The sequence below is a fragment of the Nicotiana tomentosiformis genome, chromosome 4 (assembly GCF_000390325.3).
Source record: "Nicotiana tomentosiformis chromosome 4, ASM39032v3, whole genome shotgun sequence".
Classification (NCBI taxonomy): Eukaryota; Viridiplantae; Streptophyta; class Magnoliopsida; order Solanales; family Solanaceae; genus Nicotiana; species Nicotiana tomentosiformis.
The window spans coordinates 22427693-22499781 of record NC_090815.1 but is presented as its reverse complement, the minus strand read 5'-3'; the positions used below and the strand labels follow the sequence as shown (position 1 = coordinate 22499781).

Genomic DNA, 72089 nt, shown 5'->3' with positions numbered 1-72089 from the left:
AGATATTGATACTATGGCACGTGAGTTGTCAGTGCAGCGCATAAGTTGTACGTGCGGATCAGGATTTATTGATTCATGCCAGGATTTGTCTTATGATAGCGCTTGGGCTGGATCGGCCCCTCCGGAGTCTGCACATCCATAGTGGGGGCAGTTGCTAGCAGTTATTATGTTTGGGCCGGATCTTCCCTGGGCTGGATCTGCCCTGTATAGTACTGAGTGACTGAGTGTGTCGAGTGATGGAGCGTGATGAGTGGAAAGTGTGAGAAAGTGAGATTGAGTACTCTTAGAGTGCGAGTACATGAATTCATCACTGAGATGCATTGCATTTGACATGTGTACTTGAGATACATGTATAGAGATGCATTTCCTTCTACTACCCGATTTTGGTGACATTCATGATTTCACTTGTATATTGACATGTAGGCATAGAGTTGTATTTTCCTCATGCTATCTAAAAATGAAACATCTAATTAATTGTTGAAAGGTTTTTGGGAAAATCACAGTTTTCAAACTTACTCATATGTTTTTGGTGTTTCGGCAAAATATTTGGGATTTATTGTTATACTTGAGAAGCATGCATGTTTTTCGTAACTATGAACGAGTTCAGCATCTTATCTCCGAGTTATTTTTTTGCACTAGTTTCATTATATTATTATGAGCTGTGGCTGGTTATTGGAGTTGGACCCGATCCTTGTACCATCTTGTCACTACTTTCAACCTAAGGTTAGGTTTGTTACATATTGAGTAGATGTGGTATGTAGTACTCATACTACACTTCTGCACCTTGCGTGTAAACTTTGGATGCTGATGTTGCTGTGCACGACATGAGCTGGATTTGAAGATGTACATGTGTTTCGATCATAGCTACCTCTTCATCTTTGTAGCTTTAGAATTTTAAACTATTCCTATATATTTCAAATAGATGATGTACTTTATTTCATACTAGCTCTGTAAATTCTAAATCTTAGAAGCTAATGATTTGTACTACTAGTCCTTGGGGAATTCTTTGTATTATAGTTCAGTTGTATTATCGTTTCTTCTCTTAATAAATATCATTTGAACTGGTTTATTGTTAGTTGGCTTACCTAATGGGTTGGGTTAGGTGCCATCACGACTAGTTGGCTTTTGGGTCGTGACAAGTTGGTATCAAAGCTTTAGGTTCATAGGTTCTACAAGTCATGAGCAAGTGTTTAGTAGAGTCTGGCGGATCGGTATGATGACGTCCATACCTATCTTCGAGAGGCTACATGGCATTTAGGATAAATCTCCCATCTTTATTTCCATATTGTGCATCATTGATTCAGCTTGAAGCGTAACTATTTGAATTCCTTCCATGCATTCGTATGCGCATGTGAGTGCTTGGTATTGGATGTGTATCAACGACTTGTGATTCCATGGATGAGGTGCGAGATGTGATTTCTGTGTGCTGATGATGGGTCAGTCTAGAGGACTTGAGGCCGGGTTGTGGCTATAGCATGAGCATGGGGATTTCAGTTGTGTGAGCACGTGCCTTTTGACTTATATGTCCGGTATCATCCCTATGAGTGAAATTTGTAGCTCGATGAGTGGTTGGATGGCTATATAATGAGTATGATGCGACTGCGGGATGTGTTCAGATGGATTAAATGTTACGAGAATAGTTTGATTGAGATGTAAAAAGGACTATTGAGTGCTTGATTTCTGTCTTAATGTGACGTATAGTCTCGAGTTATGAGTGTATTGAAGGATATTTCATATTGCTTAATTGTGGAACGAATTTGATTCTCTTGTTGATGAGTTCAGACTTAGGAAGAATGAGTGATTGCATAGTAGTTGTGGCTATGAAAGGGGATAAAGAGATGTTAGTTTGGGGCTAAGCAGGTGGGTTATCACCTGCTCGGTATTCTACGGATGTGTGATACTTATGATGTTGTGTGGAGGCTTTCTTTTTTACCAGTGGGTATAGGTGTTGCGATTTGAGTTCGGATTGGTTGAGAAAGTTGACCTGACCATCACAAGGATGAATCTGAGAATTGCAGATGATTTGAGATATTAGATGGTTTGTGTTACACGAGCTTATAAAGGATTTAGTTGAATCTCATAGCGATATTATGGCAGTAATGGGGTATGGGTATTGTGAGTTATCGAGTGTTTGATCTATGGCTTTGAGCCAATTAGGGTAGTCTGCTATCACTAATTTGACTGCATGGTTATGTGTTGTGCTGGTTTCGGTTTGACGCATACATGTGAATCAGTTAGATTTGTAGAGGCTGAGATCGAGGATGAGTCGAGTAAGGGAATTTCTGAATACTGATTATATTACACTTTATGGGTATATGGAAATCATGGAATTATTTGAGCTGTAATTCGTGACGGATGTAGTGCGCATTGGAGTAGGAATTTTCTCGGCTGCGTTAAGACAAGGTTACTTCTTTGGGTGTTGTCATGCTAATGACGCACAAGTCGTTCGACCCGTTTGGGTGGTGCAGTCGAGGTTTGAGTGGAGTAGATGACTCTCGAGAATGATCTAATGGATTCAAGAATTATATATAGAAATTGAGAATTTATTCAGATTTGTATATGGCTAGAATCCGAGATTTGCGTCGGGACTCGCAGTATTTTTGTATCACTATGAATTCTACATTTCAGTATTTGGAAGGTAAAATAAATAGTTTCAGGTTCACATAAGGACTCTTCAGAGTGGGTGTCTCGATTGTGGTACTTTTGGGGTGCTTGAGAGGGAATACAACGACTTATGGGCCTTAGGGCGGTGTGGTTTATTTCTTGGATCTCGTGGGGTGAGTTTTGTTTGAGGATCATGGTATTATGGCGAGGAGGAGTGTCAACTTGAGGATAATTCGGAAGGAACTCTGAGAAATAGTACAACTTGGTAGTAGGTTGGATCAACAAGGTAATAGATATAATCGGTTCTTTGGTTACTTATGATGTGGTGTGTCTCTATAGGTGCTCGACAATAATACTCTTGTATTTGGCGACCTACGTGGCTTGGTTGAGTTAGAGAGATTTAGTTCTGATGGTTTGGTTTTGTGCAAATAGGTTTCGGAGAGTTCTCATTGGTTTCTACCATGGTTTAAGCTGGATATTTCCTACTAGCGAGAGGAGCATGTTGCGTATTGTGATTTTCTCCTGGGTGAGATCAAATGGAAGGTTTCTAACTGACCGGACATGTATTCTGCTTGTGACTTAGTGTTTATTATAAGGTTCTCGTACTTTTCATATGATGGCATGATAAATGCGGTGTGTTGTGTGGGATTGAGATTTGTATATGCAAGGTCACAGTTCATATTTAGAGGGAAGGTCATGAACTTTGGACAACATGGACAATTTCAGATATTTAGATGAATGTTATAACTACTTGGTAATTCCTGAGAAGTGTACGCATTTCAGAAGGCGCACTATGCGTTGACTTACAGATGCTTCATTGGTATTGCAGTACTCGCGTGGTTGATCGACTGCTAATGTTCAAATTTTTCTATGTGGCACGAAAGAATTATAGAAATATCTCTCGTGGGTATGATTGTGAAAGAGAGATGTATTAATCATTCACGTGGTGGAGTTAGGATCAACTATGGTGATTCATGTGTTCTATGGATTTGGAGACTAGGTGTTCTTGGAAACAAATTGTTTCGGGGTTGCGGACTGTGAAAATGTGTCCAAAGTTAGCTATATGGTAGCACGTACTATGGTTAGCCATTATGGACTTTTGGAAGGCTATTTATCCAATTGGGGACGACCGAAGTTAATTTGGGGGCTCATTCGTAGGCCTAATGAGGACATGTATTCTACACCAGGTCGGATAGGTTGACTCCGTACTTCTATAGTTAAGGAATGTGCCATTCACTTAGAATTGATCTTATTTGTATCTGATATGTTCTATGAGTTACTTTTCTATGATACGAGGGGCGGTGATTTGTTGGTTATACGCACACATGCTGCGGTTCTGTTTGGCTATTGTACCGGAATTTGAGAAAAATTGTTACTAGGATGTGGAATGGTTGATTGCGCCTTGGTTATGGCCTATTCCGGTTGTGGTATATTGTGTTATTTTCTTCTCCATGGTTACGGTCATGCACCTTGGGTACTTGAGGTCAAATTGCGTGTGGTTGTTGATTTTGAGCATTGTGGCTTGAGGTATTTCATGTGGACTAGTGTTAGGATGGGGTCACGCATTTCAACGAAGTTATGTTGAGATATGATCCATTGTGATTGATTCATGTGTCTTGGTTCTACTATGTAATATGGGATCATAGCATTGCGGTTGTGGTGGTACTTGTTGAGCTTGCGAGACAGTTTTCTCATTTGAGTCATTTTTTATTTTTGGGTGCATTGAGTTATTGGTATTAGTGCACGGATTGCACTCTTTTTGGATCTAGGTTGTATTGGTTTTGCATGTCAATAAAATGGTTGTGTTTGACGAGACGAGGTCATTGGACCTAGAATGGGTACTATCAGATTTGATTGCTGTATGTATGGAGGAATAATATCAGAGGTCAGCTTAGAATTTAGACTACGGTTCCTATCGAACGAGAGAGGGCTCCATGACTTGTTGATCTGATGAGTGATTATGAGTTTCTACGTGTTTCTTTCACCATCGACAGTGTACTAAGGTTTTGAACGAGTTTTATTTGATATGAGGTTTATTAACGGTATCGGGTTTGTTTTGAGTAGTTATTGTCGTTAGAAGTTATTGTTACAAATATGCGAGTTATGTGGTATATCATGTGACTACATCTTGGGTTATGGTTATGGATTGATACAACTTGTTCAGACTTATACAGTGTGTAGATACGAGATTCAGGTCTTATAGGAAATTCTGGATGTTGGAAATTGGATTCTGTAGTTTACGGGCTAAGGTTGAAGTAATGATCTTTAGTTGTGTTGTGTTTTCAGGCCTATATGGAATAGGGTGACGTGGGATCAACGCCGGGTATGTACATGGTAAGGTTACATGGTGGTTTGATGGCTTTGGAATGACTTTTGGCACATTCTAGGAGAAACTTATGTTTAAGTGAGGGAGAATGTAACGACCCGACCGATCGTGTTGAGCATTTGCATTTCGTTCAGATATTTGAAGTCTTGAGTAGATTCATATGATGTTTTATGACGTGTGTGAATCGTCGGTGTTGGTTTTTAGGTGTTTTCAGAATTAGTTTGGAAGAATGAATTTCATAGTTGAAACTTTAAGTTGGAAGAGTTGACCAAGTTTGAACTTTTAGTATTCGACCTCGAATCGGAGTTTTGATGATTCCGTTAGGTCTGGATGGTGATTTTGGACCCGGGTGTACGCCCGAATTTGCAATTGGATAATTCTAGAAGGTTTTGGCACTAATTGGCGAAAGTTGGAAATTTGAAGGTTTGGAATTGTTCATAGGTTTGACCGAGGTTTGACTTTATTGATATCGTGGTTGGATTCCAGAAGTTATAATAGGTACGCTATTTCATTTATGACTTGTGTGCCAAATTTGAGATGAATCCGAGGTGTTTCGGCTTGTTAGCTGTTAGTTTTGAATTTTGAAAGTTCATTAAATTCATTAAATCGATTTGAGGTGCGATTTGTGATTTTATGTTGTTAAGTGAGATTTGAAACAACGAGTAGGTATGCGTTATGATTAGGAACTTGCTTGCGAAATTCGGGGTAGTTCAGAGTTAGTTTGATAGCATTCAGACGCTTGGTTGTCATTCTAGAAGTTCTTGAGTTCTCCATTCAAATTTCATGCATGTTGATGTTTGATTCATGGTTTTGGGTGTTATTTTGGTGACTTCATCGCACGAGAAAATTCACATGATTTTTCTAGACTTGTGTGGATGTTTGGCGTGGAGCCCCAAGGACTCCTGTGAGTTTCGGGGTGGTTTTGGACAATTTTTAGGCCATTTTGAGTTGCTGATTTTTGGCTACAAGGGTGTGCATCGCTATCACGAACATTTGGTCGTGTTAGCGAAGAGCAAACTGCAGTTTGGGGCCTTGTGAATCGCGATCGCGAAAGGCTTTCGCTATCGCATAGGAGAAATATCTATTGCAGATGGCTGACTTTGGAAGCTTATAGCTTGCAATCTATAAGGAATTTGGAGATAATCCAAAAATGAAAATTGTAGCCCTGGATGTTTAGGTTTCAGAAAGTTAAACCATTTATCATTTGGAGTTTTGTACAAAATGTTATGACCATTATACTAGAGGTTATCTGGAAAGAGTTTGGAAATCGCTGTTGAAGAATTTGTTTATCCCGATCGCGAAGAAGGAAGCTTGGGTAGTGGATTTAATGTCCAATTTAGGACCTTTGAGCCATTTATCCATATTCTGAGTTGGGGACCTCAGAATTTAGCAATATTTGAGGCGATTTTCAACATATGGATTGGGGTAAGTGTACTCTTCTCGGTTTCGATTTTATTTCATGAATCTATCTTTGTTTTTGGCATTTAATTGAGGACTCAAAGAGAGAAATTAGAGGATTTTGTTTAAAGTTTCATAGAGTGAATTTTTGAGTTTTTAGGAGTCGAATTTGAGTGAAACTAGTATGGTTGAACTTGTAATCGAATGTGTTGTCGAATTTTGTAAGTTTTGTCGGGTTCCGAGGTGCGGGCCCGGATTTGACTTTTTGGTTAACTTTGGGCTTTTGATTAAAGATTCGACCTTTATCATTTGGAATTTTTTTCTTAGGCATTATTTGATGTATTTGAGTTGCTTTTAGCTAGTTTTGAGCCGTTCAAAGGACGGTACGCGCAGGATGGCATTTTGGGAGTATCGTTTGGCTTGCTCGGTATTGGATTTGGCTTGTCTGAGGTAAGTAATACTTCTAAACTTGATGTCGAGGTGACGCGCATGCTAGGTGATGGCATGTGGTCGTGCACCGTGTGAATTGTGCTTTAGTTGATTCCATGGAACTTTGTAGCTATCTTATCTAAACATTTTTACTGAACTCTATGTGTAGCCGTAATTTATGCTCGAAATCATGTCTAGGCTATTTCTGTTGTTGATTTACTTGTTTACATTGCAATTACGTACTCAATCTTATGTATTCTTTTGCATATCATATCTCAGTCTTCGTTACCATTTATTGATACATCACATAATTATTTTAGGCTGATTTTTCATTACATTGTGAGCCTGAGATACTAGAGAGATTGATGACTGAGTGAGGCCGATGGCATGATTGTGAGGATATTGATATTATAGTACGTGAGTTATCCGTGCAACATGTGAGTTATCCGTGTAGCACGTGAGTTGTCCATGCGGATCCAGATATTGATGCTATAGCAACTGAGTTGTCGGTGCAGCACGCGGGTTGTTCGTACAGATCTAGATATTGATATTATGGCACGTGAGTTGTTCGTGCAGTGCATAAGTTGTCCGTGCAGATCAGGCTTTATTGATTCATTCCAGGATTTGGCTTATTATAGCGCTTGGACGGGATCGGCCCCTATAGAGTCTGCACATCCACAGTAGGCGAAGTTGCTAGTAGTTATTATTTTTGGGTAGAATCTGCCCTGGGCTGGATCTGCCATGTACAATACTGAGTGACTGAGTGATTGAGCGTGTCGAATGATGGAGTGTGATGAGTGGAAAGTGTGAGACAGTGAGATTGAGTACTCTGTAAGTGTGAGTACATGCATTCATCACTGAGATACATTGCATTTGACATGAGTACTTGAGATACATGCATAGAGATGCATTTCCTTCTGCTACCCGATTTTTGTGACATTCTTGATTTCACGTGTATATTGACATGTAGGCATAAAGATGTATTTTCCTCATGCTATCTAAAAATAAAACATCTTATTTATTATTGAAAGGTTTTTGGAAAAATCACAGTTTTCAAACTTACTTATATGTTTTTGGTGTTTCGGCGAAAGATTTGGGATTTACTGTAATACTTGTGAAGCATGCCTATTTTTCGTAACTGTGAACGAGTTGAGCATCTTATCTCCGAGTTATTTTTTTTGCACCACTTTTATTATATTGTTATGAGTTGTGCCTGGTTATTGGAGTTTGACCCTAACCCTTATCTCGGTTCGCCACTACTTTCAACCTAAGGTTAGGTTTGTTACTTATTGAGTACATGAGGTCTATTGTACTCATACTACACTTCTATACCTTGCGTGCAGATGTTGGATGCTAATGTTGCTGTGCACGGCGGGAGCTGGATTTGAAGATATACATGCGTTTCGGTCATATCTGCCTCTTGATCTTGGTATCTTTAGAATTTTAATCTGTTCCTATATATTTCAAACACATGATGTACTTTCTTTCATACCAGCTTTGTAAATTCTAAATTTTAGAAGCTCATGATTTGTACTACCAATCCTTGGAAAATTCTTTGTATAATAGTTCAGTTGTATTATCATTTCTTCTCTTAATAAATATCATTTGAAATGGTTTATTGTTAGTTGGCTTACCTAATGGATTGGATTAGGTGCCATCATGACTAGTTGGATTTTGGATCATGACAAGTTGGTATTAGAGCTCTAGCTTCATAGGTTCTACAAGTCATGAGCAAGTGTCTAGTAGAGTCTGGCGAATCGGTATGATGACATCCATACCTATCTTCGAGAGGCTACATGGAATTTAGGATAAATTTCCCATCTTTATTTCCTTATCGTGTGTCATTAATTCAGCTTGAAGCATAACTCTTTGAATTCCTTCCATGTATTCGTATGCGCATATGAGTGATCGGTATCATATATGCATCGACGGCTTGTGATTCCATGGATGACGTACGAGATGTGATTTTTTCTATGTTGATGATGAGTTAGTGTGGAGGACTTGAGACCGGGTTGTGGCTATAGCTTGAGAATGAGGATTTCAGTTGTATGAGCACCTGATTTTGGACTTATATGTCTGGTAGTGTCCCTATGAGTGGAATTTGTGGCTCGAGGAGTGGTTAGATGGCTATATGATGAGTATGATACGACTGTGGGATGTGTTCAGATGGATTGAATGTAACGAGAAGAGTTTGTTTGAGATTTAAAAAGGTCTATCGGGTGCTTGATTTCTATCTTGATGTGACGTATAGTCTCGAGTTATTAGTGTATTAAAGGATCTTTCATGTTGCTTAATTGTGGAACGAATTATATTCTCATGTCTTATTGATGAGTTCATACTCAGGAAGATTGAGTGATTACATAGTAGTTGTGGTTGTGAAAGGGGATAGAGAGATGTCAGTTTGAGGCTAAGCAGGTGGGTTATCACCTGCACGGTAATCTACAGATTTGTGATTTTTATGATGTTGTGTGGAGGCTTTCTTTTCTACCAGTGGGTATAGGTGTTGCGATTTGAGTTCGGACTGGTTGAGAAAGTTACCTGACCATCACGAGGATGAATGCGAGAATTGCAGATAATTTGAGATATTAAATGGTTTGTGTTACATGAGCTTATGAAGGGTTTAGTTGAATCTCATTGCGGTATTATGGAAGTAATGAGGTATGGGTATTGTGAGTTATCGAGTGTTTGATCTATGGCTTTGAGCCAAACGGGGGAGTGTTCTATCACCGATTTGATTGCATGGTTATGTGTTGTGCTGGTTTCGGTTTGACGCATACTTGTGAATCAGTTATGACTTGCAGAGGTTGAGATGGATGATGACTCGAGTAAGTGAATTTTTGAATATGGATTATACTACACTTTATGGGTATATGGAAATCATGGAATGATTTGAGTTGTTATTCATGACGGATGTAGTGCGTAATGGAGTAGGAATTTGCTTAGTTGCGTTACGGCGAGGTTACTTCTTTGGGTGTTGTCGTGCTAATGAAGCACATGTCGTTCGGTCCGTTTGGGTGGTAATGTCGAGATTTGAGCACAATAGATGACTCTCGAGAAGGATCTAATGGATTCAAGAATTATATATAGCAATTGAGAATTTATTCGGATTTGTATGTGGCAAGACTCCGAGATTTGCGTTGCATGGTGTCAGGACTCGCGATATTTCTGTATCACTATGAATTCTACATTTCAGTATTAGGAAGGTAAAGGAAATAGTTTCAAGTTCACATCAGGACTCTTTAGAGTGGGTGTCTCGATTGTGGTACTTTTGGGGTGCTTGAGAGGGAATACAACGACTTATGGGCCTTAGGGAAGTGTGGTTTTATTCTAGGATCTGTGGGGTGAGTTTTGTTTGAGGATCATGGTATTATGGATATGAGGAGTGTCAACTTGAGGATAATTCGGAAGAAACTCAAAGAAATAGTACAACTTGGTAGTAGGTTGGATCAACAAGGTAATAGATATAATTAGTTCTTTAGGTACTTATGATGTGGTGAGTCTCTACAAGTGCTCGACGACAGTACTCTTGGATCTGGTGACCTGCGTGGCTTGGTTGAGTTATAGAGCTTCAGTTCTGATGGTTTGGTTATGTGCAAATAGGTTTCAGAGAGTTCTCGATGGTTTCTACCATGATTTGAGATGGATATTTCCTACTGGCGATAGGAGCATATTGCATATTATGATTTTCTCCTGGGAGTTCTTTGAAGCAGATTGTTTCGGGGTTGCAGACTTTGAAGATGTGGCCAAAGTTAGCTATATGGTAGCACGTACTATGGTTAGCTATGTTGGACTTTCGGAAGGCTATTTATCCAATTAGGGATGCCCGAAGTTTATTTGGGAGCTCATTGGTAGGCCGAATGTGGATGTGTATTCTATACCGAGTCGGATTGGTTGACTCCGTACTGATATAGTTGAGGGATGTGTTATTAAGTTAGAAATGATCTTATTTGTGTCTGATATGTTCTATGAATTACTCTTCTATGATACGAGGGCGGCGATTTGTTAGTTATACGCACACATGGTGCGGTTCTATTTGGGTCTTGTAGTGGAATTCGAGCGAAATGGTCATGCAGACTGGTTACTTGATGTTAAATTGCGCGTGGTTGTTGATTTTGAGCATTGTGTCTTGAGGTATTTTATGTGGACCAGTGTTAGGATGGGGCCACGCATTGCAACAAAGTTATGTTGAGATATGATCATTTATGATTGATTAATGTGTCTTGGTTCTACTATGTATGATGGGCTCATAGCGTTGAAATTGTGGTGGTACTTGTTGAGCTTGCAGGACGGTTTTCTCATTTGAGTCATTTTTTCATTTTTGGGTTCATTGAGTTATTATGTATTGGTGCACGAATTACACGATTTGTGGCTCTAGGTTGTATTAGTGTTGCATGTCAATAAAATGGTTGTGTTTGACGAGACGAGGTCATTAGACCTACAATGGGTACTATATGATTTGATTGCTGTATGTATGGAGGAATGATATCGGAGGTCAGCTTAAAATTTAGACTATGGTTCCTGTCGGACGGGAAAGGGCTCCATGATTTGTTGATCTGATGAGTGGTTATGAGTTTCTACGTGTTTCTTTCATCATCGGCAGTGTACTAAGGTTTTAAATGAGGTTTTATTTGATATGAGGTTTATTATCGGTACCGGGATTGTTTTGAGAAGTTATTGTCGTCAGAAGTTATTGCTACAAGTATGCGAGTTATGCAATATACCATGTGATTACATCTTGGGTTATGGTTATGGCTTGATACAACTTGTTCAGACTTATACAGTGTGTAGATGCAAGATTTGAGTCTTATAAGAAATTCCGGATGTTGGAAATTGGATTTTGTGGTTTATGGGCTAAGGTTGAAGTAATGATCTTTAGTTATGTTGTGTTGTGAGGCTTATATTGAATAGGGTTACGTGGGATCACCCCCTGGTATGTACATGATAAGGTTACATGGCGATTTGATGGCTTTGGAACGACTTTTCGCACGTTCGAGGATGAACTTATATTTAAGTGGGTGAGAATGTAACGACCCGACTGGTCGTTTTGAGCATTTGTATTCCGTTCAGCTATTTGAAGTCTTGAGTAGCTTCATATGATGTATTATGACGTGTGTCAATCGTCGGCGTTGGTTTTCAGGTGTTTTCGGAATTATTTTGAAAGAATTAATTTCATAGTTCAAACTTTAAGTTGGAAGAATTGACCAAGTTTGACTTTTCATATTCAACCTCGGATCGGAGTTTTGATGATTCCGTTAGGTCTGGATGGTGATTTTTGGAGTCGGATGTATGCCCGAATTTGCATTTGGATAATTCTAGAAGGTTTCGGCACTAATTTGCAAAAGTTGGAAATTTGAATGTTTGGTAATGTTCATAGGTTTGACCGATATTTGACTTTATTGATATTGGGGTTGGATTTCGATTCCCGAAGTTATAGTAGGTCCGTTATGTAATTTATGACTTGTGTGTCAAACTTGAGATCAATTCGAGGTGTTTAGGCTTGTTCGCCGTTAGTTTTGAATTTTGAAAGTTCATTATCTTCATTAAGTCGATTTGAGGTGCGATTTGTGATTTTGATGTTATTAAGTGAGATTTGAAACATAGAGTAGGCCTGTGTTATGAGTCGGAACTTGCCTGCAAAATTGGGGGTCGTTCGGAGTTGGTTTCATAGCATTCGGACGCTTGGTTGTAATTCTAGAAGTTCTTGAGTTCTCCCTCCAAATTTCATGCATGTTGATGTCCGATTCATGGTTTTGGGTGTTATTTTGGTTATTTGATCACGCGATCAAGTTCGCATGATGTTTCTAGACTTGTGTGGATGTTTGGCGTGGAGCCCCGAGTGCTGGGGTTAGTTTCAGGGTGCTTTCTAACCATTTTTAGGTTATTTTCAGTTGCTGGTTTTTGGGTACAGGGGGTGTGCATCGCGACTACGAACATTTGGTCGCGTTAACGAAGAGCAAACTGCAGTTTGGGGCCTTGTGAATCGCGATCGCGAAAGCCTTTTTGCTATCGCATAGGAGAAATTTCTGCTGCACAAGGCTGACTTTGGAAGCTTATAACTTACAATCTATAAGGAATTTGGAGATGATTCAAAAATAAAAGTGGCAGCCCTTGATGTCTAGCTTTTAGAAAGTTAAACCATTTGTTATTTAAATATTTGTACAAAATGTTATGACCATTATAATAGAGGCTGTCTGGAAAGCATTTTGAAATTGCTGTTGAAGAATTTGTTCATCGCGATCGCGAAGGAATGTTCGCGATCGCGAAGAAGGAAGCCTGGGCAGTGGATTTAATGTCCAATTACTGGCCTTTGAGCCATTTATTCATATTTTGAGTTGGGAACCTCGGGATTTAGCGATTTTTGAAGCGATTTTCATCACATGGATTGGGGTAAGTGTTCTCTACTCGGTTTCAATTGTATTTCATGAATCTATCTTCGTTTTTGGCATTTAATTGAGGATTTCAAGAGAGAAATTGGGGGATTTTGTTTAAATTTTTATAGAGTGAATATTTTAGTTTTGAACACCGATTCAGAGTCGGATTTGAGTGAAACTAGTATGGTTAGACTCATAATGGAATGGGTTGTCGGATTTTTAAGTTTTGTCGGGTTCTGAGGTGCGAGCCTAAATTTGACTTTTTGGTTGACTTTGGAATTTTGATTAAAGATTCGAACTTTATCATTTGGAATTGTTTCCTTAGGCATTATTTGATATATTTGAGTTGCTTTTGATAAGTTTCGAGCAGTTCAGACGTCGGTACGTGCGGGATGGCATTTTTGGAGTATCGTTTGGCTTTCTTGGTATATGATTTGGCTTGTTCGAGGTAAGTAATACTTTTAAACTTAGTACTGAGGGTATGAAACCCAATATTACGTGTTATGTGATTGATGTCACGGTAACGCGCATGCTAGGTGACAGACGTGTGGGTGTGCACCATGTGAATTGTGATTTAGTCGATTCCATGGAACTGTGTAGCTATCTTATCTGAACATTATTACTGAACTCTATGTGTTAGAGCACTCGAGCCATAATTTATGCTAGAAATCATGTCTAGGCTATATGCTTATCCTACTGAGGGCCCCTAAGGTCATTTCTGTTGTTGAGTTATTTGTTTACATTGCAATTACATACTTAGTCATAAGCATTCCTTTGCCTATCATATCTAAGTCTTTGTAACCATTTATTGATATATCACACCACCATTTTGGGATAATTTTTCATTACATTGTGAGCCCGAGAGAATGGAGAGATTGATGATTGTGTGAGGCCGAGGGCCTGATTTTGAGGATATTGATACTGTAGCACATGAGTTGTCAGTGCGACGCGTGAGTTGTCCGTGCGAATACGGATATTGATACTATAACACGTGAGTTGTCCGTGCGGCTCCAAGTATTGATAATATTGCTCGTGAGTTGTCCATACAATGCGTAAGTTGTCCGTGCAGATCAGGCTTTATTGATTCATGCAACGATTTGGCTTATTATAGAACTTGGGTTGGATCCCCCCCGGAGTCTGCACATCCACAATGGGCGCAGTTGCTAGAAGTTATTATGTTTGGGCCGGATCTGCCCTGGACTGGATCTTCCCTATACAGTACTGAGTGACTGATTGAGTAGAGTGATGGAGTGTGATGAGTGGAAAGTGTGAGACAGTGAGATTGAGTACTCTAAGAGTGTGAGTACATGAGTTCATCACTGAGATGCATTGCCTTTGACATGCGTACTTGATATACATGCATAGAGATGCATTTTCTTCTGCTACCCGGTTTTGGTGACATTCATGATTTCACCTTTATATTGATATGTAGGCATAAAGATGTATTTTCTTCATGCTATCTAAAAATGAAACATCTTATTTATTGTTGAAAGGTTTTTGGGAAAATCACAGTTTTCAAACTTACTCATATGTTTTTGGTGTTTCGGCGAAAGATTTGGGATTTACTGTAATACTTGTGAAGCATGCCTATTTTTCGTAACTGTGAACGAGTTGAGCATCTTATCTCCGAGTTATGTTTTTTTCACCACTTTTATTATATTGTTATGAGCTGTGGCTGATTATTGGAGTTGGACCATGACACTTGTCTCATCTCGTCATTACTTTCAACCTAAGGTTAGATTTGTTACTTATTGAGTACATGGTGTCTATTGTACTCATAATACAGTTTTGCACCTGGTGTGTAGATGTTGGATATTGATGTTGTTGTGCACGGTGGGGGCATGATTTGAAGATGTACCTACGTTCCGGTCATAGCCGCCTCTTGATCTTGGTAGCTTTAGAATTAAATCTGTTCCTGTATATTTCAAACAAATGATGTACTTTATTTTATACCAGCTTTGTAAATTCTAAATCTTAGAAGCTTATGATTTGTACTACCAGTCCTTGGGAAATTCTTTGTATAATAGTAATGAGAAGAGTTTGCTTGAGATGTAAAAAGGACTATCAGATGCTTGATTTCTGTCTTTATGTGACGTATAGTCTCGAATTCTGAATGTATTGAAGGATCTTTCATGTTTCTTAATTGTGGAATGAATTCGATTCTCATATCTTATTGATGAGTTTAGACTCGAAAAGATTGAGTAATTGCATAGTAATTGTGGCTGTGAAAGGGATAGAAAGATGTCACTTTGAGGCTAAGCAGGTGGGTTATCACCTGCACGATAATCTATAGATGTGTGATCCTTCTGGTGTTGTATGGAGGCTTTTTTTTCTTCTAGTGGGTGTAGGTGTTGCGATTTGAGTTCAGATTGGTTGAGAAAGATGACCTTACCATCACGAGGATGAATTTGAGAATTATAGATGATTTGAGATATTAGATGGTTTGTGTTACACGAGTTTATGAAGGATTTAGTTGAATTTCATTGCGGTATTATGGAAGTAATGTGGTAAGGGTATTGTGAGTTATCGAATGTTTGATCTATGACTTTGAGCCAAATGGGGGAGTCTGCTACTGATTTGATTGCATGGTTATGTGTTGTGATGGTTTTGGTTTGACGCATACTTGTGAATCAATTATGACTTGCAGAGTTTGAGATCGAGGATGACTCGAGTTAGGGAATTTCTGAATATGAATTATATTACACTTTATGGGTATATGGAAATCATGTAATGGTTTGAGTTGTTATTCATGATGGATGTAGAGCGCATTTGAGTAGGAATTGTCTTGGTTGCGTTAAGGCGAGGTTACTTCTTTCAGTGTTGTCATGCTAATGAGGCACAAGTCGTTCGTCCTGTTTGGGTGGCGCAGTTGAGATTTGAGCAAGGAAGATGACTCCCGAGAAGGATCTAATGGATTCAAGAATTATATATAGAAATTGAGAATTTATTCGGATATGTATATGACTAGACTCCGAGATTTGCGTCGGATGGTGTCGGGACTCGCAATATTTCTATATCACTATGAATTCTACATTTCAGTATTAGGAAGGTATATGAAATAGTTTCTGGTTCACATAAGGACTCTTCAGAGTGTGTGTCTCGATTGTGGTACTTTTGGGGTGCTTGAGAGGGAATATAACGGCTTATGGGCCTTAGGGCGGTGTGGTTTTATTTAAGGATCTCGTGGGCTGAGTTCTGTTTGAGGATCATGGTATTATGGCGAGGAGGAGTGTCAACTTGAGAATAATTTGGAAAGAACTCAGAGAAATAGTAGAACTTGGTAGTAGGTTGGATCAACAAGGTAATAGATATAATCTGTTCTTTAGGTACTTATGATGTGGCGAGTCTCTACAGGTGCTCTGTGATAATACTCTTGGATTTGGCAACCTGCGTGGCTTGGTTGATTTAGAGAGATTCAGTTCTGATGGTTTGGTTATGTGCAAATGGGTTTCAGAGAGTTCTCGATGGTTTCTACCATGGTTTGAGCTGGATATTTCCTACTGGCGAGAGGAACATATTGCGTATTGTGATTTTCTCCTGGGTGAGATCAAATGGAAGGTTTCCTACTGACCATATAGGTATTTTGCTTGTGACTTAGAGTTGACTATGAGATTCTTGTACTTTGCATATGATGGCATGATAAATGCGATTTGTTGTGTGGGATTGAGATTTACATGTGCAAGGTCACAGTTCATATTTGGAGGGAAGGTAATGAATTTTGGATAGCATGGACAGTTTCATATATTTAGATGAATGTTATAACTACTTGGTAATTCCTGAGAAGGGTGCACATTTCAGAAGGCGCACTGTGTGTTGACTTATAGATGCTTCATTGATATTGCAGTACTCTCCTAGTTAATCGACTGCTAATGTTTGAATTTTGCTATGTGGAACGGGAGAATTATAGAAATATCTCTCATGGGGATGATTGTGTATGAGAGATGTGTTAATCATTCGCGTAGTGGAGTTGGGATCGGCTATGGTGATTCATGTGTTCTATGGATTTGGAGACTGGGAGTTCTCTTAAACAGATTATTTTTGGGTTGCGAACTATGAATATGTGGCCAAAGTTAGCTATATGGTAGCACGTACAATGGTTAGCCATGATGGACTTTTGGAGGGCTATTTATCCGATTGGGGATGACCAAAGTTGATTTGGGGGCTCATTGGTAGGCTTAATGAGAATGCGTATTCTACATCGGGTCGGATTGGTTTACTCCGTACTGCTATTGATGAGGGATGAGCCATTAAGGTAGAATTGATCTTATTTGTAGCTGATATGTTCTATGAGTTAGTCTTCTATGATATGAGGGGCTATGATTTGTTGGTTATACGCACACATGGTGCAGTTCTGTTTGGGTCTTGTAGTGGAATTCAAGAGAAATGGTTACTAAGATGTGGAATGGTTAATTGCGCCTTGGTTATGGCCTATTCCGGTTGTGGTATATTGTGTTATTTTCTTCTCCATGGTTACGGTCATGCACCTTGGGTACTTGAGGTCAAATTGCATGTGGTTGTTGATTTTGAGCATTGTGGCTTGAGGTATTTCATGTGGAGCGGTGTTAGGATGGGGCCACGCATTGCTGCGGAGTTATGTTGAGATATGATCCTTTGTGATAGATTCATGTGTCTTGGTTCTACAATGTTTGATGGGCTCAAAGCGTTGTGGTTGTGGTGGTACTTGTTGAGCTTATAGGACGGTTTTCTCTTTTGAGTTATGTTTTCATTTTTGGGTGCATTGAGTTATTGCGTATTAGTGCATGGATTGAACGATTTGTGGCTATAGATTGTATTGGTGTTGCATGTCAATAAAATGGTTGTGTATGACGAGACGAAGTCATTGGACCTAGAATGGGTGCTATCGGATTTGATTGCAATATGTATGGAGGAATAATATCGGAGGTCAACTTAGAATTTAGACTACGGTTCTTGTCGGACGAGATAGGGCTCCATGAATTGTTGATCTGATGAGTGGTTATGCATTTCTACGTGTTTCTTTCATCATCGTCAATGTACTATGGTTTTGAACGAGGTTTTATTTGATATGAGGTTTATTACCTGTACCGGGTTTGTTTTGAGAAGTTATTGTTGTCAGAAGTTATTGCTACAAGTACGCGAGTTTTGCGGTATATCATGTGATTACATCTTGGGTTATGGTTATGGCTTTGATAGAGATTGTTCAGACTTATACAGTGTGTAGATACGAGATTCGGGTCTTATAGAAAATTTCAGATATTAGAAGTTGGATTTTGTAGTTTTCGGGCTAAGGTTGAAGTAATGATCTTCAGTTATGTTGTGTCGTCAGGCCTATATGGAACAGGGTGACGTGGGATCACCCCCGAGTATGTACATGGTAAGGTTACATGGAAATTTGATGGCTTTGGAATGACTTTTTGTACGTTCGAGGACGAACTTATGTTTAAGTGGGGGAGAATGTAATGACCTGACCGGTCTTTTTGAGCATTTGCATTTCGTTCAGCTATTTGAAGTCTTGAGTAGCTTCATATGATGCATTATGACGTGTGTGAATCGTTGGCATTGGGTTTCAGCTGTTTTCGGAATTAGTTTGGAAGAATGAATTTCATAGTTGAAATTTTAAGTTGGAAGAGTTGACCAAGTTTGACTTTTTAGTATTTGACCTCGGATCGGCGTTTTGATGATTCTTTGGACTCGGGTGTATGCCCGTATTTGCATTTGGATAATTCTAGAAGGTTTCAACACTAATTGGCAAAATTTGGAAATTTGAAGGTTTGGAAATGTTTATAGGTTTGACCGAGGTATGAATTTATTGATATCGGGGTCATATTTAGATTCCGGAAGTTATAGTAGGTCCGTTATGTCATTTATGACTTGTGTGTCAAATTTGAGATCAATCTGAGGTGTTTAGGTTTGTTCGCCGTTAGTTTTGAATTTTGAAAGTTCATTAACTTCATTAAGTCGATTTGAGGTTCGATTTATGATTGTGATGTTGTTAGTGAGATTTGAAACATTGAGTAGGTTTGCGTTATGATTCGGAACTTTCCTTCAAAATTCAGGGTCGTTCGGAGTTGGTTTGATAGAATTCGGACGTTTAATTGTAATTGTACAAGTTCTTGAGTTCTCCCTTCAAATTTCATGCGTGTTGATGTCCAATTCATGGTTTCAGGTGTTATTTTGGTTATTTGGTCGCCCAAGCAAGTTCACATGATGTTTCTAGACTTGTGTGGATGTTTGGTATGGAGCCCCGAGGGCTCGGGTGAATTTCGGCGTGGTTTCGGACGATTTTAGGCCATTTTCAGTTACTTGTTTTTGGCTACAGGGGTGTGCATCGCGATCGCGAACATTTGATCACATTAGCAAAGAGCAAACTGTAGTTTGGGGCCTTGTAAATCGCGATGGCGAAAGCCTTTTCGCTATCGCATAGGAGAAATTTCTGCTGCACAGGGCTAACTTTGGAAGGTTATAGCTTGCAATGTATAAGGAATTTGGAGATGATCCAAAAATTAAAGTTGTAGCCTTGGATCCAAAAATGAAAGTTGTAGTGAAGAGATGTCCGCGATTGCGAAGAAGGAAGCCTGGTCGGTGGATTTATTGTACAATTTTGGACCTTTGAGCCATTTATCCATATTTTGAGTTGGGGACCTTGGTATTTAGCGATTGTTTAGGCGATTTTCGTCACATGGAGTAGGGTAATTGTTCTTTACTCGGTTTTGATTTTATTTCATGAATCTAATCTTCGTTTATGGCATTTAACTGAGGATTTCAAAAGAGAGATTGTGGGATTTTGTCTAAAGTTTCATAGAGTGAAGTTTTGAGTTTTGAACATCCATACGTATTCAGATTTGAGTGAAACTAGTATGGTTGGACTCGTAATCGAATGGGTTGTCGAATTTTGTATGTTTTGTCAGGTTCCGAGGTGCGGGCCCAGATTTGACGTTTTGGTCGACTTCGGGCTTTTGGTTAAAGATTTGACCTTTATCATTTGGAATTGTTTCCTTAGGTATTATTTGATGTATTTGAGTTGCTTTTGGCTAGTTTCGAGCCGTTCGGAGGTCGGTACGCACGGTATTGCATTTTTGGAGTATCGTTTGGCTTGAACGGTATTGGATTTGGCTTGTTCGAGGTAAGTAACACTTCTATACTTGGTGCTGAGGGTATGAAACCCCGAATTACGTGTTATGTGATTGATGTCAAGGTGACGTGCATGCTAGGTGACAGGCGTGGGGGCGTGCACCGTGTGAATGGTGATTTAGTCGATTCCATGGAAATGTGAAGCTATCTTATCAGAACATTTTTTACTGAACTCTATGTGTTAGAGCACTCGAGCCGTAATTTATGCTAGAAATCATGTCTAGGCTATATGCTTATCCTGTTGGGGCCTACTGAGGTCATTTTTGTTGTTGAGTTATTTGTTTACATTGCAATTACGTACTTAGTCATACACATTCCTTTGCATATCATATCTCAGTCTTTGTTACCATTTATTGATATATCACATCATCATTTTGGGCTGATATTTCATGACATTGTGAGCCCGAGAGACTGGAGAGATTGATGACTGAGTGAGGCCGAGGGCCTGATTGTGAGGATATTGATACTATAGCATATGAGTTATCCGTGCAACACGTGAGTTATCCGTACAAATCCAGATATTGATACTATTGCACGTGAGTTATCCGTGCAGATCCAGATATTGATACTATGGCACGTGAGTTGTCTGTGCAGAGTGTAAGTTGTCCGTGTGGATCAAGCTTTATTGATTCATGCCAGGATTTTGCTTATTATAGCGCTTGGGCTCGATCAGCTCCTCCGGAGTTTGCACATCCAATGGACGTAGTTGCTAGCAGTTATTATGTTTGGGTCGTATCTACCCTGGGCTGTATCTACCACGTATAGTACTGAGTGATTGAGTGTGTCGAGTGATGGAGCGTGATGAGTGGAAAGTGTGAGACAGTGAGATTGAGTACTCTGAGAGTATGAGTACATGAGTTCATCATTGAGATGCATTGCATTTGACATGCGTACTTGAGATACACTCATAGAGATGCATTTCCTTCTTCTACCCGGTTTTAGTGACATTCATGATATTACCTGTATATTGACATATAGCCATAGATATGTATTTTCCTCATGCTATCTAAAAATAAAACATCTTATTTATTGTTGAAAGGTTTTTGGGAAAATCACAGTTTTCAAACTTACTCATATGTTTTTGTTGTTTCGGCGAAAGATTTGGGATTTACTGTTATACTTGAGAAGCATGCCTATTTTTCGTAACTGTGAACGAGTTGAGTATCTTATCTCCGAGTTATTTTCTTGCACCACTTTTATTATATTTTTATGAGCTATGGATGGTTATTCGAGTTGGACCCTGACCCTTGTCCCAACTCATCACTACTTTCAACCTAAGGTTAGGTTTGTTACCTTTTGAGTACATGGGGTCGGTTGTACTCATACTTCACTTCTACACCTTGCGTGAAGATGTTGGATGCTAGTGTTGCTGTGCACGGAGGGAGCTGGATTTGAAGATGTACCTGCATTTCGATCATAGCTGCCTTTTGATCTTGGTAGCTTTAGAATTTTAATTTGTTCCTGTATATTTCAAATAGATGACGTACTTTATTTCATACCAGCTTTGTAAATTCTAATTTTTAGAAGCTCATGATTTATACTACCAGTTCTTGGGAAATTCTTTGTATAATAGTTCAGTTGTATTATCATTTCTTCTCTTAATAAATATCACTTGAACCGGTTTAGTGTTAGTTGGCTTACCTAACGGGTTGGGTTGCCATCACGACTAGTTTAATTTCGGGTCATGACAGTTCCTTGGAGTCCTTTCCTTTCATTGTACTGTTAGCTTGTTATTTGAACAGTATTGTATTTCGATCTTTGAGATCTTTCCTTGTATTCAGCTAGAGTTTGTGACTCTGTATTACCTAGTCTTGGGAGGTTGTAGTGATCATTGTCGCATATGCTGATTTCATATTTACTCGGTATTTATATAAATCTTTGATTTAAAATATCATTGTTAAATTGGCTTAATTATTGTAAGTAATCGGCTTACATAATCTTAGAGCCTAGATGCCATCTCTATGCCTAAGGCAGGATTTTGGGTCGTGAAAATTTGTTATCAGAGCTCCAGGGGCATCAGAGGAGGATCAGAAGAGGCTTGAGAGGTTCAAAAGGTATAGTCCACCTAATTTTAGTGGCACAATTACCGAGGATGCACATGGCTTGCTAGAGAAGTGTCATCGTATTATCCACACAATGGGTATTGTGGTGGTGAGCAGAGTTGCTTTTACTACATTTCAGCTGTTAGGAGTAGTGTATCAGTGGCGGTAGGTTTATGAGGAGGGTACGCCAAACGATGTAGCACCACCCACTTGAGCTTAATTTTCAGAGATGGTTTTGAGGGAGTTTGTATCCCTTACGCTCCAGAATGCGTGTCATATCGAGTTTGTGCAACTACGTCGTCTCGTTTTCTCACAAAAATAGGTTTCGACGTGTGACAACTCTTTTAAATGAGATATTAAAAGATATGAGTCGCCACCTAACAATTTTAAGGTGCGTTAGGGAACCTATTCGGAAATAACTCTGTTTTAACTAGTCTGTGTCACCAAAGATCGGGTAAGGGCTGAAATTACCTCAAAGAGAAGGTGTTAGGCACTCTTCAAGGTCCACAACTGTGGGTCCCAACTGAATTTTACACTATGTGGATAAGATGATTAAGCTAAGTCATAAGTAAAGCAAGGTATAGAAGTTGAAGGATATATTATAGCACATAAGAATAAATGATTGGTACAAATCTTAAAGATTACAAGGGTACAACTGCACAGGTCTATGTTAAATGACTAATTGTGAATAGTAAGTATATAAAGAAAAAAGGGGGTCCTATGTTTTTTAGCCTAAAGGATCACCCCGCGCAACATAAATAATACTTCACAACTCCCTTATGGTAGGGTTGCTCATATTATTCAGCGCACCCAGACTATCATCTCCTGGTACCCAATTACTATGTTGAGGTTGTTACTTAAAGGCGCTCTAACTCAATTCTAAACCGTATCCTATGTGTGCACTACCAGTCCCATGCCTATGGTCCAGGAGGCTTTGGACCTACTATGAGGTGGTTCTAGACTCGACTTAGGTTGCTAAAAAATGAGAAAGCTAGGCGACATTCAAAATAGATAGGGCAATTAAGGGCCCAAGATAGCCTCTACACATAAACAACAAATGCACGCGGGCAGAATAGGCAGTAGATAATTTCAGAATTAAGACTTAGAGTCCTATAGGCATGATTTCTAGGTGATTCTGAATTCCAGCATCGTATATGCAACGTCATTGTTTTCTCTAAATGGTTTAGGCGAGGAGGCAGTAAACTGTTTGCAGACTCAGGATTATTAGCATTTATTTTATAAGTAGGCGTCTTAGGCGAGTGATGTTGTCCTACATGCATGATTTCTATACGATTCTGATTTCAAATCTCGTACAGGCAGTGTTGCTATTCCAAATTAACTAATTTGCAGATTACAGGTGTTGTAAAACCTATAGGCATGATTTCTAAGTTGTTTGCGCAATGAGCAGTGAAAGTTATTAGACAACTTGGAATTACCAGTGTTTGATTCTATAGACATGCTTTGTAAGAAAATGATAGTATCCTATAGGCAAGATTTCTAATGGTTGGTATTTGAATTTTATTTAGTCATACTTATCCTATATGCATGCTATCTAGGTGGCAGTATAATAAAACAACAGAAGCAACCGAGCAATTAATTAGTTAAGACCCTATAATCATGGTATCTAGATGAACTTTAACAAAAGTATGTATTATTACAACCCTATATGCATGCTATCTAATAATCAGATAGAAGTAGACACGAGAACATGTAAAATATTTAGTCAAACAATCATGCTTTTGAATAATGTACATGTATTAGGCAAGTTAAGGGAAGTGTGTGATTTCCTACAGGCGTGGTTTCTATGTGTGTATAGAAATAAAGCATGTCGAATAAAATAGCAAACAAAGCAAGCAGGTCTTATAGGCATGCTCTCAACCAGTTTATTCAAGAATTAGGAGACCACAACCCCTTTTCACTAATTCCCCCATCGTTTGTTATTACAAATTATTACAGACTATATTGAATGATTACAGGCCCAAATACAAATACAAAATAGCCCAGTAATACACATGGGCCTTCAAACAGGCTTAGAACTTCATATGGATTGCAGGCCCAAACTCCAAATGCGAACAGTGCCTTCCATATTTCCAGTACCACAATAGGTTCAACATACCAGGCCGAAACGTATGACGTACATACCCAAATGGATACTAAATTCAGCCATATAGGTGACAAACTACTTACAAAATTTAACTGGACAACTTAAACACTTAATTCTTAAAGCTATAGCTAACAACATTTTTAGACAGGACATATAAACATGAGCAGGCTAGATTGAAGGCATATGAGCTACATATGGGGCAAGTTGATGCTTGTGATTCCGGAGAGGAAGTGTAAGAGCGATATGATTGACCACTATAGGATAATGAACTATTCCAAAGAGAGTTGCAAAGTAAAGAATGATCCATAAGTAACCTAAAGGACTTTAGACAATTAATTTGAGAATATATCAAAGTCATAGATAGGAACAAGTGGATGACAGTTTTCACATGAAGTTTTTTATCGCGAGAGCCTAATGAAAATGTGGTCACAAATAGCATGACAACATGCTCGTGGGCATAATTTACAATAGTTGGCAAATAATCACCTAGTTGAACATGGAAAACTTAACATGCTGAGCATCTGTCGTAATACCAAAGTTTAGAAACAATGTCAGAATATATCAACTCCAGATTAACAGGACATGCAGACACTAGGTCTTGATCACATATATGAGAAAGGGCTAGATATTGCCTCTCATTTTAAAGGTCTTAGGCAATATTAAAGAGTAATGGATTGATCAAATCAGGGAGCACACATTAAGTAGAAAAAACCATGTTTGGCTAATTAACGTGATCAAAATATAACTCTAGGAAAATATTAAGTTGCACATAAATGCCTCAACAAGAATCAGAACATGTCCTGAGCATGACTCAACTCATCCTAAGAGTATAGAACAAGGCAAGATACTAAACTCTAATTAAACAACAATGATAAACATTCGAGCATACACATTAGAGCAAACATACTTAAGCAAAATAGAACCAAGGCAACAAGTAGGCAAGTTGGATTACTAGAAGGTATAAAGCCAAAAAAATAGTTTCAAAGTAGACAATAGCATGTTGGTTCATAAAACTCTGAGAGAAATAGATATGCAGAGTGGGAATTCAAACAAAACAAAATGAAATTGCAAGAGTCATAGGTACATTACTAGTCACAGATGAACAAGCAAACAAGAGGAGTAATTTCAGTGACACTTCAGTGTCAATAGCAAAATGAACAGTAGAACCCAGGTGTTTCGAATGAACCCCGGGCAGTGCTCACACTGAGAAAGGTTCGAGAATTGAATTCCGGTGGCATTGGCTTTCAACTGGCCAAAAGATTGAGCCTTAGAGTAGTACAAGACAAGAAAGAATAAGAGAACAATAGTAGTTGTTTTAGTAATAAAGGTCTGCCTAAAGGGTAAATTAGGGAGGGCTATATAGTGGTAGGAATCGAACAAGAAAGCATGGAAAACAATTCATCGAACACAAATAAGGAAAGAAAATCACATGCAATCGATAATAGAACTAGTAAAGGAAAAAATTGTAATTTCTAACCCTAGTTCGACAAAAATCAAAGATTGGCCGAGGATCTTGGTAAATCGGACCCATATAATCTGGTAGGGAGTGTATATAGAAGAAATATCATCTAAATCTCGAAGATTGAGGACGATTCTTCATAACTCAGTCCTGGTACTTGCCAAAAATAGGCGAGTACTAGGTGATGTCAAAATCGTGTAAGTAACAAGATGACATAACGTATAAGGTAAGGGAATCATGGATTGATTCCACTTTTGGGCCGGATTTGAAGAGAATTTGGAGTTACGACGGCTAGGGTTTTTTCAGAGAAGAAGAGAGTTGAGAGGATTTAGGGGCGACTAAAGCGTGGGAATGAGATTAGGGTTTGGGGATATAAGGAAAGGCAGGGCTTTATTATGGGCCGTTGATCATTTGAGATCAACGAGCAGGATCAAAAAGGGAATGGGGTGGGTTGTTTAAATGGGTCGCTTGGATTTGGCTTTGGGGTTTATTGGGCTAGGGTGTGCGTGTTCGGTCCATTGAATTGGTCCGGAATTGGCTTCAAATTTGGGCTATAAAGTAAATACACGATATTATTTATATAAAAATAATTAATAAATAATAAAAATATTACTTATGCAATAAAATTATTAAAAATAATAACTTAACATTATAAAAATATAAAAATACTATTTTAGCATGAATAATGTAATAATTGTAACTATGCATAGCATACATGCTATTATTGCAAAATTATGCAAATAGCTTACAAAATATCAATATAATTATATGAAATAAAGTAAAAATATTATGAAACATATATGTGGATGCAAATAATAAATTTGGATGGTTAAATCATCACAAAAATAATTTAAGAGGTAATTAATACATATTCAAGTAATTTAAATGCAAGAAATTCAAATTTAAAGCTTCCAAAATTATGAAAAATTATAGGAAATATTGGTGATGTTGTAGAAATGATATTTTAAAAGTATATAAAATTATGAGGGCAAAATTGGGTATCAACAGCTTTCCCTCTTTACTCGGGAATGATGAAAGAGTTGTCGGGTAAAGAAAATGATGACTAATTTTGTCCGAAGTGAGTGAGGAGTGATGTGTTTTGGAAAACGATGGCGGCCGAACCCTGGTTCTTGAGTTGCCTACATATCCCTGGTGTTACAGGAATCATGTCGTGTTTAGTTCTGGATCCAACGATGAACGAAACCGATGGAGTTGTTATAAGATTGGTCGTGTGTTTTAAAAAAGGAGCTTTTGAGTGCTTTAATATCGTGAGTAACGGATAATTTCAGGTGGGGATATGAATGAAAATTGAATTCTACGAATGTACAAGGCAGATATTTGAGCGGTCATAGAACAAAGGGCAATCAATTGCTGATTATCGGTTACGTTTGAGGTTATATAAGGATGTGAATGTTGTGAACGGAAACTAGAGCGAGAATAGCTCCTTTTTGTAGAACGGTTACCTCCCGAGTTACCTTCAAAACTTAAAACACGATGCAAATGAATATATATGGGTTATTGCTAAAATTTAAACATGATGTAAATTCCCTTCGGACCATGAGAGTTGTCTTTGGACGATGAGAATGATGTCCTTAGACCATGACGTCCTGGGCCATGAAGCGTATGATAAATTAGTATGGTTGAACTCGTATTGGAATGGGTGTCCGAATTTCATAAAAATTATGTCGGGTTTCGCGAGGCGAGCCCCGCGTTGACTTTTGGTTGACTTTTTAGAATAAAATTTTAAGTCAATGATATATTATCCAGAATTGGTTCCGATACATTTTAATGAAGCCTTGAAATCGTGTCCTCGTGCCATTAGGATGGTGCCTACGGACTATGATGCCTTTGAATAATGGTGTGCAATTTCGAGAGATCCTCAGGCCATTATATGGTGTCTTCAGGTTATGAGGATGATGCCTTTGGACTATGACGCCTTCGGACAATGTGGCGATGTTTCAGCCCATGAAATGCAAGTATGTTATAATATCGATCACTTGTTAAAGGAAACAGGAGATGCTCAGTCATATGCGAGAATGAGACGAGACGAGGCTCGGTTTTGTACGCGATGAGGGCAATGCTTAGCCTGATGCAAAGAAAAGCGATGTTCAGCCTTATGTAATGGTGAGGAAGTGATTGCACTTATGCAGTGTGGAGGTAGTGATTATCCTCATGAGGAGAATGGAGGTGGTGCTTAGTTTCATGCAAGGAAAGGCAGTGCTTAGCCTTATGTAATATGGAGGCAGTGCCTAGCCTCATGCAAGGAATAGAGTCAATGCTTAGCCTTATGCAATAATGGAGGCGGTGTTTAGCTTCATGCAAGGAATGGAGACAGTGCTTAGTCCCATATAAGGAAAGGCAGTGCTTAGCCTCATGCGAGAGATAGAGATAGTGCTTAGTCTCATGCAAGGAAAGCCAGATCTTAGTCATGTTCAAGGAAAGGCAGTGCTTAGCCTTATGCAGTATGGAGGCAGTGCTTAGCCTCATGCAAGGGTGGAGGCAGTGCTTAGCCTCATGCAAGGGTGGAGACAGTGCTTAGTCTCATGCAAGGAAAGGAAATGCTTAGCCTTATGCAATAATAAAGGCAGTGTATAGCCTCATGCCATGCTGAGGGCAGTGTTTAGCCCTATGCAAAGAGTAAAGATAGTGTTTAGTCTCATGCAAGTAGTAGAGACAATGTTTGATCTCGTGCAAGGAGTAGAGACAATGTGTAGTCTCATGCAATAATGGAGGCAGTGCTTAGCCTCGTGCAAGGAATGGAGACAATTCTTAGTCTTATGCAGAGAAAGGTATCATTTAGCCTTATGCTATGATGAGGACAATTCTTAGCCCTATGCAAGAAAAGCAATGATTAAATGCGAGAGGGCAAAGTATTTCTTAGCTCGTCGCGTTTGCGTTTGGCGACTCCTGTCGATGTGAAGATAGTAATCTTGTTGTGTGTATATATTTGCGAACGTTCTTGTTATATCCGTTGTGCCTGTATCCAAAAGAAAATTGTGAGTTGGCAGGGGGAAAGGTTGGTTCGTGCTCTCGATTCCTTACTTTGCCTATGCTCCTGTCTTGAGGTCCTGCTTGAGTCACCTCGAGTAACGTCTGGCTACTATAAAAAGAATGAAATTTTTGAAAAGATATGCATTTGTGATAAATCGTTTATATAAAAATGTAGTTGTTTGAAATATGTGATAATGCATGAGAGCAGATAATTTGGTCGAATTAGTGACTGTGACATGCTTTTGAGACATTGCAACCTCCTTAACTCAAAAGTTTGAGGGTCCTCCTCAAATTTCTGCCCCAATTTAAATGCATACTTCTGGTGATACATTCCTTGGGGATTCTAAACATGATGATCGAGCAAAAATCGAGTTCTTGCCCCAATTTCTGACTATATAGGGGGGGGGGGATGAAGATTTTATTATGATGTATCTGAACCCGCAAGGCTGCCTACATATCCCCTCTTAAACAGGAATCAGGTCAAGCGTAGTTCAGTTACATCAAATAGAATGTGCAAACATAATCTTAAACAAAGTATCTCTTGACTGCGTCCGAATTGATGAGTTCTGGCCAGATCTCCCCATCCATTTCTGCAAGTATAAGTGCTCCTCCTATTAATACTCGGTGAACCATGTAAGGGCCTTGCCAGTTGGGTGAGAATTTTCCCTTTGCTTCATCCTGATGTGGGAAGATTCGTTTCAGTACCAATTTCCCCGGTGTGAATTGCCTTGACCTAACCTTTTTGTTGAAATCTCTTGCCATTCTATTATGGTAGAGTTGACCATTACACACTGCGTTCATTCTTTTTCCATCAATGTGAGCTAGTAGTTCATATCAGTTCCGTACCTATTCTGCGTCGCTGAGCTCGGCCTCCTGTATTATTCTTAGGGAAAGGGATCTCCACTTCGGCGGGAATAACGACTTCAGTACCGTAAACCAGTAGATAGGTAGTTGCCCTGGTTTATGTGCGAACTGTGGTTCGATACCCGAGTAAAGCAAATGGTAGCTTTTCGTGCCATTGCTTGTAGTTGTCCACCATTTTCCTTAGTATCTTCTTGATGTTCTTGTTGGCGGCCTCTACAACTCAGTTCATTTGCAGCCTGTATGCTGTAGAGTTTCGATGCTTGATATTGAATGTTTCAAACATTGCTTTCATCAAGTCATTGTTAAGATTGGCGGCATTATCAGTAATGATTGATTCAGGTACTCCAAATCGACAAACAATGCGGTCCCGAACAAAATCTGCTACGACCTTCTTAGTTACAACCTTATAGGATGCGACTTAAACCCATTTTGTATAGTAGTCTATAGCCACCAGAATGAACCTATGTCCATTTGAAGTAGCAGGTTCGATTTGTCCGATGATATCCATTCCCCAAGCAGAGAAAGTTAGGGCGAACTCATTGCATTGAGTTCATTGGGCAACATTCTTATCATATCAGCATGTATCTGGCATTGGTGACACCTTTGAACATATTTCATGCAGTTTGTTTTCGTAGTCATCCAGAAATACCCTTCCCTTGATATCATTGAACCATGGATTTCCGTTGAACTCTTCTTTAACATGATCACAATAAGCTGGATGCTTATGAATTCCTATTGGGGTTGGATCAATGAAATTCTTGTCCAGATGTTGTATTATGGATGACAAGGGGGCTAATGCATCTACAAACTCATTCTGAATCCTTGGAACATGTTTGAATTCAATCTTTGTGAATCTCTTAATCAACTCTTGTACACAATGTAAGTATGGCAATATTTTGGTATTCTTAGTAGCCCATTCTCCTAGAACCTGATGTACAAATAGATCCAAATCTCCAATTACCAGCAACTCCTGAATGTTCATGTCGACGGCTAACCTGAGTCCTAAGACGCAGGCATCGTATTATGCCATATTGTTGGTGCGCGAGAATCTGAGTTTTGCAGATATCGGGTAGTGTTGATCGGTTTCTGACACTAAGACAACTCCGATACCCACTCCTTTGAAGTTTGCTTCTCCATAGAAGAACATCCTCCAACCGTCGTATACCTTGGTAATATCTTCTCCTACAAATGATACCTCCTTATCGAGAAAATACGTTTTTAATGGTTCGTATTCTCCATCTATGGGATTTTCTGCCAAGTGATCCGCCAATGCTTGCCCTTTGACTACCTTCTGAGTTACATAGACGATGTCGAACTCACTCAACAATATCTTCCACTTTGCTAAGTTACCCGTAGGCATGATTTTCTGAAAGATGTATTTTAGCGGATCCATCCTTGATATGAGATATGTAGTGTATGCACAGAAATAATGTCTCAACTTCTGGGCTATCCATGTCAAAGCGCAGCAGGTCCATTCCAACAAAGAGTAACGGGCTTCGTAAGGTGTGAACTTCTTGCTCAGATAATATATCGCCTACTCTTTCCTTCCAGTGTCGTCATGTTGTCCTAGAACGCAACCAAAGGCCCCATCCAACATAGATAGATAAAGTAGCAGGGGTCTTCATGGTTCTGGTGGGACCAACACGGGCGGTTTGGATAAATACTCCTTGATTTTTTTGAAGGCTTTCTGGCATTCTTCAGTCCAGCTTGTTGCAACATCTTTCCTTAGAATTTTAAAGATTGGCTCACATATCACTGTTGATTGTGCTATAAAATGGTTGATATAATTGAGGCACCCTAGAAAATTGATCACATCTTCCTTATTCTTTGGCGATGGCAAATCTTGGATAGCTTGGATTTTTGACGGGTCTAACTCAATACCTCGGCGGATGACGATGAAACCTAACAACTTTCTAGTAGGGACTCCGAAGGCACATTTTGTAGGATTCAACTTCAAATTGTATTTTCGAAGCTGGTCAAAACATTTCTTCAAGTCTACTATGTCATCCAAACTCCTTTTAGATTTGATGATAACATCATCCACATACACTTCTATTTTCCTGTGTATCATGTCATGGAAGATAGTCATCATGGCCCTCATATAGGTGTCCCCATCATTCTTCAAACCAAACGGCATCATTTTGTAACAATATATTCCCCATAGTGTGATAAAGGCGGTCTTTTCGGCATTCTCTTTATCCATCCAAATCTGATGGTATCCTGCGAAACAGTCGATAAAGGATTGGAGTTCATGCTTGGCACAGTTGTCAATCGGTATGTGTATGTTAGGTAGCGGGAAATCATCCTTAAGACTCGCTCTGTTTAGATCTCGTTATTGACACATACTCGAACTTTTCGATCTTTCTTTGGAACTAGCACAATGTTGGCTAACCAGGTCGGGTATTCGACCACTCGGAGAACCTTGGCTTTGATTTTCTTGGTGACCTCCTCTTTTATCTTCAAACTCATATCCGACTCAAACTTTCTGAGCTTCTACTTTACCGGTGGACAGATGGGATTGGTGGGTAGCTTGTGAGCTGCTATGGATGTGCTTAAACTAGTCATATCATCGTAGGGCTGCGAAGATGTCCTCATACTCCTTTAGAAACCTGATATACTCTTACTTTTCTGTTGGTGATAGATAGATGCTTATGCGAGTTTCCTTGATTGTTTCATAATCCCTTAAGTTAACGACCTTAGTTTCCTCCAAATTAGACTTTGGTTTGTTTTCAAAATTCTCTTCTTCTTTGACGATTTCCTCATGTATTATATCATCCTCCAGATCTTCTGAATCATTGTCCTTATGTTGCGTTGTCTCATTACATGTCATAGTCGTAGGTTCATCAGGATATGTAATAATTATGCTGAAAAGAATGTAGAATAATAATAATAAATATGAAAAATAGTAATGCATTAATAAAACTTTATAATGTCAACAAGTACGATTCGATGGCTCGAGTAATTATTTCAATGAAAATACTGAAAAGGTCTTAAATGCTGAAAACAATTTGGAAATAAATCATGCTAATTTGCCAGGCTACCTAGGAACTCTGTGAGCCCGGGATGGTGCAGTGGTGGTACATGTTTGGATTGTGTTTTGGAGGTCTGTAGCTGATTTAGGCTTGAAATGGCGAAAGTCAAATTTTTGGAGATTTTGACCGGTAGTGGACTTTTTGATATCGGGGTCGAATTCCAATTCCGGAAGTTGGAGTAGGTCCGTACGGTTGATTATGACCTGTGTGCAAAATATGGGGTCAATCAGACATGGTTTGGTTGGATTCGGCATCAGTTGTCGAATTTGGAAGGTTCAAGTTCTTTAAGTTTTAATTGGAGGATGATTCATTATTTTAGCATTGTTTGATGTGATTTTAGGGCTCAACTATATTCGTATGGTATTTCAGGATTGTTTGGTATGTTTGGTTGAGGTCCCGGGGGCCTCGGGTGAGTTTCGGGTGCATAATAGATCAAAAGTTGGATTGGTGTTGTTGCTAAAGTCTTCAGGCATCTAGTGTTTTCGCACGTGCGGCGGAGAGACCGCATGTGCGGGATCGCACAAAGCACAAAAGCGGAGATTGGAGGTGTGGCCAAGGATTGCAGGTGTGAGAGAATTTCCGCATCTGCGAACCCCGCAGATGCGTTATAGGAACTGCAGACGCAGTGAATGACCGCAGAAGCGGACAGTGCTCCGCAGGCGCGTACACGCAGGTGCGGCCCCCTTGCCGCAGATGTGGTCCCAGCCTCCTTTAGTGATTTTCGTATCTGCGATGGATTTGGGTAAAAATGGTAGAAGCTTCATAGACTAAAATTTTGAGTTTTGGAAGGTGATTCGAGGTCGAATTCGAGTAATTCTTGTATGGTTAGACACGTGAGTGAATGGAGGTATTTTGTGATTTTTGCCCGATTCCGAGACGTGGGATCGGGGAAACCTTTTGGGACGATTTTATAATTTCTTGCTTTAGCTTTGATTTTATATATTAGATTAATTTCTTATAGTTATATTTATGGTATGAATTTGATTTTGTCTAGATTTGGGCCATTCAGAGTCGGATATTCATGGAAAAGGCATTATTACCGATTGATTGAGCTTGGTTTGAGGTAAGTGGCTCACCTAACATTGTGTGGGGGATATCCCCTTAGTATTTGGTACTGTTGTGATATGTGAGCGCCGTGTACGTGAGGTGACGAGTACGTACACGGGCTATTTGTTGAAAAATCTGATTTATTTTACAAAGTAGCGATTTGTTTCATTTAATTTGAGTTATACCGTTTAAATAAGTATTAGTCTGTTATTCATTCTTAATTTAGTTATCCCAATATGCGTAGTTACCCTGTTTAATCTAATATCGCATGTCTACGTGCTTTAACTGCTTATTTGAGCTCTGTGTAGCATGCCTAGTTAATTTCCCATTTTTTCTTGTTCTTTATCAGCCTTAACTGTAAAATTCTTGCTGTTAACTATGGTATTTATCACTTGAGCTGTGTGCTTACTTTTGAGACTACGCTGCGGTTCCTCAGGAGTTCTCCCCGCACATTTACTTTTGAGACTACGAGATGGTTCCTCGGGAGTTCTCCTTGTATATTTCCTTTTGAGACTACGAGGCAGTTCCTCGGGAGTCCTCCATAAACATTTACTTTTGAGACTACGAGGTGGTTCCTCGGGAGTTCTCCCTGCACATTTACCTTTGAGACTACGATGGGGTTCCTCGGGATTTCTCCCTGTATATTTACTTTTGAGACTACGAGGCTGTTCCTCGGGGGTTCTCCCTGCACATTTATTTTTGAGACTACGAGGCGCTTCCTCGGGAGTTCTCCCTGCATATATTTTTTGTGACTATGAGACGGTATCTCGGGAGATCCCCTGTTGTTTACCCCTGTGTGTTTTGCGTTGCTACTTTGCTATGTTCTCTTTGTTTAAATTCTAGTCTCTTATTATATTGTACATTCTCCTGCTTTATTTATTATATACTAGTGGGATTGACTTGACATCGTCACTACTCGACCGAGGTTAGGCTTGGCACTTACTGAGTACCATTGTGGTGTACTCATGCTACTCTTCTGCACATATTTTTGTGTGAAGATTTCGGTACTACTTATCAGCCCGGCTATTAGCTAAGAGTGCTTGCTGCTGTACAGAGACTTCAAGGTACATCTTTCGCGTCTGCAGACCTCGGAGTCCCCCCTCTATTCTCTCCTAGGACATTTAGCTTCCATACTTCTTTTGTTAGACTCTGGCATATAGAAACTTAGTTTCCTTCTGTATCTTATGACTTACGATGTTCCGGGTTTTGAGAAGATTGTGTATTATAGAGTATTGGTTATGGTACATGCAGAGCGATGTTGTTACCTGTTATTTATTTATCCACTGTTGTTAGTTGCCAAGTTTTACTTTCGTTTTTGTTATATTTCCGTAATATGTTTAGCTAACCTAGTCATAGAGACTGGGTGCCGTCATGACGTTATACGGAGGGAGATTGGGTCGTGACAAGTTGGTATAAGAGCTCTAGGTTCATAGGTATCGTGAGTCACAAGCCGATTTATTAGGGCCTCGCGGATCGGTACAGAGGCATCTGTACTTATCTTCGGGAGGCTTTGGAACTGCTAGGAAAAATTATACTTCTTTGATTCCTTGTTATGCGAAATTTGTTGACTCTAACAGATGGTGAGGACACGTACATGCGGATCTGATGACCAGGCACGCGCGCCCCCTGCTAGAGCCACGAGAGGCTGGGGCCGGGGTAGAGGCAGAGGACGTCTACACGGTGCAGCCAAAGCACCCGCACAAGCTGCTACAGAGGAGCCCCCAGTAGGTCCAGCTGGAGGGCAGTCACCTGAGATACCTGTTGCTGCACCAGCCCTCCAGGAGACTCTAGCCTAGTTTTTGAGTATGTTTGACATCTTAGCTCAGGCTGGATTGATTCCACTTGCTCCTGCCACATCTCAAGCCTGGGGAGGCGCACAGACTCCCTCAACCCGCATTCCTGTGTAGAGGGTCCAGGTTGACCAGGCCCCAGAGTTCATCCCTATGCAGCCGGTAGCTCCGGTTCAGCACGAGATTAGGAGAATCGCTTCTGAGGTGGAGCAGCTCATACTTGAGAGGTACAAGAAGTACCTCCGATCTACCTTCAGCGGATTGGCTACTGATGATGCTCAGGATTTTCTGGAGGAATGTCATCATATTCTCCGTACTATGGGCATAGCGAAGACGAGCAAGGTTTCTTTTACCGCCTTCCAGCTTAGAGGAGAAACCTATTAGTGGTGGCATACTTATGAGTTTAGTAGTCCGGATGAGGCAACTTCACATACATGGAGTCAGTTCTCGGACATGTTTTTGAGAGAGTATGTCTCTCAGAGCCTCAGGGACTCATGGCGTGCGGAGTTTGAGGAGCTGCGCCAGGGTGCTATGACTGGGTCAGAGTATGCAGCCCACTTCTGTGATATGGCCCGACATGCATCGGCCTTGGTTGCCACAGTTAGAGAGAGGGTTCGTCGGTTTATTGAGGGACTCCACCCCACTTATTATGCACCGCTAGTATCTAGTATGCCTCCTGCTCAGGGTGCTTTTAGCGTCTAGTCCAGCAGACCTGGACCTAGCCAGTCACAATAATCACGCTCTCCGAGAGCTTGTTTTTATTGTGGCAAAACTTGCCATATGGTGAGGGATTGCCCAAGATTTAGGAGGGGTGCACCTCCATAGACTTCTCAGCCACCACATCCTCAGGTTATGATTCCAGCACCAGCTACCGCCCTCCCTCCTTAGCCAGCTCGAGGTAGAGGTCGGGGAGGTCGAGGTCGCACTAGAGGAGGAGGCTAGGCCAGATATTTTGCTCTTCCAGCTCATATAGAGGCAATTGATTCCAACTTTGTCATTACAGGTATTGTTCCGGTCTTTCATAGAGATGCATCGGTATTATTTGACCCAGACTCTACATATTCCTATGTGTCCTCTTATTTTGCCCCATATTTGGGTGTATCTCGGGATTCATTGAGTTCCCCTATTTAAGTGTCTACTCCTGTGGGAGATTCTCTTGTTGTGGACTGCGTGTATCGGTCGTATTTGATTGCTCTTAGTGATTTTGAGACCAGAGCCGATTTATTATTACTCAGCATGGTAGACTTTGATATTATCTTGGGCATGAACTGGTTGTCGCCTCATTATGCTATTCTTAATTGTCATGCTAAGACCGTGATGCTGGCTATGCTAAGTTTACCACGATTAGAGTGGAGAGGTACCTTAGAGTATACTCCCAGCAGAGTTATTTCATTTCTTAAAGCTCAACGAATAATGGAGAAGGGGTGTGACGCGTATCTAGCTTACGTGAGAGATGTCAGTATTGATACCCCTACAGTTGAGCCAGTTCCAGTAGTGAGGGACTTTCCATATGTATTTCCAGCTGATTTTTCGGGCATGCCGCCCGACAAAGATTGATTTTTGGATTGATTTGCCGGGCACTCAGCCTATCTCTATTCCTCTGTATCTTATGTCTCCTCCTAAGTTGAAGGAGTTAAAGGAATAATTACAAGAATTGCTTGATAAGGGCTTCATTCAACCCAGTGTGTCACCTTGGGGTGCTCTTGTCTTATTTGTGAAGAAGAAGGATGGTTCTATGAGGATGTGTATTGATTACCGCCAGTTGAACAAAGTTACAGTGAAGAACATGTATCCATTGCCTAGTATTGATGATTTATTTGATCAGCTATAGGGTGCCAGGGTGTTTTCCAAGATTGACATACGTTCAGGCTATCATCAGCTGAAGATTCGGGATCCAGATATCCCGAAGACTGCTTTCAGGACTCAGTATGGTCACTACTAGTTCCTTGTGATGTCATTTGGGCTGACCAATGACTCAACAACTTTTATGCACTTGATGTACAGTGTGTTTTGGCCCAATCTAGACCCATTCATCGTTATGTTTATTAATGACATTCTGGTGTACTCCCAGACCCAGGAGGATCATGAGCAGCACCTGATGACTGTGCTTCAGACCCTAAGAGAAAAGAGGTTATATGCAAAATTTTCAAAGTGTGAATTCTGGCTAGACTCAGTGGCATTCTTTGGTCATGTAATATCAAGTGATGGGATCCAAGTGGATCTGAAGAAGGTGGAAGCAATGTAGAGTTGGACTAGACCGTCATCATCTACGGAGATTTAGAGTTTTCTTAGTTTGGCGGGGTATTACGATCATTTTGTAGAGGAATTCTCATATATTGTAGCACCTATGACCAGGCTGACCCAGAAGGGTGCTCCGTGCAGGTGGACAGAGGAGTGTGAGGAGAGCTTTCAGAAGCTCAAGACAGCTTTTACTACAGCCCTAGTATTGGTATTGCCTATAGGTTTGGGGTCTTATACTGTATATTGTGATGCATCGCGAATTGGTTTCGGTGCGGTGTTAATGCAGGGCGGTAGGGTGATTGCCTACATGTCCAGACAACTGAATGTGCATGAGAAGAACTATCATGTTCACGACCTTGAGTTAGCAGCTATTGTTCATGCCTTGAAGATTTGGAAGCATTAATTGTACGGTGTTCCCTGTGAGATTTACACCGATTATCGGAATTTGCAGCATCTATTCAAGAAAAAGGATCTTAACTTGCGTCAGCGGAGGTTGTTGGAGCTACTTAAGGATTATGATATCACTATTTCGTACCACCCGAGAAAGGCCAATGTGGTGGCTGATGTTTTGCGTCGTCGGGCGGAGAGTTTGGGGAGTTTAGCATATCTTCCAGCAGCAGAGAGACCCTTAGCATTGGATGTTCTGGACTTAGCCAGCCAGTTTGTGAGATTGGATATTTCTGAGCCGAGTCGAGTGTTGGCTTGTGTGGTCTCTCGGTCTTCTCTTTATGGTCGTATCAGGGAATGTCAGTATGATGACCCCCCACCTCCTTGTCCTTTAGGTCACGGTTCAGCATGGTGATGCTAAGGAGGTTAGTATTGGAGAGGATGGCGTATTGAGGATGCAGAGAAGGCTATGTGTGCCTAATGTAGATGGTTTTCATGAGTTGATTCTTCAGGAGGCTCATAGCTCGCGGTACTCTATTTTTCTGGGTGCGGCAAAGATGTATAAGGACTTGAGGCCGCATTATTGGTGGAGGAGGATGAAGTATAACATAGTGGAGTATATGGCCCAGTGCCTAAATTGCCAGCAAGTGAAGTATGAGCATCAGCGACCGGGTGGGTTGCATCAGAAGTTAGAGATTCAGGAGTGAAAATGGGAGCGGATAACTATAGATTTCATTGTTGGACTCTGACAGACTTAGCGGAGGTTTGATGCAGTTCGGGTGATTGTGGATAGGCTGACCAAGTCAGCTCATTTCATTCCTGTGATGACTACATATTCTTCCAAGAAGCTGGCTCGAATCTACATCAGTAAGATCGTCAGGCTTTATGCCGTATCGGTATCTATTATCTCTAACCGGGGTACGCAGTTTACATCACCGTTCTGGAGATCCGTACAACATGAATTGGGTACTAGAGTGGAGCTGAGCACATAATTTCACCCTCATACGGACGGACAATCCGAGCGCACTATTCATATATTAGAGGATATGCTCCGTGCGTGTGTTATGGCGTTTGGAGGGTCATGGGATCCGTTTCTTGCCACTTGCAGAATTAGCCTACAACAATAGTTATCAGTCGAGCATCCAGATGGAACCGTATAAGGCTCTGTATGGTAGGCGGTGTCGGTCCCCAGTTGGTTGGTTCGAGCGGGGCGAGGCCAGATTTTTGGGTACAGACTTGGTCCAGGATGCCCAAGATTAGGTGAAGGTGATTCAGGATTGACTTCGCACAGCCCAATCCAGACAAAAGAGTTATGCATATCAAAAGGTTCTCGATGTAGCATTCATGGTTGGAGAGCGGGTCTTGCGTTGGGTATCACCTATGAAGGGGGTTATGAGGTTCGGAAAGAAGGGCAAGCTGAGTTCGAGGTACGTGGGTCCTTTTGAGGTGTTGCGGCGTATTAGGGAGGTTTCTTGTGAGGTTGCCTTTTCTTCCCAGCATAGCAGGAGTTCATCCAGTATTCCATGTTTCTATGCTCCGGAAGTATCACGGTGTTCCAGCTCATGTATTGGATTTCAGCGTAGTCAAGTTGGACAAGGACCTATCTTGTGTTGAGGAGCCAATGGCTATTTTGGACAGGCAGGTCAGAAAGCTAAGGTCAAGAACATTGCTTCAGTAAAGGTTCAGTGGAGGGGTCATCCAGTCGAGGAGGCGACTTGGGATACCGAGCATGGTATGCTCAACCGTTATCCTCATTTTCTACCACTCTAGGTATGTCTTTATGATTGTTCGAGAATGAATAATTATTTTAAGAGGGGAAGGATGTAATGACCCGGGCGATCGTTTTGAGATTTATATCCTCGATCCCCTATTAACTACTTCTCCCATATCTATTTCAGCAATTGTGACTTGCCGGGAGCTTTGGTTTTGTTTTTTGGAGTGTTTTGGGACATTTAGTCCCTAAATGGAGGTTTAGACCTTAGCATATGGACCGTAGTCGGAACTTTGCGTAGACGACTCCGGAATGGAGTTCTGTCGGTTTCGTTAGCTCTGTTGGGTGAATCTGGACCTAGGGGCATGTCCGTATTGTGTTTTGGAGATCTACAACTGATTTAGTCTTGAAATGACGAAAGTCGAATTTTTGAATATTTTGACCGGTAGTGGACTTTTTGATATCGGGGTCGGATTCCAATTCCAGAAGCTGGAGTAGGTCCGTATGGTTGATTATGACCTGTGAGCAAAATTTGAGGTCAATCGGACGTGATTTGGTAGGTTTCAACATGGATTGTCGGATATGGAAGTTTCAAGTTCTTCAAGTTTGAATCAGAGGGTGATTCATGATTTTAGTATTGTTTGATGTTTGTTTGAGGGCTCGACTATGTTCGTATGGTATTTTAGGATTGGTTTACAAGTTTGGTTGAGGTCCCGGTGGCCTCGAGTGAGTTTCAGGTGCTTAACGGATCAAAAGTTGGATTGTTGTTGTTGCTGAAGTCTTCAGGTAACTGGTGTTTTCGCACCTACGGCAGGGAGACCGCAGGTGCAGGATCGCACGTGCGGCACACAAAGCACAGAAGCGGAGATTGGAGGCATGTCCAGGGATCGGAGGTGTGAGGGAATTTCCGCATCTGCGATGCCCGCAGATGTATTATAGGAACCGTATGCACAGTGAATGACTGCAGAAACGGACAGTGCTCTGCAGGCGCGCACACGCAGGTGCGGCCCCCTTGCTGCAGATGCGGTCCCCTTGCTGCAGATGCGGTCCCAGCCCCCTTTAGTGATTTTTGCACCTGGAATAGATTTCCCGCAGGTGCGGTACTGCAGGTGCAGTTGAAGGCTCGCAGAAGAGAGTTTACTGGGCAGAAAAGAGGAATTCGAGGGTTGATTACCCATTTTGATTTTGGGAGTTTGAGACCTTGGTGTGAGGCGATGTTTCGAGATTTCTTCAAGGAGATTGTTGGGGTAAGTGGTTCTAACTCGGATTGGACTATATTTCATGAATCTATTGATATTTTCATAATCTAATTAGGGATTCGAGTTGGAAATTTGGGGGAAAATGGTAGAAACTTCATAGACTAAAATTTCAAGTTTTGGAAGGTGATTTGCGGTCGGATTCGAGTAATTCTTCTATGGTTAGACTCGTGAGTGAATGAGTATTCGTATTTTATGACTTTTACCCGATTCCGAGACTTGGGCTCGGGGAGATGTTTTGGGGTGATTTTTTAATTTCTTGTTTTAGCTTTGATTTCATTAATTAGACTAATTTCTTATAGTTGTATTTATGGTATGAATTTTTTTTTGGCTAGATTTGGGCCATTCGGAGTCGGATATTCGTTGAAAAGGCATTGTTACCGATTGATTGAGCTTGGTTCGAGGTAAGTGGCTTGCCTAACCTTGTGTGGGGGAGATCCCCTTAGGATTTGGTATTGTTGTGATATGTGAGTGCCGTGTACGTGAGGTTACGAGTACATACACAGGCTATTTGTTGAAAAATCCGATTTATTTTAGTGAGTAGCGATTTGTTTCCTTTAATTTGAGTTATACCATTTAAATAAGTATTAGTATGTTTTTCATTCTTAATTGAGTTATCCCAATATGCGTAGTTATCCGGTTTAGTCTAATATCAAATGTCTACATGCTTTAACTGCTTATTTTAATTCTGTGAAGCATGCCTAGTTGATTTCCTATTTTCCCTTGTTCTTTATCAGCCTTAACTGTAAAATGCTTGTTGTTAACTATGGTATTTATCAGTTGAGCTTTGTGTTTACTTTTAAGACTACAAGGCGATTCCTCAAGAGTTCTCCCTGCACATTTACTTTTGAGACGACGAGACGTTTCCTCGGGAATTCTCCCTGCATATTTACTTTTGAGACTACGAGGCGGTTCCTCGGGTGTTCTCCCTGCATATTTACTTTTGAGACTGCGAGGCGGTTCCTCGGGGGTTCTCCCTGCACATTTACGTTTGAGACTACGAGGCGGTTCCTCGGGAGTTATCCCTATATATTTACTTTTGAAACTACGAGGCAGGTCCTCGGGAGTTCTCCCTACACATTTACTTTTGAGACTACGAGGCGGTTCCTCGGGAGTTCTTCCTGTATATTTATTTTGGAAATACGAGACGGTATCTCGGGAGATCCCCTGCTGTTTACCCCTGTGTGTTCTGCGTTGCTACTTTTCTATGTCTTTGTTTAAATTCTAGTCTCTTATTATCTTGTACATTCTCCTACTTTATTTATTATATATCAGTGGGCCTGACCTGACCCCGTCACTACTCGACCAAGGTTAGGCTTGGCACTTACTGGGTACCGTTGTGGTGTACTCATGCTACTCTTCTACATATGTTTTTGTGTTCCAGGTACTACTTATCAGCTCCGCTATTAGCTGAGAGTGCTTGCTGCTGTACAGAGAGTTCAAGGTACATCTGCCGCGTCTGCAGACCTCGGAGTCCTCCTTTATTCTCTCCTATGACATTTAGCTTCCGTACTTCTTTTGTTAGACTTTGGTGTTTAGAGATTCTAGTTTCCTTTTATAGCTTGTGACTTACGATGTTCTGGGTTTTGGGAAGACTGTGTATTATAAAGTATCGATTATTATACATTCCGAGCGTCATTGTTACTAGTTATTCAGTTATCCGCTGTTGTTAGTTGCCAAGTGTTAGTTTCATTTTTGTTTTATTTCCGCAGTTTGTTAGGCTTACCTAGTCGTAGAGACTAGGTGTCGTTACGATGATATACGGAGGGAGTTTGGGTCGTGACAAATTGTCATAGGTATATTACCAGTTACAGATAAACAAGTAAACAAGAGGAGTAATTTCAGCAACACTTCAGTGTCAATAGCAAAACGAACAATAGAACCCAGGAATCTCAGTGCGTCAGAGTTCCCAAGGGTTTCGAATGAACCACGAGTAGTGCTCACACTGAGAAAGGTTCGAGAATCGAATTCCGGCGGCCTTGTCTTTTAGCCAGCCAAAAGATTGAGTCTTAGAGTAGTACAAGACAAGAAAGAATAAGAGAACAATAGTAGTGTTTTTAGCGATTAAGGTCTGTCTAAAGGGGAAATTACGGAGGGCTTATATAGTGGTAGGAATCGAACAAGTAAACATGGAAAATAATTAATCGAACAAAAATAAGGAAAGAAAATCACATGCAATCTATAATAGAACCAGTAAAGGAAAAAATTGAAATTTCAAACCCTGGTTCGACGGAAATCAAAGATTGACCGAGGATCTTGGTAAATCGGACCCATATAATCTGGTAGGGAGTGTATATAGACGAAAATCGTCTAAGTCTCGAAGATTGAGGACGATTGTTCATAACTCAGGGTCTGGTACTTGCCAAAAATAGGCGAGTACCAGGTGATACCAAAATCATGTAAGTAACAAGATGACATAATGTATAAGGTAAGGGAATCATGGATTGATTCCATTTTGGGGCCGGATTTGAAGAGGATTTGGAGTTACGGCGGCTAGGGTTTTTTCAGAGAAGAAGAGAGTAGAGAGGATATAGGGGCGGCTGAAGTGTGGGAATGAGATTAGTGTTTGGGGTAAGGGGATATAAGGAAAGGTGGAGATTTATTATGGGTCGTTGATCATTTGAGATCAACAACCATGATCAGAAAGGGAATGGGGCTGGTGGTTTAAACGGGTCGCGATCGGGTCAATTACATGGGTCGCTTGGATTGGGCTTTGGGGGTTATTGGGATAACGTGTGGGCTTTTGGGCCATTGAATTGGTCGGGAATTGGCTCCAAATTTGGGCTATAAACTAAATACAAAACATTATTTAAATAAAAATAATTAATAAATAATACAAATATTACTTATGCAATAAAGTGGTTAAAATTATAACTTAACATTATAAAAATATAAAAATGCTATTTTAGCATGAATAATGTAATAATTGTAATTATGCATAGCATATAGGCTATTATTGCAAAATTATGTAAATAGCTTAAACATACCAATATAATTATATGAAATGAAGTAAAAATATTATGAAACATATATGTGGATGCAAATAAAAATAATTTTAGGGGTAATTAATACATATTCAAGTAATTTAAATGCAAGAAAATCAATTTTAAAGCTTCAAAAATTATGGAAAATTACATGAAATATTGGTGATGATGCAGGAATGATATTTTAAAAGCATATAAGAACACGAGGTCAAAATTAGGTATCAACACCCGTCACGCATCTACTTTGGTTCCCACAGTCAATGAGCGAGTCTGTAGATTTATTGAGGGGCTCAGTTATGGTCTTAGATTCAGCATGGCTGGGGAGTTGAAGATTGATACTCCATTTCAGCAGTTTATGGACATTGCGAGGAGGTTAGAGCATATTCGGGATGAGAAGAGGGAGAATAAGGAGGCCAAGAGGTCTCGAGGTTTTGGAGGATTCAGTGGATTCTACTCTTCAGCTATGACCCATCGCGGCGAAGGCTCGTGCAGTCAGCCGGTCCAGTCCTCACTTCAGACTACTCGTCGTGCTCCAGTTAGTCAGGGACCTCAGGGTACTCATATGGGGCAGCCATCTTTTAGTGCAACACCTGCACAGGGTTTCTACAACGGTTATTCCGGTTATCCGGCATAGACTCAGTACCAACAGTCACGCCCGCAGAGGGGTTGTTCTAAGTGTGGTGATACCAGGCACATCATGAGGTTGTCCTACACTCGGGATTGGCAGATTTCAACAGATCACCCAGGCTACGGGCTCTATTCCACTTGCTACCTCATGTGCAGAGACAGTTAAGGGTGGAGGACAGGCGGGTAGAGGGCGTAGTAGAGAGGGAGGCCCGGCCCGTTGATATACTTTCAATGGTAGGGCTAAGGCCACTATACCAGATGGTGTCATTATAGGTTTGGTTTTGATTTGTATAGAGGAGCACCATTCTTATTTTGATTCGGTTTCGCTTATCGGAGTGAGTACTCCTATCTTGCTTCCTATATGGCTGAGTTTCATGATTTTTGTACTCTGTTTATGTGTTTACCCCTGTTGGGAGATTCCATAGTGGTAGCCCGTGTCTATCATTTTGTTTTGTTCAACAATTAGAGTCATGATACTGAATGGATTTTCTGTTACTCATTACGATAAGTTTTGATGTGATTTTGGATGGGTTGACTGCGATTTGTCATTTAGATGCTCTACCGGTATGGGAAGTCCCTTACTGACACGATCCCAATTTTCCTCCATAAGATATCGTGATGGCACCTAGTCTCTACGACTAGGTAAGCCTAACATTTGATAACAATTGAAAGAATATAATTAACAAGGTACTTAAACATAACTGAATAATCCCATCAATACACACCCCAAAACCAGTGGAACTGATTCATAAGCTCTATAGGATAATTCTGGAATATCTAATACATCACTGTCTGAAAGAAATACAATAAGAAGTAAAATAGGGAAGGTGACTCCAAGGCCTGCGGGCGATGGCGTATCTTGAAGTCTTCAGGAAGCTACAAATAATCTCTAATGACCGACACAAGCAAACGTTCCTAGATCTGCACAAAACAATGTGCAAAAGCGTAGTATGAGTACACCACAATGGTACCTAGTAAGTATCAAGCCTAACCTTAATAAAGCAGTGACGAGTCCAGGTCAAGACACCTACCAGGATATAAATAAACAACATGAAAATGTAGAACATATATGTAATGGAAAGTGAAGAAATAACTGATTCGAAACAAGACAATAACATGAACTAATACCGGAAATTAAGCATGGAAATAGCATAAAAGAAGCAACTAAAGAGGCTACAATGATCATATACAGACAACAATCTTCTAGAACAATAAATGATGAAACAACAAGAAATGTTCCCACAAAAACTCTTTACAACATGAAATAAATAGCAAGAATCACAACGAGGTACCGCCTAATGTATAATGAAATCACAACCGAGGTACCACCTCGTATAATCAAGAATCATACCCAAGGTACCGCCTCGTATTCACATTTCTCAGTTTCAATCAACATCTTTCCTTATACCGCCACGTAAGCCTTACATTTGAAATAGGTTTTGAAAACAGCTTTCCCAAAATAGCTGCACGCAAGTTAGCCCACCTTATGACGCTGCGTGGCTTCACGTAGTTCCCCTACAAGTAACACGCACATTAGTCCCACCTTATACTGCCGCATGTACATCAACCCTAAGCCTTATACCGCCGCATGCACGTCAATATCACATTACAATAACAACTCGCACCACATGTGCCCATACATCACAAATTGCTGACAATCCACAATATCAATATTTCCACAACAATAGCCCACGGATCCACCACAACAGGTACAAGAATACCAACAACAAGAATAAATGTAAAATGCTCAAAAGGAAGATGTTTTAACAATAACAATTCCGCCTCAACGTGATAACGACTTTCACAATTTTAACACCAATAACTCAATAATGAGAGACAATGTATAACCAAGATGTCAAATAACAAAAACTCACAATGGAAGAGAGAACGTATAAGGACCTGTAAAAATTTAAACCAAAAACTCAGAGTTTCGTGGCGCCAAGAGAGATTCGTGCGTTATTATAGTAGAAATTCTTTGCGGCGAGCTTGCTTGCCGCGGTTTGGACTTTTTGGGTCGAACAATACACAACGGACTGAGAGGAAAATGTTTTGCAGAAGAACGCATTTCTGCGGCCCATTATACGGCCGCATAATCACTCTGCGGACCGCATAATGGCCGCAGAGTGAAGCAGTAAGTTTGGCCAACTTGAGGTCAGTTTTGCGGTCGATTATGCGACCGCATATCGATCACATAATCCCTCTTGAGTTTTTGCAGAGGGAGCTCTGCGGTGAATTATGCGACCGCAGAACGAGTGTGCGAACCGAATACTGGTCGCATACCTGGGCCATAAGTTCAGGCCCTTGAGGGCCATTTTTGCGGTCACTTTGCAGACCGCATAACCATTATGCTGTCGTATATGCGACCGCAGACCTGTGTCGGGGCACCCATTTTCTTAATTTAAAACCCGACCCCCATTCCGTTAAAACTCCCCTTTAGTCCATTTTGTAGCTCATTTCTCATATTTCTAGTGTGTGAGAGAGAGGGTTCTAGAGGGAGGGCCTAATTTTCATCAATCAATCTTCAACCATCACTCAAAGATTGGAAATACTCAAGTAGAGCACCCAATTTCTTCATCCAATAAGGTAAGACTTCATCACCCCAACTCTTAATTTCAAACATAGCTATAATGGGGTATTAATAAGTCCATGGGTGTGAGGGTTGTTTATCTTGCATACATGTGATAAAGAGTGTGGGAAAAATAAAAAGTGAACTAGAACCATGAACGTTTTCCTAATTTTGGGTTCAATTTATATTTTGCAAAAATAGATTGAGGTTGCTAAGGGTTCCGGATATTTGTAGAGTCCAAAGAAGCGCAATTGAGGTATGTATGGCTAACTCTTTTTTTCTTTGAATCGAACTCCTGGTGTCCGAATATTTGGTGTAAGTTCTTACTTGATCATACTAGAATTGTTTTGCCTTAGTGTGTTGGGGTTGGAAGATTCATGTTCCCTAATTGTTTTAGATGTTTGCCATGTCATCATGCTATTTGAGAACGTAACTATGATTTTCCAAGATCCTTCCCTTATGTGTGAAATGCCTTATGTGAAGGTATTTATTGACATGAATGATGATGTTACTTGAACGAATAAAAAGGGGAAAGACTTGAATTGTAAAATGTACCAAAGTGCCAAGAACAATTTAATAAATGAGGTTGTTCGTGCCATGTAATAAAAGATGGGAAAGAGATGTGAATTGAGTGAATAATTGAAAGAGGTTATGTCTCAAGTGAGATGGCTTAGCCGATCGGGCCGAGATCGGACGCCATGCCGTACACATGGTGGCATTTGTGTTGGAATTATTGATTTACATTATGGATATGTCTCACTTGGGATGGCTTAGCCGGTCGGGCCGAGACCTGACTCCTTGTTAAAATACGGTGGCATTATGAGTTGTGGCTTTGGCACTAAAGATTATTAACCTAAAAGATGGAAAGATTGAATTAGAAATGATGTGATCCTTACTTGATGTTTCTTTATATTTCTCTGAAGTACTTATTGATTGTTGTGACTGCCTTCTCTTTGTTTCACTGTTCATTCTACTAAGATTGGTGTTTGCCTTACATACTACTACTATTCCATAGTACTAACGTCTCTTTTGCCGGGGGTGCTACATCTTGGAATGGATGTAGGTGGTTCCATCGTAGATAGCGCTGATCGCAGATAGTGGTGCTCTCCCTCTCATTCATCACAGCAGTCTTGGTGAGCCCCATTTCTTCCTGGGGTCATGTAGTCCTTCTTTTGTATACGTTTTCATATTTTGAGGTATAGCCGGGGCCTTATTACCGGTATTGTCATGTTGCTATTTGTACCCTTAGAGGCTCCGTAGACGTTTATGCGAGTCATGTATGTATGTTGGGGTGGTCGTTGGACTGAGTTGTATTTTGGAAACTTAACCATGGCATAATGTATATTATGAAAACTAAACTAGCAACGTTTATATATTTATATAACTGATCTTCCCCTGTTTTACAAATGGTGATGCATTCCCTTTTTGGATCATAAATGAGTCGGGTAGGAAAGGTTTACTAGGCTTGCTTGACCAGGTTCACTCGGTTGAGCGCCGGTCGCGCTCCCCGGGGTTTGGGCGTGACAGAACCTTGTATCAGAGCTTAAGATTTTAATGTGTCCTAGGATGTCTCGGAGCCATGTCTAGTACAGCCCTTCTTATCGGTGTGTTGTCGACCACATCTATAATTAGGGGGCTACTTGGACATTTAAGAATGATACCCTTCATTGTTGTTCTATATCGTGCGATAGAGCGGAACATGAGGTTGTTTTCCCCTAACTCGTGCATTGTTCTAACTTTCAGTAAATGGCACCTAAGTAGAGAGCGAGAATTGGCCAAGAAGCCAATACCACCCAGGAGTGGTTGTTGATCCCTTACTTGATAATGCGGGTGAGGATAATCCCCCTACGACCACACTGCCTGATTCGTCTACTCCAGAACAGACTACCCCAGTTCCTACACCCATGGAGGATGCCGCAATCCCTCCCGCCGATATACCTGTTCCACCTCCAACCCTAACTCCTGGTCCCGATATTTCTGATGGGGATCTTAGGGGATTTATTCAGATGCTGACTCAGTTAGTAGTTTCCCAGGCTCAGAGGTCAAATGTTGCACCCACCTTATTTAGCTTGCAAGGAGATTCTTCCGGTTCCAGGGTAAACATGTTCCTTCAGTTAGACCCTCCAGTGTTCACAAGTACTGATCCTGGGGCAGACCCTCAGGATTTCATTGATGAGATGCATAAGACTCTCCAAGTTATGCGTGCTACGGAGACAGAAGGAGTAGAGTTGGCCTCCTATAGTCTAAAAGGGGTGGCATATTCCTGGTTTGGGATATGGGAGGATTCCTGGGAGGAGGGGAGCCCTCTGGCGGGATGGAGTAAGTTTGTGTATGCCTTCATAGACCATTTCTTGCCTGCCGAGACAAAGGAAGCCCGTGATGTGGAGTTTGAGACCCTTAAACAGGGTAGTAAAGAGTGTGTGGGAATATCACATGGAGTTTGTGCGCCTGTCAAAGTATGTTGCTCATATGATGCTGACTATGGAGACTAGGGTGCATCAATTTGTGCAGGGCCTTAGTCCTTTGGTTATTAATGAGGCTGCTACGACTGCTCTAAAATTTTACATGAACTATTGGAATATGGTGGCATTTGCCCAAGCTACAGAGGCCCGAAACTTAAAGCTCAGGATGTAACGGGAAAGTAGTAGTAGGGTCCGATCAGCGGGCAACCTGGGGGATTGATTCGGAGGTGGGAGATTAACTTTTGGGGACAATCATCAGGGCCATCCCGGTCTTATGATCAGTCTTCAGCTAGTGCCCCGCTATCAGGACATGGTCAGCAACAAGGGAGTCGCTTTAGGCCCGGTCAGGGCAGCAGGGGGTCCCACCATCAGGGACGATCAGGAGGGAGATTCTAGCAGTAGCAGAGGGTCCCAAGCCCTAAGTGTGGAAGGATACATTCGGGAGTCTGCTATCTAGACATGCCAGTATGTAATGGATGCAGAATGAGAGGCCATATTCAGAGGGAGTGTTGTGCATCCCGTCAGAGCGCAGGCAGGGGCACAACTCAGTCATCCAATCCTACATCTGCTACATCTTCAACGCCCCCTCCAGCTCGAGGCTCTTCAGCACCCACAGGGCATGGTGCAACTAGGGGTGGTGCACAGATTTCGGGAGGACCCAACTGATTCTATGCTCTGAGTGGTCGACAGAGTGCGGAGGCTTCCCCAGATGATCTCATAGGTATATTGACTGTTCTATCTCACGATGTGTATGCCATTATTGATCCCGGATCTTGTTTGTCCTATGTTACTTCTTATGTTGCTACGAGCTTCGGGATAGAACTGAAACAGCTTCATGATCCATTCTCCGTATCTACTCCGGTTGGCGAGTCTATTATGGCCACATGGGTTTATAGGGATTGTGTTGTCACGGTGCGTGGTCGGGATACCATGGCTGATCTTATTGAACTAGGGATGATTGACTTTGACGTAATAATGGGAATGGATTGACTTTATTCATGTTTTGCCAAACTCGATTGCCGAGCCAGAATCATGAGGCTTGAGTTCCCTAACGAGCAAATTGTTAAGTGGGAGGGGAATGATGTTATGCCAAAAGGTAAGTTTATTTCTCACCTTAAGTCCACGAAGATGATCAGGAAGGGGTGTATTTATCATTTGGTCCAAGTTACTGACACCACTGCTGAGGTGCCTACACTTGAATCTGTACCAATTATGAATGAATTACCCGATGTATTTTCAGATGAGCACCCTGGAATTCCTCAAAGCAAAGAGATTCATTTTGGGATTGATGTGATGCCGGGCATGCCGCCTATATCCATTCCACCTTATAGAATGGCGCCGACAGAATTAAAAGAGCTAAAGGAAAAACTAGGGGATTTGCTAGAGGGAGGTTTCATCCGATCAAGTGTGTCGCCTTGGGGCGCAATGGTTCTCTTTGTCAGAAAAAAGATGGATCACTGCAGATGTGTATTGATTACCAGCAACTCAACAAAGTCACAATAAAAAACAAATACCCATTGCCTAGAATAGATGATTTATTTGATCAATTACAAGGTGCTAAGTTCTTCTCCAAAATTGATTTGCGGTCCCGGTACCTTCAATTAAAGGTAAGGGAGCAGGATATTCCGAAAACAACTTTTAGAACCCGGTATGGGCACTTTGAATTTTTGGTAATGTCTTTCGGGCTAACAAATGCCCCGGAAGCTTTCATGGATCTTACGAATCGAGTCTTCAAGTCATTCCCCGACTCTTTTGTGATAATATTCATTGATGATATCCTTGTGTATTCACGAAGTCAAGAGGATCACGTCGATCACCTCAGGGCAGTTCTGCAAACTCTTCATCAGCACCAATTGTATTCAAATTTCTTGAAATGTGAATTTTGGCTTGAATCTGTTACATTCCTGGGTCATGTCGTCTCCGGAGAAGGAATTAAATGTTTATCCTCAAAAGATTGAAGCGGTGAAGATTGGCCTAGACCTACTACTCCAACAAAGATTCGCAGTTTCTTGGGTTTAGCTGGGTATTATAGAAGGTTCGTGGAGGGGTTCTCCACTCTTGCCTCCCCATTGACTAAATTGACGCAGAAGACCGTTAAGTTCCAGTGGTCCGATGCTTGTGAAAGGAGCTTCCAGGAAATGAAATTAAGATTGACTTTGGTGCCAGTATTGACCATGCCAGAGGGTACCGAGGGGTTTGTGGTGTATTGCGATGCTTCAAGGATCGCTCTTGGGTGTGTATTAATGCAACATGGTAAGGTTATAGCATATGCTTCAAGGCAACTTAATAATCATGAAAAGAACTATCCAACTCATGACTTAGAGCTTGAGGCGGTGGTTTTTGCGTTAAAGCTTTGGCGTCATTATTTGTATGGAGCATGTAGATGTATTCACAGACCACAAGAACCTTCAGTACATTTTAAGCAAAAGGAATTGAACTTAAGATAGAGAAGGTGGCTCGAATTGCTCAAAGACTTTGACATCGGCATTTTGTATCATTCGAGGAAAGCTAATGTGGTGGCAGATGCTCTTAGTCGGAAGTCTATGGGTAGTTTGGCTCACTTGGAGGCATGTCAAAGGCAATTGGCCTAGGAGGTTCACCAGTTAGCCAGTTTGGGAGTTCGTCTTGCTGACTCTAATGAAGGGGGAGTGATTGTGCGGAATAGGGCAATCATCACTTGTGACGGAGGTCAAGGAGAAGCAATACAATGATCCAGTGTTGGTGCAGCTGAAGGAAGGGGTTCATAAACACAAGACTACGGCTTTTTCTCTTGGCATGGATGACGGTACATTACGGTACCAAGAACGACTATGTGTTCCAAACGTAGATGGTCTTCGGGAAAGAATCATGGCAGAAGATCATACTTCTAGATATTCCGTGCACCCAGACTCTACGAAAATGTATCATGCTCAAGGAAGTTTACTGGTGGAATGACATGAAGAGGGGTATGGCGGACTTTGTGGAAAAATGTTCAAACTGTCAACAAGTGAAAGCCGAGCATCAAAGGCCCGATGGGTTAGCATAGAGTATAGAAATTCCAATACGGAAATGGGAAATGATCAATATGGATTTTGTGGTAGGGTTACTACGCAGTCCGCGTAAGTTTGACTCAATTTGGGTGATTGTGGATCGACTTACGAAATCAGCACACTTCTTTCCGGTTAAATCCACCGACACTGCGGAATAATATGCTCAATTTATATCAAGGAAATAGTTAGGCTTCACGGCACTCCAGTTTCCATCATTTCCGATCGAGGGTCCAAGTTCACAGCTAATTTATGGAAGAAATTTCAGCAAGGTTTGGGTACGCAGGTGAATCTTAGCACGACCTTCCATCCACAAACTGACGGGCAAGTAGAGCGGACTATTCAGACGCTTGAGGACATATTGCGTGCGTGTGTGCTTTACTTCAAGGGTAGTTGGGATGATCATTTGCCGCTCATAGAATTTGCTTATATCAATAACTTCCATGCCAGTATTCAGATGGCGCCATTTGAGGCCTTGAATGGTAGAAGATGTAGATCGCCGATTGGGTGGTTCGAGGTTGGAGAAGCTGAACTAATAGGACCAGACCTTGTGCATCAGGTTATAGAAAAGGTTAAGATCATAAAAGAGTGATTAAAAACTGCTCAGAGTCTTCAAAAATCCTATTCGGATGTTCGTCACAGAGACTTAGAATTCAAGGAAGATGATTGGGTGTTCTTGAAGGTATCCCCCATGAAGGGGATCCTGCGGTTTGGAAAGAAAGGGAAATTATGTCCAAGGTATGTCGGGCCGTATAGAATCATTCAAAGGATAGGTCAGGTGGCGTACAAGCTTGAGCTACCACCTGAGATGTCATTAGTGCACCCGGTATTCCATGCGTCCATGTTGAAGAAGGTAGTTAGAGATCCGTGCGATATTGTGCCGGTTGAGACCATCGAGGCTAGTGAAGAACTATCATACGAAGAGATTCTGGTTGCTATCCTTGATAGATAGGTCTGGAAGTTGAGGAACAAAGAAATTGCATCCGTAAAGGTATTATGACGAAAACAGCAAGTTGAAGAAGCTACTTGGGAAGCCGAGAATGAAATGAAAAAGTACCCTCATTTATTTGAATAGCCATGTAATAGCTCTATAAAGTTGTCTCCCCTAAACCCCCCCAAAAAAAATTTATATCACTTATTCGGCTAATAAAAAGACACTACTTTCTAGTTATATGTCCCCCATGAAGCTTTGTTTGGTGTTATTTTGCATTCTCTTGTGTCATTTAATTCTATATATGTTGCTAAGGTGTGTTTCGGGGGCTCTCTGACAGGTGGTTAGGCCTAAATACAAAGGAAACTCTGGCAAACTTATCAGAAAATTAGGAAGTTAGGAAAATTTGGGGCTGATAGTATGTGGTACAACTGAAACTGTGTTAAGCTAACCTTGATCCTCATTCGAGGACAAATGATCTTAAGTGGGGGAGGGTGTAAGGACCCGTAAAAATTTAAGCCAAAAACTTAGGGTTTCTTGGTGCCAAGAGAGATTCCTGCGTTATTATAGTAGAAATTCTTCGCGGAGAGCTGCCACAGTTCAGACCTTTTGGGTCGAACGGTACCCTACGGACTGAGAGGAAAATGTTTCATAGAAGAATGCATTTCTGCGGCCCATTATGTGGCCGCATAATAACTCTGCAAACCGCATAATGGCCGCAGAGTGAAGCAGTAAGTTTGGCCAACTTGAGGTCCATTTTGCGGTCGATTATGCGACCTCATATCGATCGCATAATCCCTCTTGAGTTTTTGCGGAGGGAATTCTGCAGTGTATTATGAGACCATAGAACGAGTATGCGGACCGCATACTAGTCGCATACCTGGGCCGTAAGTTCAGGCCCCCGAGGGCCATTTCTGTGGTCACTTTGTGGACCGCATAACTATTATGCGGTTGCATATTCGATCACAGACCTTTTTCGGGGCACCTATTTTCTTAATTTAAAACCCGACCTCCATTCCGTTTAAACTCCCCTTTAGTCCATTTTGAAGCTTATTTCTCATATTTCTAGTGAGAGAGAGAGATGGTTCTAGAGGGAGGGCCTAATTTTCATCAATTAATATTCAACCATCACTCAAAGCTTGGAAATACTCAAGTAGAGCACCCAATTTCTTCATCGAATAAGGTAAGACTTCATCACCCCAACTCTTAATTTCAAACATAGCTATAATGAGGTAATACAAAGATGGTCCATGGGTGTGAGGGTTGTTTATCTTGCATGTATGTGATAAAGAGTGTGGGAAAAATAAAAAGTGAACTAGAACCATGAACGTTTTCCTAATTTTGGGTTCAATTTGTATATTACAAAAATAGATTGAGGTTACTAAGGGTTCCGGATAATTGTAGAGTCTAAAAAAGTGCAATTGAGGTATGTATGGCTAACTCTTTTCTTCCTAGAATCGAACTCCTGGTGTCTGAATATTTGGTGTAAGTTCCGACTTGATCATACTAAAATTGTTTTGCCTTAGTGTGTTGGGGTTGTAAGATTCATGTTCCCTAATTGTTTTAGATGTTTACCATGTCATCATGCTATTTGAGAACGTAACTATGATTTTCCAAGCTCCTTCCCTTATGTGTGAAATGCCTTATGTGATGGTACTTATCGACATGAATGATGATGTTACTTGAACGAATAAAAAAGGGAAAGAGTTGAATTGTAAAATGTACCAAAGTGCCAAGAACTATTTAATAAATGAGGCTGTTTGTGCCATGTAATGAAAGATGGGAAAGAGATGTGAATTGAGTGAATAATTGAAAGAGGTTATGTCTTAAGTTAGATAGCTTAGCCGATCGGGCCGAGATCGGACGCCATGTCGTACACATGATGGCATTTGTGTTGGAATTATTGATTTATATTATGGGTATGTCTCACTTGGGATGGCCTAGCCGTTCGGGCCGAGTACGGACTCCGTGTAAAAACACGGTGGCATTATGAATTGTGGCTTTGGCACTAAATATTATTAACCTAAAAGATGGAAAGATTGAATTGGAAATTATGTGATCCTTACTTGATGTTTCTTTGTATTTCTGTGAAGTACTTATTGATTGTTGTGACTGCCTTCTCTTTGTTTCACTGTTCATTCTACTAAGATTGGTATTTGCCTTACATACTACTACTATTCGATATTACTAACGTCCCTTTTGCCGGGGGCGCTACATCTTTGAATGGATGTAGGTGGTTTCATCGCAGGTAGCGCTGATCACAGATAGTATTGATCGCAGCTAGTGGTGCTCTCCCTCTCATTCGTCATTTCTTCCTGGGGTCATGCAGTCTTTCTTTTGTATAAGTTTTCATATTTTGAGATATAGCCGGGGCTTTATTGCCGACATTGTCATATTTCTCTTTGTACCCTTAGAGGCTCTGTAGACGTTTTTGCGAGTCATGTATGTATGTTGGGGTGGTCGTTGGACCGAGTTGTATTCTGGAAACCTATCTATGGCATAATGTATATAATGAAAAATGAAATAGCAACGTTTATATATTTATATGACTGATTTCTCCCCTGTTTTACAAATGGTGACGCATTCCCTGTTTTACTATGATTTTCCAAGCTCCTTCCCTCGGTTGAGCGCCGGTCACACTACCCGAGGTTGGGGCGTGACAGAACGTGTAGCAGTGACTTCAAATAATGGAAATCAATAACAAAGGTGATAACATGAACAATAACTTCAAATAATGGTATTCAACAATGAAAAAAGGTGATAACATGAACAATAACTTCAATTAATTATAGTCAACAATGAATGAGATAACATATATAGTGATTTCAAATAATGTTAATCAACAATGAAGAGATAGCATGTAACAATAAAAGAGGCAACAAGTTCAATTAAAGCATGGGAGCAATTTATCAATTAGTAGGTAGAACAAGTGTTAACGAAATCATTTAAGGCATGTAAAGATAGACTAGCACAAGTAAGGATAGATTGACTAAGAGAATTTATAACATGATATTGTATTCAATTAAAGTATGGAAATAGTCTAAGTAGCCTAAACCGGTCAAATACCACATACAACCCGTGCACCCACTCGTCACCTTGCGTACATGGATTTCACTTAGCACAATTGAACCAAACAATACCAATCCTAAGGGGTAGTTCCCCCACACAAAGTTAGGCAAGACACTTACCTTAACTACACCAATTCAACACTCAGAAATAGCTTTTCCCTTAAAATTCGCCTCCACACGGCTCAAATCTAACCAAAATCGACTCAATATCATTAAACAGTGTTTGGGAATTCAATTGCAATAGATAAAGCTAAGATCTTTATACTATTCCCAAATGTGATTAGTTGTCGGTCCAAATCCGGGTCCAACGGTAGATTCCATCTACCCATGACCCCATAAGTTCATATATGTAATTAGTTTCAAAATCTGAGTCCAAATTGACTCTCAAAACATAATTTCTTATTTTTCAAAAACTTGACAAAGTTTCACAAATTTTCACTTTGATTCACATGTTTTTGATGTTAAAATCTAGGATATGTTGATGGAATATGGTTAGAAATAGATTAGAATCACTTACCAAAGGTTTGTAGGTGAAAATCCTCCCTCTAAATCGTCTCCTATTGAGTCTAGGGTTCAAAAATGAGAGAATGAGAGATAAATCTCAACTTTCAGCCCTTATGTTGAGCTGCACTTATCGCAATTGTGAACCCTCACAATTGTGAAGAAAATCTCATAAATGCGGCACTGAAGACATGGGAAACTCTTCGAAAAGTGCGATGATGGGGTCGCAATTGGTATAAAAACCATCGCAAATGTGAACCTAGCCCAGCCCAGAAATTCTTCACAAATGCAACCAAGGCATTGCATTTGCGACCTGAAGTTCCCTGCTATGGTCGCAAATGCGACTCTGGTGTTCGCAATTGAGACACCAGAGGCACCAGACACTAGACTTTCATTTTCAGACCAAAAACCTTCCGAAACAGGTTTGTAACTCATCCGAGCCCTCGGGGCTTCAAACCAAACATCCACACAAGTCTAAAAATATCATACGAACTCGCTCGCGTGATCAAAGCACAAAAATAACATCTAAAACCAAGATTTGAACTCTAAAATGCACGAAATTTAAGGAAATTTTCAAGAACTTCTACAATTACAACTAAACGTCTGAATCCTGTCTCATCAACTCCAAACAATACCAAATTTTGCAGTCAAGTTCTAAATACCATAACGAACTTATACCAAGTCCCAAATTCAAATTACAAGGCCGATAGCTAAAAGTCAACCTACGGTCCAACCTTTCAACTTCAAATTGCTAAATTTCGGCAAATCAACATAAATCAATCTACAGACTTTTGAAATCAATTCCGATCATACGCCTAATTTTGAAATCACGATACGAAGCTATCAGAGCCTTAAAAATACAATTCCGGGGTCGTTTTCACAAAAGTCAACGTTTGGTCAACATTTTCTAATTTAAACTTCTAAGTCAAGAATCAAGGGTCCAAATCAACCCGAAAGCTACTCGGAATGAAACTAACCGACCACGCAAGTCATAAAATCATAAACACACATGTGTGAATCAATAAAAAGGGTAACGAGGCGCAATTACATAAAGACCGATCGAATGTGCTCGAATGTGCATAAGGACATACCTGAATAGTCAATAAATTAGGATAACAACTTCGTAAGTTGTGCTCAGTCTCCTAGGTCGCCTGCTCGACGAGATGACCCCTCGATTGAACCTTCACTGAAGCAATATTCTTTGATCTCAACTTCCAGACATGTCTTTCCAAGAGCACCATGGGCTCCTCAATATAAGTCAAATCCTCGTCAAATTGGAATGTGCTGAAGTCTAGAGCTTGAGACGGATCACCGTAATAATTCCAGAGCATAAAGACCTGGACCACCGGATAAACCACAGGTAAACTAGGTGGCAAGGCAAGCTTGTAGGCCACCTTTCTAATCCTCTCAAGGATCTCAAAATGTATGATATACCTTGGGCTCAACTTGCCTTTCTTGTCGAACCTCATCACACCCTTCATGGGTGAAACTTGGAGCAAAACTCAGTCTCCAGCTATGAATGAAACATCTTGAACCTTCTGATCCGCATAACTCTTTTGTCTAGATTGAGCTATAAGAAGCCGATCTTGGATAATCTTGACCTTCTCCAAAGCATCTCGAAAAAAATATGTGCCTAATAACTTAGCCTCTCCTGACTAAAACCACCCAACTTGAGAACGACACTGCCTCCCATATAGAGCCTCATACGGAGCCATCTGGATACTCAACTGGTAGCTGTTATTGTAGGCAAACCCCGCAAGTGGCAAGAACTAATGCCACGCACCCCTAAAATACATAACACAGGCGCGAAGCATATCCTCCAATATCTAAATAGTGCGCTCGAATTGTCCGTCTATCTGAGCGTGAAATGCTGTACTCAATAAAACTGTGTGCCTAGCTCATACAATACAACTTTCAAGAAATACGATGTGAAATGCGTATCCCAATCAAAGATGATGGATACTGGTACGCCTTGAAGTTGGACAATCTCGCATATATAAACCTGAGCCAGCAGCGCTGTAGAATATGTAGTCACTACCAGAATGAATTTAACTGACTTGGTCAACCTGTCCAAAATCACCCATACCATGTCAAACTTCTTCTGAGTTTGTGGGAGCGCAACAATGAAGTCCATGATGACACGCTCCCATTTCCACTCAAGAATCTCAAGCCGCTAAAGCAAACCACCTGGCAGCTGATGCCCATTCTTCACCTGATGACAATTTAGGCACCGAGCTACATGTTCCACTATGTCCTTCTTCATCCATCTCCACCAATAGTGATGCCTCAAGTCCAGATACTTCTTAGTGACACTCGGATGAATGAAGTACTATGAACTGTGGGCCTCCTGAAGAATCAACTCATGTAAGCCATCCATATTGGGCACATATAACCGGCCCTGCGTCTGTAACACACCGGCATCCCTAACAGTAACCTCCTTGTCATCGCCGTGCTGAACCGTGTCCTTGAGGACAAGCAAATGGGGGTCATCATACTGATGCTCTCTGATACAGTCATATAGAGAAGACCGAGAAACCACGCAGGTAAGAACTCGACTGGGCTCCGAAACATCCAATCTAATAAACTGGTTGGCTAAGGCCTGAACATCCAATGCTAATGGCCTCTCTGCTGCCGGTAGATATACTAAACTACCAAAACTCTCCGCCTTTCGACTCAAGGCATCGGCTACCATATTGGCCTTCCTATGATGATATAGAATGCTGATATCATAGTCCTTAAGTAATTCTAGCCACCTCCGCTGCCGCAAGTTAAGATCTCTCTATTTGAACAGATGTTGTAGACTTTTGTGGTCGGTAAAAACCTCATAAGGGACACCGTATAAATAATGCCACCAGATCTTCAATGCATGAACAATGGCTACCAACTCCAAGTTGTGGACTGGATAATTCTTCTCATGGGTCTTCAACTGTCGAGACGCGTATACAATCACCATAACGTCTTGCATCAGCACCGCGCTAATGCCAACACGTGACGCATCACAGTACAACCTGTAGCCAACACTGGGGCTGTAGTCAAAGCAGTCTTAAGATTTTAAAAGCTTAACTCACACTCGTTGGTCTATCTGAATGGAGCACCCTTCTGGGTCAATCTGGTCATGGGTGCAGCAATATATGAGAAACCCTTTACGAAATGACGATAATACTCGGCCAAACCAAGGAAACTCTAGATCTCAGTGGCTGAAGACCGTTTGGGCCAATTCTGCACTACTTCAATCTTCTTCGGATCTACCTTGATCCCCTCAACCTAAACCTATGGGCAGGATATCTAGGTGATTTTTGCAGTAATTGACAGTGGTAACTACAGGAGAATATTCATAATTGCTTAGTTGGATCCAATAGGCATACTTTCTAATGGTGATAATGACATGGTGTTGCAAGTTCGACATTAGCACTTTAAAGGAAGCGAGCAGGATAATCAATAATCCAGACTGATTTAGATCCTATAAGCATGGTTTCTATAGTCACAATCAGGACTGATTTTAACCAATCAGTCCTATAAGCATGATATCTAACATGTAGAAGCGTAACAGATGTCAAACAACTTAAATACTTATAGGTAGGTAATCTAACACGTATCATAATAGAACATATTTGTACAAAATAAACACCTATAGGCAGGTTTTCTAACACACACAATAGCAGAACATGCTTGAGCAAAATAAACACCTATAGACAAGATTTCTACCCATTTCATGCAAATGTAAAATAAACCAATTTTCCCAATTTTACTAACACCCCAATTGTTATTACAACATTATTACAGACCCAATGAATGGCATAAATTACATATTGGAAATAACTATAGTGAGCCTACAGCAAGCCTAAAGATATACCCAGCCTGGCCAGGCCTCCATTCTCAAGCCCACATAGATCACAACAGCCCAGAAATCACATCTTTATTTGCATAAGGCAACCAGAAACCAATTGATTTAGCTAGTAGGTAAAAGAAATAGAGTTGAGCAATTAGAACCATGACCCTAGTGTGTCAGAGTTCCCAAGGGTCTCAATTGGACCCCGAGCAGTGCTCACACTAGGGAGGTCAAATGATAGAGAAAATTCAGAGAATGACTAGGGACCAAGTCCTAGAGCGTCAGAGTTCACAAGGGTCTCAATTGTACCCCGAGCAGTGCTCATACTAGGGAGGTCAAATGATAGAACCTAAGTAGCCTTGGCTTTCAGCTGGCTAAGAATGAGAACTCAAAGAGCCCAGGTAACAAGTGAAAAAGAGTGGACCAAGGTTGAGAGACATGAATTGAGGGGTACTTATAATTTAAACAGACATAATCAAATTGGACATATAAAGTAGATAATCAAACTAGTCACAATCTTAGCAGGTTTAACACTTAGCATATATGCAGACACATATCGAAAGAGTTAAGGAAAGAACATGTTTGCAGGATTGACAAAGATTGTCATGCACAGATGCGCAATACTAAACAAGATAAAAGATGGTTGGAAATTATACTAAGTATACATCCTAGTATCATTATCAAGAAACAAGATAGCATTGTCATGAACCAAGTAATCACAGAAGGAACAGGGTATCAAGTGGGTCAAAGACAGACTGAGGGATATGTTAGCAGAGGGGAAAGATCACAGTCAATAGAAAAAGTCTCAACACAAATTAGATATTCTGAACAAAGTGGAAAATAAACTATGTCAAGTAGCAGATATAGGCATTCAGGCATTGCCCTAGTAGACTAATTAACTAAAGAAGATCGTGTTGTATCAAAGATTCATCCTAATATCAACAAAAATTCAAACATGCTGAGACAACTGTCCTAAATTACAAGCAAATACTAAAGGGGTATGGGATCAAGTGAGCAGGTTGGGTGACACAATAGCAAAGAGGCAAATTATAATTAACAATAAAAGTATTGACACTGGTTACTACAAATGTGAGGCATTCATTACAGAGATTCAAAGCAAGTAAACAGATTCATGAACATTCAGGCATCAACACACTAGCTAAACAATCTTAGGAAGATTCAGATTACCCACTTAGGCGTAGATAATCTCAGAACTAACAGCATTAGGAGTAGTTAAATGCTAAAAAGACTTAAAACACATATAGAGTTAACAGAGTGATGCTTAAACGTAACCCAGAAACATATTAAGCCATGGATTTTATAACACATGCAAATCAAAGACATATAAGAATGGAATTGCAAAAGTCAAGTAAACTACCAGTTAAACGAAAATATAAGAAAGAACAATGGTCCACAGTATTCTGAACATCAATGAGAAGCAAGAACCCAATACTTAGTGGCCTTGGATTTCAACCGGCCAAAACCAAAGTATAGAACGAAAAAATGATAAAGAAATAACAAAGTAAAGCTTTAGATCTAGTGAGGTTATAGTGATCCCGAAAGTCTGTCCTAAAGGGGAATGAGGAGGGGTTTATATAGGGTAGAAATTGAACAAGTCATGAAAAACAAATTATTCAGAAACAAATAAGGAAAACATATTCTGGAATCAATTAGAATCGGTTTTAGGGAATAAATCAAACGGGTTCAGTAAATCAACAGGGAAACACACAAATAATACCAAAAACAAAATACCAAAAATCATTTAGAGTCAAATTTAAGGAAAAAATAAAGTAGAAAATAGGGAAACATACCGGATTAAACAAAAATAAGGAAAAAGAGTAGTCAAACACAAAAAAGGAAAAGTATCAGTCAAGTATTGGTAAGGAACAAAGGGAAATTCAAACCCTAGTTGACAGAAATCGAAAATTGGCCGAAATCTCGGCTAATCGGACCCATATAGCCATGGTCGTGAAGTGTATGGACGAGAAACATGTCCATATTCAAGCGGTCAAAAGGGAATGGCCGGAATCTGAGATATAGTACTTGCCATGTTTAGGCAAGTACTAGGAGATTCCATAGATTTGTAGGAGATAGCGATATAACACACAAAGGTAAGAGAAAATATCCATGGATGAGACGGATTTGGATAGGTTTTTGAGAGGCGGCTAGGGTTTCTATGAGAGGGAGAGGTTTTTGAAGGCGGCGACTGAAGAGAAATGGGGATTAGGGCTTAGGCTTAGGGTGAGGGGATATAAGGAAAGAAAGGGGATGTGTTGTGAGTCGTTGATCATTTTTGATCAACGGCTGGGATTGGAGAAGTGTTGGGTCGGTTTTGGACTGGGTTGGTTTGCTTAGGATTGGGCTAGGGTTATTGGGACAAGGTCTGGGTAGTTTAGGTCCAAAAATAGGTAAGTTTTGGGCCAGATTTTAAATGCCCAATATTTAAGAAATAAATAATAAAAGTATCATTTGTGCACTAAAATGATTAAAAATAATTACTTAACATTATAAAAATATAAAGAATTATTTTCTGTATAAATAATGTAATTATATATGCATATGTGTTATTATTGCGAAATGTGCAATTTAGCCTTAAAAATGCAAATGTAATTATAAGAAATGTATTGAAAATATTTAAAACCTCATATTGGTATAAATGGTAAGTTTAGATGATTAAATCATCATAAAAATAATTTGGAGTGTAATTATAGGATATTTATATAATAGAATGCAGGAATACATTGGTTTAAAGTCTTAGAAATTATGGAAAATTATTAAAAATAACTGTGTATGCTTATAAATCAAAATGATGATGTATATGCACTATTTTGAAAGTGTGTGTATATATATATATATATATATATATATATATATATATATATATATAGAGAGAGAGAGAGAGAGAGAGAGAGAGGGAACAATTGGGTATCAACAACTGCCCCTCTTTACCCAGGAATGATGAAAGAATTGTCGGGTAAAGAAATGATGACCGATTTTGACCGAATGGGGTGATTTTGAAAAATATAGGCTGAGCCCTAGTTTCTGGGTTGCCTACATATCCCTGGTTTTACAGGAATCAGGACATGTATAGTTCTGGATCCAACGGTGGAATAAACTGATGGAGTTGTCGTAGGAACGAACAAGATTTTCGGGACAGAAAGATATCAGAATTATAAATGGATGTATCTGGGGGTGGATATGTATATCTGAACGGTTATCAGATGGGAATGGGTATCAGACGGTGGTTGGTTATGTTTGAAATAACTGCAGGATATGAACATTGAACAGAAACCGAAGCGAAGATTGCTCCCGTTAGGAGAACGGTAACTTCTTGGATCACTTGCAAAACTTAAAACACAATGCATGCAAATATATATGGATTATTGCGAGAATTTAGACATGATGCAAATTCCCTTTGGACCATGAAAGTTGTATTTGGACGATGAGGATGGTGTCGTTAGGCCATGACATCCCGAGCCATGAATCGTGAGATTTGGCCTCGCAGGCTATGAAATGATGTTCTTGGGCTATGAAAATGGTACTTCTGAACTGTGACGCCTTTGAACAATGATGTGTAATATTGAGAGATCCTCAGGCCATGGCATGGTATCTTCTGGCTATGAGGATGATGAATTTGGACTATGACGCCTTCGGAAAAATGGCTATATTTCAGCCTATAAGATGCAAAGACATGATACTTGAAATGAAATAAGACAGAGCTTTGTGTAAGATCGGGGGCAGAGCATAGCCCCGAGATAGCGAATAGTGCAAGGTTTTGAATAGCGTGGCATTTGTGGTTATGCAAGGAGAGACAATGTTTAGTCTCATGCAAGAATGGAGACAATGCCTAGTCTCGTGCAAAAGGAAGACAATGCTTAGCCTTATGCAATTAAAGAGGCATGGCTTAGCCTCATGCAAGAATGGAGACAATGCTTAGTCTTATGCAAAGGGAAGGCAGTGTTTAGCCTTATGCAATTAAGGAGGCAAGGCTTAACCTCATGCTAATATTGGAGACAGTGCTTAGTCTCATACAATGAAAGGCAATGCTTAGCCTAATGCAATTAAGGAGGCAGGGCTTAGCCTCATGCAAATATTGGAGACAATGCTTAGTCTGATGCAGTGGAAGGTAGATCTTAGCCTTATGCAATTAAGGAGGCAGGGCTTAGCCTCATGCAATGGTTGTAGACAGTGCTTAGTCTCATGCAATGGAAGGCAGTGATTAGCCTTATGCAATTGAGGAGGCAGGGCTTAGCCTCCTGCAAAGATGGGAGACAATGCTTAGTCTCATGCAATGGAAGGTAGTGCTTAGCCTTATGCAATTAAGGAGGCATGGCTTAGCCTCATGCAAGGGAAGGCGGTGCTTAGCCTTAAGCAATTAAGGAGGCAGGGCTTAGCCTCACGCAAAGGGGAGGAAGTGCTTAGCCTTATGCAATTAAGGCGGCAGGGCTTAGCCTCATACAAGAATGGATACAATGCTTAGTCTCTTGCGAAGAACCGATAATAAGTAGGAACAAAATATTTATTAGCTGGAAATATGTTTGCGCTTGGCAGCCTTGTCGTTATGAAGATAGTGATTCTGGGGCATGCACTTATTTGCGAATATTCCTTGTTCCTACATCCAAAGGAAAATCGTGAGTTTTACGGGGAAGGTTGGTTTGTGCCTTCACCTGCTTTCTTTGCCGTGCTCCATATCGAAATCCCGCTGGAGTTACCATGGGTAGCATCTGGCCGTTTCATAAGATAAAGTTTTCGAAAAATATGTGTGCATGTAGTGGATGTAGTTAGTTAAAATACATTAGTGTGCAATATTGAATAAATTAGATGAATCAGTGACTGCGACACTTTTAGAGACATTTTGACTTCCTTGCAGTAGAATTTTGAGCAGTTACTTAGACGATTCTCTGACATTGCTTCGGAATTTTGAGGGTCTTCCTCAAAATTCTGCCCCAGTTTCTGATTGTGGGGAAAATGAAAATTTTATTGAATTGTGACCGAACCCACATGGCTGCCTATGTATCCCCTCTTAAATGGGAATCAGGTCGAGCGTAGTTCAGATACATCAGTTCAAGAAATGTAGCAGTTTAAACATAATATCTTTTGACTGCGTCTGAATTGATAGGCGTTGGCCAAATCTCTCTATCCATTTCTGCGAGTATAAGTGCTTATCCTGTTAGGACTCTGTGAACCATGTAGGGTCCTTTCTAGTTGGGTGAGAATTTTCCTTTGGCTTCATCCTGATGTGGAAAGATCCGTTTCAGCACCAGCTGCCCCGGTGCGAATTGTCTAGGTTTGACCTTTTTGTTGAAGGCTTTGGACATGCTATTCTGATAGAGTTGACCATGACACACTGCATTCATTCTTTTTCCATCAATGAGAGATAATTGTTCATAGAGGATCCTTATCCACTCTGCATCACTAAGTTCAACTTCTTGTATAATTCTCAAGGAAGGAATTTTGACCTCAGCGGGAATAACAGCTTCAGTACCGTAGACCAGTAAATAAGGACTTCCCCAGTTGATGTGCGGATTGTGGTATGGTATCCCAATAAGGCAAATGATAACTTATCGTGCCATTGCTTGTGATTTTCTACCATCTTCCTCAATATCGTTTTGATGTTCTTGTCTCCACGTCTCCATTCATTTGGGGCCGGCATGCTGTGGAATTCTTGTGCTTGATTTTGAAGGTCTCACACATAGCTTTAATTAGGTCACTGTTGATATTGGCGGCATTATCGGTGATGATGGATTCTGGCGGCAAACAATACGATCTCTGACAAAATCTGAGACGACTTTCTTGGTTACGATTTTGTAAGATGCAGCTTCAACCCATTTTGTGAAGTAGTCTATGGCCACTAGAATGAACCTGTGCCTGTTTGAAGAGGTGTGTTCGATTGATCCAATGACATCCATTCCCCAGGCGGCAATAGGACAAGGTGAACTTGTTGTAGTGAGTTAATTTGGTGGCACCCATTTCATGTCTGCATGTATTTGGCACTGATGATATTTCTGGACATATCTGATGCAGTCTGTTTCCATAGTCATCCAAAAACATCCTGCTCTCAGTATCTTCTTGACTAAAGCGAAACCATTCATGTGTGGTCCGCTATTTCTAGCGTGTATCTCTTTAAGCAATTTGGAAGCTTCCTTGGTGTCAACACACCGTAATAGCCGTAGGTATGGAGTCCTTATGTGCAGAATTCCTTCACTTTGGAAGAAATGGTTGGATAATCTCCGGAGCGTGCATTTCTGAGTATGATTTGCATGCTCCGGGTACTCTCTTTTTGCCAAGCACTCCTTGATATCATGGAACCATGGATTCCCATCTGTTTCCTCTTCCACATGAGCGCAATAAGCTGGCTGATTATGAATCCTTATCGAAATGTGGTCAATGAAATTCTTGTCCAGATGCTGTATCATGGAGGACAAAGTGGCCAATGCATCTGCGAACTCATTCTGGATTCTCGGGACATATCTGAACTCTATTTTCGTGAACCTCTTCATCATCTATTACACATGATATAGATATGGAAATATCTTGGTATTCTTGTAGACCATTCTCCCTGCACTTGATGTACCAGAAGATCTGAATAACCAATTACTAGTAATTCCTGGATATTCATGTCAACGGCCAAATTGAGCCCCAATATGCAAGCCTCATATTCTGCCATATTATTGGTGCACGGAAATCTGAGTTTCACGGATACCGAATAATGTTGACCTGTCTCTAATATCAAGACTGCTCCAATACCCACTCCTTTGAAATTTGCGGCTCCATCGAAAACCATTCTCCACCTATCAGAGGCTTCGGCGATATCTTGAACTACGAATGATACTTCTTCATTAGGAAAATACGTTTTCAGTGGCTCGTATTCTCCTCCTATAGGATTTTTCGCAAGATGATCCGCTAATGCTTGTCCCTTAACCGCCTTCTAAGTCACATAGACGATGTCAAATTCACTCAACAAAATCTACCATTTTGCTAGCTTCCCTGTAGGCATGGGTTTCTGGAAGATGTACTTCAAAGGATCCATCCTTGATATGAGATATTTGGTATAATCACAGAAGTAGTGTCTCAGTTTCTGGGCTATCTAGGTCAAAGAACAACACATGCGTTCTAGTAGAGAATACCGTGTTTCGTAAGGTGTGAACTTCTTACTCAGATAATATATGGCATGTTCCTTCCTTCCCGTATCGTCATGTTGTCCCAAGACGCAACCAAAAGCCCCATCAAGTACGGAGAGATAGAATTGCAGTGGTCTACTAGGTTATGGAGGGACCAGAACTGGCGGTGTGGGTAAATATTCTTTGATTTTGTCAAAAGCTTTCAGACAGTCTTTAGTCCAACTGGTTGCGGTGTCCTTCTTTAACATTTTGAAAATCAGCTCACATATCACGGTTGATTGTGCTATGAAGCGGCTGATATAATTAAGACGCCCCAAGAAACTCATCACGTCTTTCTTGTTCTTTGGAGGCGGCAAATCCTGGATAGCCTCGATCTTTGATGAGTCTAGCTCAATTCCTCGGCGGCTGACGATGAATCCTAACAACTTTACCCGAAGGCACATTTTGCGGGATTCAATTTTAATATGTACCTCCGAAGCCGATCAAAGAATTTCCTCAAGTCTGCTATGTTATTTGTACTCTTCTTGGATTTGATGATGATGTCATCCACATATACCTCTATCTCCTTGTGTATCATGTCATGGAAAATAGTTGTCATGGAACTCATATAAGTAGCCCCAGCATTCTTCAGACCAAACGACATCATTTTATAGCAGCACACCCCCCCACGGTGTAATAAAAGCTATCTTTTCGGCATCTTCTTCATCCATCCAGATCTGATGATATCCCGCGAAGCAATCCACAAAGGATTGGATTTCATGCTTGGCGCAGTTGTCGATCAGTATGTGTATGTTGGGTAACGGAAAATCATCTTTGGGACTTGCTCTGTTTAGGTCCTGATAATCGATGCATACTTTGACTTTCCCATCCTTCTTCGGAATTGGCATGATGTTAGCCAACCAAGTTGGATATTCAACAACTCTGAGAACCTTAGCTTTGATCTACTTGGTGACCTCTTCTTTGATTTTTAGACTCACATCTGGCTTGAACTTTCTGAGCCTCTGCTTTACTGGCGGACACATTGGGTTGGTGCGTAGTTTATGAGCCACTTGGACGTGCTCAAACCAGTCATCCTATCATAAGACCATGCAGAAATGTATTTATATTCCTTCACGAAACGGTGTATTCTTCTTTCTCTGATGGTGACAGGTGAAGGCTTATGCGAGTTTCTTTGACTGTTTCAGAATCTCCCAAGTTGACTATCTCAGTTTCGCTTAGGTTGGACTTAGGCTTGTTCTCATAATCTTCAACTTCTCTAATAATTTCCTCAAGTATTATATCCTCTTCTTCTATTTCTTTCGAGTCACTATCCTTATGTTGCGTTGTCTCATTACATGTCACAGTTGTTGTTTCATCACGATAAGAAATAGTAATGTTGTAGAGAGAAAAATGTAGAGAATAGTAATAAATAATAAAATAGCAAACCATTGATAATTATCAAGATGTCAAACAAAAGCGATTTTTAATGATTCAAACAAATGTTTCAAAACAAAATACAGAAAATGTTTTAAAAATGCTCATAAGAATTATTTTCAAAATAAATGAAACTAGCAGCCAGGCTACCCCGAAACTCGACGGTCCCTTGATGGCGTGGCAGTACAGATCCTGATAGCAACTCCCTTCTCCACTGTCTGGATGACGAGGCCTTCCTCCTCCTCCTCCTCCTTAACTATTACACTGCAGTCCATGTCTTCATCTTCTAAGAAAAGATTCCTCAAACCAACTAGTACTTCATCTTCTTCAGATCCCCATATCATATCCGCCTGATGGAAGGGCTGGCTCAAATATGATATCAGTTGCTCCAGATGGTGTTAGGGACAGCGCCATGGTGGCGACCAATTTTGATACTCATGCCAAGTGTATTGATATCCCAGTACAAAGGTTGTACCGTGACGCTTTAACTGTATTGGTTTGGAAATACCCTTGAGATTCTTTTCGAGCCCTTTAGAAGGTTCATATCCTGCCTATGCCAATATGCTCTCTATTTTGCTACTCCACCATCTATCCTACTCAATTGCATTAACACGCTCAATGCGATGGTAAGTCTCTCCACCCAACTTCCTTATATTCTCCACAACTGGAACAGTCTGGTTGGTATAAATAGGGATACTTCTATCCCCATGAATGATCACCTCCTGATGCATAGTAGACGCTACAGCCCCTGCGATATGTATCGAAGGTCGTCCCAATAGCAAATTGTATAAGGCGGATATGTCGAGCACTTAGAATTCAACATCAAACCAAGTTGGACCCATTTGTAAGCAGAGGTTGGTTTCTCCGATTGTGGCCCTTTGAGACCCATCGAATGCTTTTACGTTCATAGTTCCGGCTCGTATCTTATACAAACCTTTAGCTAACCTCTTCAAAGTAGTCAATGGAAAGATGCTGAGATTGAACCCCCATCTATCAAGACCCTGGTAATGAATTTGTCTTCGCACTGTACTGTGATACGCAACGCCCTGTTATGTCTCAACCCTTTTGGTGGAAATTCATCTTCGTGGAAAGTGATCTTATGGCTTTCCAATACTTCTTCTACCGTGTTGGCCATCTCTCCACTGGTAATGTTGTTGGGTACATAGGCCTCATTCAACACTTTCATCAATGTGTTCCTATGTGCCTCAGAATTCTGCAGTAGTGATAAAATGGATATCTGAGCAGGGGTTTTGTTCAAATGATCAACCACGTAATACTCCCTTGGTTGCACTTTTCTCCAAAGATCATCCGGGCCGGTTTCAATGATAGGCTGCATGGAAACAACTTCTTTACTTGTTCCCTAGAAATGCTCGGGCGTGTAAACCCTACCAGTTCTAGTCATACCTTGTGCTGCACCAGTTTCTTCCATTTTCCACTTTCCTTTCCTTCTCACTTCTACAGTATAGTCCCAGGGCACAACATTGGAATTAAAGGATGGTGTGGGTGCTACCTTTACGATGAATGGTGTGGTCACTTCTACTTCGAACGGAGTTGGCGTGGCTGAGGGTGTTGTTATTTCGAACCTTCAATGCCTTTAGTACCTTCAACACCTTGGAATTGACTTATAAGCTTCTTAAGTTCTTCCGCTATGTTCTTGATAAGCAGGTCCTTCTCGGCTGATTCCGGTGTATACGGGGTTTGTTGTGAAGTGTAGGGTAAGGTTTCCACGTATATGGGGTAACTTTGGTGGATTCTAGTAATTTGGGTGTAGTGGTGATCATTGGTTGAGTTTTGGGGATCAGGAGTAGGTTGTGGTGCATTTTGAGGAGTGTGGTAGGTGGTAATTTGTGGATACTGATTCAGATGATGATGATGATGTGGAGGAGTTGGTACTGGTGGTGGATTAGGATTTTGGGGAGGTATGGCGTATTGATGAGGTGCAGGAGGATTTTGCTGGTGGTGGTTTTGTGTGTTTTGAGAAGGTGTCGATTTTCAGGCGTTTTGTTGGTTGATGTCTGGGACATTCAAGGTGAGGGAGAGGTTTGCCAAGTTACACACCTACTCAAGTTCCCCTTGTAACTCAAGTATCTTTTTCTCTAACCATAAAACCAAGTCATTCTGCGACGAAGTACTTCTACCATCCAAAGTTTCGACATTCTCTACATGCATTGTGTTGTCTTTCCTGATACCACAAAAATCGTCCATATTAGTTTTTCCTTTTTTCTTAGGGTCACTTGGAGGAGGAGGAGGTGGAGGACCTCTAGATCTGGTATGATATGCTGATGATGCCAGTATGCACGAACCAACCTTAGGGGATGGGAATAAACAAAGAAAAGAAGAAAAACAAAAGGTGAACAAGTCAGTAGGGAGTATTGAAAGGATATTTGTAGTATTTAAAC

General features: G+C 40.6%; 4 protein-coding genes across 4 annotated transcripts; 1 reads left to right on the top strand and 3 right to left on the bottom strand.

The window, feature by feature from the left end:
* Positions 1–30272: 30272 nt before the first annotated feature.
* Positions 30273–30680, bottom strand: LOC138909364 (uncharacterized). Its single transcript, XM_070200559.1, has one exon. It carries the CDS (start codon positions 30678–30680, stop codon positions 30273–30275), a length of 408 nt encoding a protein of 135 aa, XP_070056660.1.
* A 20153-nt stretch (positions 30681–50833) lies between these two features.
* LOC138909363 (uncharacterized) lies at positions 50834–51304 on the top strand. Its single transcript, XM_070200558.1, has one exon. It carries the CDS (start codon positions 50834–50836, stop codon positions 51302–51304), a length of 471 nt encoding a protein of 156 aa, XP_070056659.1.
* A 7165-nt stretch (positions 51305–58469) lies between these two features.
* On the bottom strand, positions 58470–67065 carry LOC138909362 (uncharacterized). The gene is made up of 8 exons (XM_070200557.1): positions 66868–67065; positions 66451–66503; positions 60149–60353; positions 59913–60106; positions 59743–59831; positions 59515–59626; positions 59330–59393; positions 58470–58802 (listed from the first exon to the last, which is right to left on the bottom strand). The coding sequence occupies exons 1-8, from the start codon at positions 67063–67065 to the stop codon at positions 58470–58472; spliced, it is 1248 nt and encodes a 415-aa protein (XP_070056658.1).
* A 42-nt stretch (positions 67066–67107) lies between these two features.
* On the bottom strand, positions 67108–70034 carry LOC138909361 (uncharacterized). Its single transcript, XM_070200556.1, has 4 exons — positions 69849–70034; positions 69255–69350; positions 67731–68084; positions 67108–67659 (listed from the first exon to the last, which is right to left on the bottom strand). Exons 1-4 carry the CDS (start codon positions 70032–70034, stop codon positions 67108–67110), a joined length of 1188 nt encoding a protein of 395 aa, XP_070056657.1.
* Between the last annotated feature and the right edge of the window lie 2055 nt (positions 70035–72089).

Bases quoted from the DNA above. Each gene is read 5' to 3' on its own strand.
- LOC138909364 (XM_070200559.1), bottom strand. From the start codon at position 30,680: ATGAACATTCAGGAGTTGCTGGTAATTGGAGATTTGGATCTATTTGTA.
- LOC138909363 (XM_070200558.1), top strand. From the start codon at position 50,834: ATGAGGCTTGAGTTCCCTAACGAGCAAATTGTTAAGTGGGAGGGGAAT.
- LOC138909362 (XM_070200557.1), bottom strand. From the start codon at position 67,065: ATGGATGTCATTGGATCAATCGAACACACCTCTTCAAACAGGCACAGG. The intron at 60,107-60,148 runs GTTTTTACCGAC...CTGTTCAAATAG, and splicing joins TATACGGTGTCCCTTATGAG to AGAGATCTTAACTTGCGGCA. The intron at 59,627-59,742 runs GTGTGTTACAGA...GTCACTAAGAAG, and splicing joins GGTTACTGTTAGGGATGCCG to TATCTGGACTTGAGGCATCA.
- LOC138909361 (XM_070200556.1), bottom strand. From the start codon at position 70,034: ATGATATGGGGATCTGAAGAAGATGAAGTACTAGTTGGTTTGAGGAAT. The intron at 69,351-69,848 runs GTTTCGGGGTAG...GTCTTATGATAG, and splicing joins CGCCATCAAGGGACCGTCGA to GATGACTGGTTTGAGCACGT. The intron at 68,085-69,254 runs GTGAGTCTAAAA...TATGTGACTTAG, and splicing joins TCAGAAAGTTCAAGCCAGAT to AAGGCGGTTAAGGGACAAGC.